We start from the raw sequence: 72,089 nt of genomic DNA on the forward strand, positions 1-72,089 counted from the left end.
ATGTTCGAAAAACTGGTCTATAAGTTGACAAGTGCTGAGATGAAGATAGAGGAGGAAGACAAATTCCTAATTTTGTTGACATTTCTTCCTAAGTCGTTCGAGTATCTGATTGATAATTTTTTCCATAGTAAAGATACTTTGTCATTATTATAGCCCTTCAGTTGAAGCAGTTACAATAACAAAGCGGCGATGAAGGTACCTCTACGGATGCATTGTTTGCTCGAGAAAGACTATTTGATCGAGAGAAGGGAAAATCGCGATCTACATCTAAGTTAAGAGGTAAAGGAAAGTTTAAGTGTTGGAATTGTTAGAGGATGAGACATTTAAAAAAGAACTATTAGATTCTCAAAATCCGAAAGGATAAGAAGTCAAATGATTCGTTGAAGGAAGATAACTCAATTGAATCTGGTGAAGGCTCAAATAGTTGTGATGTTTTATCGGTGACCAAAACCGAGAATTTCTATTAAGAATTGATCTTGGATACAAGGTCATCGTACAATATGTGTCCTCATCGGAGGTAGTTTACCACATATAGTGAGTATAATGGTGAGCTGGTTCTTATGATAATGATCATGTCTATAAGATTATTAGAATTGGTTCGGTTCATATCAGGATGTTTGATGGAGTGGAGCGTACTCTAATATATGTGAGGCACGTTTTGGACTTGAAGAAGAATCTGATTTCTCTGAGAGCTCTACATGCAATTGGTTACAAGTTCGTTGATTAAGATGGTATCCTGAAGGCTTTAAAAAGGGCTCTTATAGTAATGAAGGCACACTAGAACGCTGATGAATACCGGTACACTCAAGGAGAGTGCGTCCACCGAGAGTGGAGTAGAGAAATTAAACCACTATACATGTTAGTGTTTGCGATTGTGAATTGCATGCATTATATTCTTTCTTATGTGTTTATTTAGTTAAATCACTTGAATGCTTGAATTAGATTGTATGCTAGGCACCTAACTTGTAAAGCACACATAAGCTCACTATCTCTTATAGACTAGTTGTTTGATTGACATATCTATTGTAGTCTATGTGATCACTACAAGTGGATCATTGACACCCTACTTCCCACCTTTGAATTTCTTAAGTTTCTAATTAAATCTCTCACAATTACTTCCTTTTATTTCAAATTTAGATTCACATCTTTTTCTAGTTATACTTTTAGTTGCTTTCAGAATGCTTATGAGATTAGTCCCTGTGGATTCAACCTTGGTCTCACCAAGATTATTACTACATCATGACCCTACACTTGGGGTTGTGAACATTACCATGAAATTTAACTTATTATGTACATGTGTACGATACTAATCTAGCTATTATAACCTTACATCTGGTCTCAAACCCTACAATGTAGCTAATCTACCGTTGATCAGTTGTTTAGAACAACCCAGGTGTTGTTAGGGACTTATAAATCCATAGATGACTGATTCTAGTAAAATCTGACCATTGGGAGTGATCTGTAATCATAAATCGAATCATCCCTCTGTTGATTTCCAAAAGGAATTGTCAATCGATAATATGAGACCCTGAAATGCTAGATCTACCATTCATCGGGTCCGCAACCTTGATGAGACAAATTACCATCTAATGGAATGATCTAGCTATCAAATTATAAATATTAATGCCAAAAATTTATTAAAAGAGTAATAAGGGTGTTAGATATGCTATGGGTCAGAGTTTGAAAGGGATTGGACCGTTAGATCGACATAAATCCATGAATAAGACTCAAGATTTAAAGTATGGCCCACTTGGGCTTTAGATCAGCCCCATTCTTGGGCTCATGGCCATATGTAGGTCAATGAATTGAATGGCGGAGTGGATTTCCCACAAGCATCACTATGGACCCCACACTTGTGGTGTGTGTGCATGGAACACATACACTCCCGCAACTCACCAAACTGGAGAGCTGGTCAAACAACGTTTTACCAGGGCCCGCCCGATGAGGAAGGTCTCTTCCACACCTCACGTTCCCGCTTTTGGGATTTCAAATCGATCAGGACCCTACAGAGATGAATGAGACCCACCATATGCAAGGACAATCAGATCCGAACTGATCATTAAACGTGGCCCCCACACACAATCCAAGAGCTTAACGATTAGCACCAAAAGGAAAACAAAACCGAACATACATTCCGATCAAACGGAATGCCGCAAAAGAACGGGCGACAAGGTCTGGGACCTTCCATCCTCCCACACAGATGATCTCGGCCAATCTGTGCCATTCAAATTCAGGGAGCAAGGGACTCGATTCCACCCAAGGAGTCCGAAAGGGAGAAAGAAAACGGAAAGAGAGGCTTTCCACTGCTTTTCACGTTAGAACCACACTTGTGGAAACCGCATTCGCAAGCCTCTGAACATTACGCTCACAATGTGATCGGATCAAGAATTCGGTGGGGCAGGAATCACCAAACAACAACCCAAACCGTTCGAAAGAACAGATCTAATGCAGGAAGGACTGGGAACCAACCTGCCGTTAAAAACAGAGGTTCGGCTAGCTGATCGAACACCGAACAATGAGACCAAGAGTAGACATCCGGGAGATAATCGGGGATGACCGTCTGATGGCTTTTCATCAGAGAAACCCTTCCCAACGAACAGATCAGATCAAACATAACACCAGGAGCATGAATTCAGACCCACGCGGAGGCAGCAACGAAGTGTTATGCGTAAACAAAGTGTGGGAAAAGACTCCATCCGATCAAGAAACTCATCCTCCGAAAAAGCTGAAGGCTATAAAAATCTGACAATGGAATAGGAGAAGAACCATTAGACTTCACGCTAGAAAGAAATGAGTAAGAAAGAAAGAAAGGAGGAAGACTTTCCGCCACAAATCCAAGAAGAAGGCCAGAACTGAGTGCTGCAATCCACCAGGTTGCTAAGTCACACCGAGTTGAGGTAGGTCAGCACCACTCCCCTCTAGGTTTCTTTCTTCTGCTTCCCTTCCAACGGACTGATTCAAGACATCCTAAACTGAGTCAAAAAGGGTTAACTCAGTCAAGAAATTCGAGTATGGACTCGAGTTGAGATGAGTCGAGATTAAGTTTCTTAACCTCATGCCACCACCTCAGTAATATATATATATATATATATAAGACGAATTACAGAAAAACCTAACCATTTAAATTGTTAAAACGATAGGTTAAGAGTCCAACTCTACGACGTGTATTCACACTCGAAGAAGACACAAACATTAAAGGTGAGGGAATCCTTTAAGCTTGTAGTTATTTAAGTTACTATGTCTTATCTTGCCTCTTACACGCTTTAATGATATTATGATTCTCTCCTTGTAATTGTTTAATCTACTATTAACAATTATTTACCCTATGGGATTATGGTATGATGTTAATTACGAGTGATCTTCATTATTTTTATGTGGGGCGATGGATACAAGTCTTGCCCTTGCCTTTACCAATTTTGTTGAGTTAGTCCTTGCTATTATTCTTTTTGTTGAGTTGGTCATTGCCACTCTCCTCGTTGTTGAGTTGGTTACTACCACTCTCCTTTTTTTTGAGTTGGCCAATGCCACTCTCCTTTTTGTTGAGTTAGCCATTACTACTTTCCTCCTTATTTTGTTAGCCTTGTGTTATCTATCTTTAAGGCTTGGGCATGTGTCTTCGAATTCCAAAGCCCCTATAATTCAGTTTACATTCGCTTTGATGCAAGTGATGTGTTAAAAGTATCACAACTAATGATTCAATATCTAATCATGGACTTAATGCGCTCTGGGTAGAGACCCTCTTGGTCGACGTGTAATTCCATGAGTTTGGATAATGGTGCACGAATCGATGTGAGTAATTTGCAATGCATGTTACATCACTTCCGGGATTGGATGTCGCAAATAGTCGTTCCATGAACAAATCGTGTCACATAATTCATTCGACTCATGTGTTGTGCCAACTTGACGTGTTCACATAAATCCATGGTAGCATTGGACACGCCGGCGAATCTCCTTAGTGTGAGAATACGGAGCTAGCCGGAGTTTTTTATGAATTATATTCCACATTGTGATGATGACTACGTACGACGAGCCGCACACACTTTGCTAGGCATGCATTCATATATATATATATAAATTACGCATATTGATACCTCTCGTATTGGTGGAGTACGTGATGTATCAGAACTCTTATATTACTTTTATGAATCTCTTGAATTATTGTTAACTTTAAAGGATAACCATCACTATGAGTAGGGCATTGACCCTTTCCAACTATACAGATGATGCAGGTGATGTACAGATTGAAGACTTAGAGGACCATCTCCCTATGGAAGATTATAGTGAATGAATATATAAGAAGATAGTTTTATGATTTAGTTTTATATTTCCACTGCAAACTCAATAATGTAATAAGCTCCCATTGAAATGACATTTGATAATTTATTAAATTCTTTTACTCTAATGAAATAATAAATACAGTCGATTTTATTCTCATGAATGGTTACTTTCATGAATGTAACTGGATGTGATCTAAATAAAAAAAATATATAGTGCAATTTTTAAAGCATCCAATTTATACATTATTAACACCCGAAATTCTCGGGCCGCAAAAATTTCGTGATGTTACACTCGGACATGAACTTGTGCTTATGGCCCATCCAAGACTTGAAATTTCATCATTTTCGGGCAAAGCATATATTTCAATGGGCTTATTACAACCATTATGCCAAACATTACATACGTTCACTAATTAGAAATATTAAAATTGATTTAGTAATTAAATTCAAACCCTTGTAAATATACCATGCATAGCTTCTTTTGGATTAAAGTTGATTCCCAATCCAGGGTGCCAAACACAATAGGAGGATTTCAAATCTAGGGTGTTCCAAATCTACACTTCCAAAGAGGCCCTAAGAGCCAATAATTTAGGGTAATTATGTTCAGATCATCATTTTTGCTAGTTGCAAATAGGTCACACTATGAACTTAGCTAATACAAATCCTAATCATTGTGCATAAGAAATCTTGCTACCCAATTTATTTCAGAAATGCCATGATTATTTGAATAAGATCTAAACTGCTCGTTAATGGGCCACTATACATGAGACTATAGAAATATGTTTATGTTAGTAGGCTTGATATCTATCATTAGACATTAAGCCGAGTTTTCGTCTCGAATCGCTTAACTTGGACTTGCAAGGCCAGAGCATGAGTGTGTGAATATTTCTGAAATTAATAAAAAACTTAAGTTAATTGGTTATATCCGATCTTTACCAAAGTTGTGGCTTTCAGACAATTAGATGATTGCCAAATTTAGGACACCGATTAATATTATTACCCTACTCACATCCATAGAGTTATAAACCCGATCGATGCTTGTGATCATCGATCTGAGTTAAGGCTTTTCCGATTGATCGACACGTCCGATCATCGGATGCTTGTGTCCAAATATAAATCACCCAGCGTGACACTGATCTTATGGCTTAGATTGACCTGTATACCTCTCATTGGGTCTCATTGGTTGGAAACAACCTCTTTTAGGGTTAGTATAATGAACAAAGGGCCACTGGGGCCATTTATATATAATTGAGTACTATAAATACCATTTTATTTCACACCCCCTATTCCTATACAAATTTGTGCCCTAGCTTTAGAAGGGAGAGAGAAAGAAGAGAAAGAAGAATGGAAAGAGAGTGAATGAGTGAGAGAGAGAGATCGGAAGAACTTGTTCTTCTCCCCTTCGATTAGCGATCTAATTGCAACCAGATCCTTCATCGGAGTCTTCTTAGCGATGATTGCAGGGAAGTGTTAAATCACACTTGTAATCTAAGGTTTAAATAGTTGTTTACTATAAATCTTATGAGCTTATATGCTTGTTTAGGTTTTTTTAACGATTTTCCTTAAAACTCTAACCCTAGAAGTGCTAAGTTAGGTGAATCATTGTAAAGGTGCGGATAATTATTCCTAAGTTGCCATTTATCGACCATTTAAGGTATAAGTTAATGATCCAAATTATGAATGAGTTGATGCATGATAACATGTTTATATTTCGATTTTAATTACATATCGTGTTAATTCTTCCTTATTAATATTTTCATATTCAATGAGATGCCTGAATGAATAATTTGCTAGATTTAGGGTTTATGTTAAATTTAATTGTGATTGTCTGACAAATAGTTAATCTTTAATTAATATTTAGAATTGCTTAAAATATTGAGTTAATCGGCAAATCGTCGAACTAAAGGGTGGCAGTTGTTAAACTATGCGGGGTGCTTGCATTCAATGCCAGTTGCGTCGGGGTTCTCCTATGTCAATCAAATTAGTCTAACGGCCAACTGATCGTGACCATTTATGACAACGACCCATTAAATTTAGGATACCCCCATTCCCATTGAATGAGTATACTTATAACCGTTAGGGATACGATCCAACAAAGACTCATAAGCCGAACATGACGGTATGGGACGCCGTGTCCGAACTGTGGGCCTATATTAGAGTAACGTGCCTGCCATATTGGTAAAAATATGGGGTGACAAGCCCGCCATATTGGTATAAAATTAGATGACAAGACTCCCTGTGGTGACCATTAAGCACTTATGAAGTCTATGAGCCTACCATATTATAAATGAAATTGATGTCATGACTTCACTACATTTATGTTTGGGTGATAACCCTTACATTATTTATAGTCGTCCTTGGGTGATGAATCTTAAAATGAATCAAGGGACACAGGTGAAGAGCCGCACCGAGCCTCGTGACTCGGGTAGAGACTCGTGATATAATGGCATATATTAGCTTCGCCAATCTTTTATATGAACTGAGATTAATAATCACTCGGCTAATCAAACATGTTAAATGCACTGCAGTAGATTAGACTATTGTGATTTGGTGTTGGAGTCACGCGATGAGGGAGTGTTGGCATTTGGGGAATAGGTGTTGAAGTTGCTTGTGAGGGAGTGCTGGATTGTGAGGCACATGTATCATTTTATAATCTCATCCGTGCATTTAACAAGAGTATTTAAGAAGTTATTATTTACTTGCGCTGATTGATTCGATAACATGTATAACGTATAACTAATAAAACTACTGAGTTACCTACTCACTCCTACCTGGGACGATGTTTTAAAACACTAACTGGAAAATATTGTCAATGCAAGTACTATTGAGATCTCAGACGGGTAGGTTTGAATTGGCTTATACCATTATTGTAAGACCCTGACCCAAGTGTGCACACCATTCCTTTACATCTCGCGGTCCTACCAGTTGAATCCCGGCGACCTGTGACCTACGGATAGTCTTTGTGGTCATCTTTAAGTTCGGTCATGTCGAATCGACTCGGTTGACCTGAAACCTATGTCATTGTGTTCACATCGGCGCCGCAGTTCCAATGTTGCGTCCGGTGCGTGAATCCGACGTGTACATCATAAGTTATGGGCCACGCTCGATATGGACCATTGATGTGTGATTGGTGAACCCCACCATGGCCATACACGTTTTTCCATGTGGTGATGTCATGCCTAGGCTTAGGATTTTTAGAAAGCCTATAACCCTATAGCTAGATCCTAGACCCTATGCAAGCTTTGGTTATATCTCCTTGGCCCAATGATTTCATTTTTCTAATTTAGGTAGCCTCTTTTAGAGAGACCGTGATTGCCTCTAGCTACATCTTCCCATGCTCTTCTTTTCCCTCCTATTTCTCTCTCTCTTTCCTTCTCTCCCTTGCTAGAGAACCCCAAACAGTCCCCACCCTTCCATTTTCTCCAGCCCCTTCTCCCTCTAATCCCCTCCAATCCAACCTTCTCTGACCCATCTTCACCTTAGAAACCTCTTCCTTAGAGCTTGAAGATCATGGTGGTGTAGATTTGGAGATAGATCATTAAGGTGGGTATATATGTAGTTACAAATTCTGATTTCTTTAATTTCTTAGTTGTTCTTCCCATTTCTTTCATGTTGGAGCTTGTGGGGCCCATCAAATGATGGTGGTGGCCCTCATGACTGCATGGATGTGGCTCATAGCTCATCTTTTGTGCATGCATGTTCCATGTAAGTGGTCATTCTCCATGGACACCTACATAGCTTTTTTTATTTGATTAGGGATCCTTGGGTCATCCAGGCCCTTGATCCTTGGTGGAGTTGCATCTCCATGGATCTTAAGTAGAAAGTCCTATGATCATGTAGATCTTTATAATCTTACAATATTGGATGTGTATGATTGTGTGATGAAGGGAAGGACCTCAATGTGGCAGAGCTCCTTCCCTTGTGGCCGAATCTTCTTACTTTTTCTTGTTTATATCTCTGATCTTGATGTGTGTGGCCCACCTTGTGGCTCAGAACCATCTAAGGGGAGTGGACGTCCATGACAGTCCACTCCATGGACATGGGGCCCTAAATGCACCCAAAAAGGCACATGTAAATGGTATTTTGTGATGGGAAAGGTCTAGATGTTTGTGGGGCCCACTGGGGTGGTCCATATCACACATTTTATGGGATGAATCCCTCTTTTAAGTAGTGATTACATTTATTTATTTTTAGTTATATGTTGTTGTCTAGAAACTGTCTGGACAGATTTTGGGTCATCTTGAGCCCAGACTCTTGGATATTTGCTGGGGTGTTTAGTCTCATGTGATAGGTTATTCTTGATGGTGTGGACCCCACCTACATGCATGCAAATTTTCAGCTTCAACTGACCTCATTTGGGCATCCAAAAGAGTGGGCCAAGATGGTTGGACTGCCAGATTTTCTGCTGTGCAGTCCAGCAATATAGTCTGATAAAAACCATAATTCATAAATATTTCTATTATAGGTGGGCCACTTTTTTGGACTCCATATTGTTGTATACATATTGAGGGATATTGGCCTCCAATTTTCAGAATTTTAGAGGCACTGGACCCACTCCAATGGAGTACCCAAATTGAGGACAATAACATGTATGTAGAAGAATTTTCTTCCAACATTGCTGTTCTCTTTGTTGTTGTAGAAATCTTTGGGCCCCAGTCCACTGGACTTAGTGTATGATTTTTAAGGCCCACCTCTGATATTATAGAGGGCCCATTGGGCCATGATTGTGGGGCCATTGAGCTGGACCAGCGCCCCTGCTGGACGTCCAGCATGGCTGGTCGTCTAGTGTGCAGGCCCACCATGGGTACCGTCCCTTCATTGGGTGGCCCATGTGGGAAGGGTCCACCCTAGGTGGACGTCCCCTGTGGGGCCCACCTTGGGACGTGTGGAGCCCACCTTGTTGCATGTATATGGGCCAGGCCATCCAGGCCTTGGACTGCCCAGGCCCTTGGGGTGCCCATTGCTTCTGGGCTTCTGTTGGACTTGCAGACCAGCAGCAGGCCTACTTGATTTGTGTGCCAAATTTTCTTCCTCCATCTGGTGGGGCCCCCTATGAATAATGTTGGCCCTTATGGGATTAATTCCCACATGATTTGACAAGTTTTTGGACTTTGGCAAGCCCAGGATATTGGGTGGGTTGAAAGTCTAGCAAGGGCCCCAAATAAACATTCTTATTGTTGGATTTTTATTAGATGTGGGGCCCACCATATTGAGAAATTTGGGTATTTATTGCTTCCTTATATTTTAGAATATTCTTGGGCTTGCATTTTTGGGTCACCATCGATGATCACTTGTGGACGCAAATATAGACCAGATTTTTGGGACTTCCAGCGGCCCAAAATTGGACTAGGACGTCCCAAGTTGGCCCAGCAATATGTATGATCTGCTTCCACCATTTTGCTGGACTTGTAGGCTGAGGTGAGGGTGGAATTGGGCCCTTGAATGTTCACTTAAATTACCAATTATTGGGCTGATGTTGTGAGGCCCATTTTACCCAACTTAAACTTATTTTTGGGCCATGTTTTTGTGCTCATGGCCTGCCCATTAAGTCCAACTAAATGCATGGGTTCTATGGCCATTGAGACTTGGGCCTTGGGCCTTGATTTTCCTCTTTGAGCCCATGTTGTTAAAGGTAGTATCAAACCTTTTTTCTTATGCCTTTATGTGGGGCTTATATATGTGGTTTGGATGTGGGGCTTGGACTTTGTAGCTATATGGATTGTGGTTAGTTATGCCTTTTGAAAAATGGTGGTTGAATGTACCCATTATGGACCCCTCTAAGCCCATTTGTATCTAAGTGTGGTTGAATGCCCACCTTAGACTCTTGCTAGGCCCATCTCTATATTATTTAGGCCCGTAGCTTGTATACTTAGTCTCGTGGGCCACCCCAGGTAAATGGGCCCCCACTAGAGGTTGTATTCCTTATGAGGAATTGGTTTAGTACTTAGACCTTTCATGGTTATGTAGAGAGTTCATCTTCACCTCATTGACACCCATATTCATCTTCATGGCCCATGCGCGTCATATGCGTGCTTGGTTGAGGTATGATTAGCCATGGTTGTACCATTATATAGGACGTGTTGGTATCTCCCCGAGGGATGGAGTTTCCCCTCTTGAGCACGATGAATGCTTGGGATTGATACATGAGTGATTGTGTGATTCATACATTTGGCATTGCATAACATATGAATATTCGCCCTTGCTTCATCGAGGCCGTAGCCTCCACAGATATATCGTGGATGGCTGTATATGGATACCAGAAATGATACTTGAGCATTTGGGGTGCATAGGATGTCCTTGGGTGAAAGCCCCTAAACCTTCATGGTACCGAGGAGACGCCTCAATGCCGGTACTGAGTGGAAATCATAAGCGTCTGAGTGCCTTATACCGTTAGGCTCCGACTCCCACTGTTACAAGGCCAGTTGAGATGGAGTTTGGCTTTACCCGCCTAAGTGAGGGGGCATAGCTGGGCTGAGTCTGACCAGCTCGTAAATGGGTCCGCTACCGTCAAGCCTCGTCTCCTACGCTCGTTTGACTGTGCGGGTCTTGGAAAGCGGTATTCATCCTTCAGTGTACTTGACCCCGGTGGATTCCTTATGATGGAATTGTACTTAATGTGTGGATTGAATTTGAGGACTGACATTACTTCGCATTGCATTGGCATCACTGTATAAGCCTTATGTTGCATCACCTTGGTATGGCGCCTAGTACTCATGTATTGCATTGCATAACCCTGGGTACGGCTTACTACATTCATAGCTTAGCCTCGGTACGCCTAGTATCATTCATGTTTCCTTCTACATTCTCCCATATCTTCTTCTGAGCACAATTGTTACACACCTTTACCGCCCTCTAAGCTTTTTATAAGCTTATACACGATTAATGCGTGCAGGAGATCCTAGGTCGGTGCAGTAGCGTTGAGGCATTAGATTGGAGTGTGTTGAGGACCCGTTGTAGACTTTTCTCTTCCTTTCTTACCTTATGTATTTCCTTTTGACCCTTATGTACCTGTAAAAATTTAAATTTCTAGTGGATTTTACAATGCGCTCTTATGGTTACTTTCTGAGATTACTGTATTATGATCTTGGGTATGCTCTATCAGATTAGATTTATGCTATGAAAATCCTTCTTTTGGGATCCCAGGATCGGAACCTGAACCAGGAACTGAGAATGGGGTACTACGGAAGGTATTGAGGTCAGAACCGGCTATCGGGTTCCTTGTGAGTCCGGTCACCGAGTTCAATGCGTGACAATTATCGTTATGTTTTAGAGGATTAGGCTAAAACTGAAAACTTTATACTTTAATCATTTTGGGTATGTATATTATAGTTTGTATAATCTTCATTTGGGTGGACACTAGTTTTGAAATTGTATATTTTGAATATTAGCCATATATTTTTTTAGTTTAGCTACATTTGCTTAACTTTGGATATTACTGATTTAAAGCTACTCTGATTATGATCATATGTGATTGTCAACCGGACTGCGTGGGCACGTGGGAACTCGCCCATGTGCATTTTTGCTAGGTTCACACCCAAAAACTCAAAATTGAAATCTCTGTACTCAAGTGCCGATTTTTGGGATGTCACAAAGGTGCATCTAACCTCCCCTTAGCACAATCTGATCCAAAATAATAGTTCCCACACTAGAGGCCAATTACATGTAATAGTCCTTACATGTGATGGGGAGTGTGTGCAACTAGGGGTTACATAAGATCCCCATCACCCTGATATTGGCCCAACCAAAAAGCATTAAAATAACAATTTTTCATTTTTTTTTTACCATCGCCCACCCTTGACATGCGCCCATAGTACTTTTTCATTGGGTCCGATAGCCCCTACGGGTTACAAGCTGTTGATGTACCCGCATATGCTCCGCTCCACACATGGTGGTAAGTGCCCACCTCAAAATTATGTATGAGATGTGAGCAGCATATGGGGTGGCGTTAACACGAGGTCTTGGGCTCGAAACCCATAGGTGGTGAAATCCCACTATGGCGTGCATGTGTAAAAAAAAAAAAAAAACATTCAAATCGTTCGGCACCCAAAAAAATTAATAAAAATAAAATAAAACCCTCACATAACCCATATTTACATAACACTGGCAAATGGGCCAGACTTGATTTTCCAGGCTCTCCATGGTAAAATATATTATGGAGGCATATTTACTACTCGAGGATTTGCATTGAAACACTTTAGAGGACGATGTATCAACGTATATTAATGGACTTTAACATTATCCATTCAGTGAAACTTGCAGTGATAAAGCCATGGTCTAAAAATAAGTCTTTAAATAGTTCTACCTCATTCCTTGGCATGCAACATACAAATGACTGGGTCCTTACTCTTACTCCGGTGGTAACTCTTAGGAGTTTCAGCACCTGGTTGAGGGTTTGATTACCCAAAGGTGGTGAAATCCCACTAGCGTGTGAGTGAGTGTGTGGTGGTGTGTGTGTGTGCGTGTTACAAAAAAAAAAAAAAAATATGCAACATACAAATGACCACTAAAAGACCAAGAACCAGCAATGGCTTGTATTAAATGAGAAAGGGCCCATTTATTAGATGGTTGAGATAGGACAATCGAGTAGAGGAAAAATGAAATGCTAAAATGGGATACCCCACAGTCAGGTACGCATGTATGGTTAATAACAATCATTACTTTTTCCTAAACCCATTCCACACGTAAAAGAACATGTCATGCATATACAAGTACGGTACCATAGTCGAGAATTACAGTTAGGTATAGCTCAGGACTGAATTTTCAAGCTCACAGTTACTGACTTTGTACTCAGTGCACAGTTCAATTCACAAACTTAATAGGGCTGAATTTCCATGGCTCAGCAACATTTAGTAGATAGTTTTATAATCCTTACATCTTGGGTTCTCATGATAAAATGGTTTAATTACAAGAAAAATGTTTAGAAGGTTAATAAATTTTTGCATCTCTTTTGTCCATTCTATTAAGGTTTTTGTATATATTTAGTGTTGACAACCTAACAAGCCCTAATACAACTTGTTAACTGCAAAAGCAACCTTGGACAGAACTAAACAATGTAATATATAACAAAAATTCAAGCAACTAATGAGAACACATGATTTTTATGATTTTTTCTATAGAAAGATTTTTTCAAAAAAAATATAAAGAATATAAAGTTACAGACTATCCACTATAATAAGAAAGTTATAAGAGATAAAATAATTTACCAATTCGAAACTATATATCTCCCTTTAAAAACCACTCTCTCCGTTAATCACTCATTTGTCAGCTCTATAAATGGTTTGGATGGCGTATAAACATTATAGTCAACTCCATAAAGGTTTCAACGGTGAATGATTCTGTTCCCACTGTTTTGTTTGGTCCTGAGTTCTGGATCTTTCTGATTTTCAAATCAGTCTTGCTATGGTCTTTTAGAATAGATTGACAGAGTAGATTTGTCAAGGACATTTCTGTGGGCCGCACACAGTCCCGGGCACAGATGTATCTCTGTGACCGGGGGTCACAGACAAACCGCTCCCGCTATCGGCATGACAACTGTACGATAGTCTACGGATCGTGGCCTCGTGGGAGCGGATTTGGTGTTACCTACGTGACATCTTAATGGGTGTTACGCTTAATGTGGAGCCTACCTTGATACTGTTTTTTTATATCCACACCGTTCATACGTTTCTACAGCTCATTTTAGAACGGGTTCCCAAAAATTATATAAATACAAATCTTAGGTGGACCCCACCACAGGAAACAATGGTTATTGAATGTTTTACAATTAAAAATTCCAAAGGGCCCATCGTAAGGTTTTCCTAATGGTTATTGGAAATCCCTGTTGATAATATAAAGAAGATCTAGATGAATGGAAAATACAAAGATCAGCTTGATCCAAAACTTATGGGCCACAAAAAGTTTTTAATAGTCATTCATCACTGTTTCTAGTTATATGGTCCACCTGAGATTTGAATCTTCTTTAAGGTTTTGGGTCGTGTCCCAAAATGTATGAAAAAACAGATGGACGGCGTGGATAGAGGAAAAATTCATTAAGGTTGGCCCCACAAGGTTAGGGTAATACCCAGTAAGCTAATCCGCTCGCACGGGTCACTGGCCAAACCGTGTCTAGTTGAAGGACCATGGATTGCGTCCGGCCCTGCGTGGAGGTACTCGGTCCTGGCAGGGGTTATGTGGGGCCCACCATGTTGTATGTGTTCTGTCCTCTCATTCATTCAAGAGACCCACCCACCGTTAAAAGCTTCTTGGGAGCTGTAGTAGTTTTTATCCATATGATATTTGTGTGTTTTCTTCATCCAAGTGCATATTTAGGAATATTTCAACGGTGAGCATCTTATTACCACTACTTCGTGTGGTGTAGCCCACTCGATTCGTGAATCTGCCTCGTTTTTTAAAGCATCGTATAAAATGATCTTCTAAAATAAATGAACGGTGTGGATAAAACACATACATTACAGTGGGCCTCACAGAGCTCCAGCCAGGACCCAATCCGCGTCCGTAGTTGTACAGTGATCTACACCATCCAAATCTCCGGACCAACTGTGTACGGATCTTAATCCAAAACTTATACGGTTGTCCTTGGATTTGGTAATTTTGTTTACTTTCATCCGTTCATTTGACTCCCATCATCAATTGGATGGTTTGTATTCCTTGACCAGTGTGGCTTTAGAGATATGCTCTACCTACAGTGTGGCCTGCGGTTTGGATACACTGCACGTGTACAACATACAACGAGGATGGGTCAACAGCATTTTAAAAAATGGTGGTGAAATATCTGCGGACTATAACCCTTGTTTTCTAGTAGGATCCATTACCATCATATGAAACCCGTGGGGTAAAAGGGCGGGGCATCGGTGGATCCCTGACTGTGGGGCCCACCGTGATGTATGTTCCTTGCATGCATGTCGTCCGTCGTTTTGACAGCTCATTTTAGGGCATGATGCTATGGTTGTTGGATTTTGAGTGGATGGCGCTCATGCGACGTGAATTTAGTAGGTGCTGTGAGTGTGATTGTAAAGGTTTATATTTGATTGGAGTCTTCACTAGTTTATTAATTTAATTTTACAGCCGGCTAAACCCCCTAGAAACATTAGGAGAGAGGATATGAGTATTTTATGTGTAAAGATAACTCCTCAATCTATGTCTAAAAATACTTTGGAAGGAACCACGGTTACAAAAAAGGGATATATTAGGCAACTATTCTGTCCAGACAAACGTATGGTTTTCACTTTATAAGATCTCATAAAATTTTAAGGATTAAAATTAGCTCTCACGCATTAACGATGCAAAGGTGTGTATAATGTTGTGTCAAATGTAATGCTTATATTAAGCTTTAGTTTTGGTTAGATAAATCTGTCTTAATTATCCACTTGTCGAAATAATAAATTAATCAGTCAAATTTCTTATGGACAAAATCTAAGAAAAAATGTGTAATGTTATGGGTGTATACAACACCTATAACAGGCTTGGTTCAAGCTAGATAAAATTTTTCCAACTCCTCCACTTGCCAAAGTGATTAACTAATCAACATAAGTTTTTGATAGGCAATATTCAATTATGTTGGCAAGCCACAAAGCATACGTTTATACTAACTGAGTGTAAGATGCAATGTAATGCAGAAATGATGAACTTAATGAGTAAGGGGGTTGAAAATGGAATAAGTGTTGCACAATCTAATGCTACAATTAGATGAAGCTGATAAAAGATTAGACAGTTGGATGGATGGTAGTGTTGCAAGAATTGGGTTAAGCAGTCAGGATCAATGTCCTCATGGCTCAGGATGCTGTGAATTGGGCTAGACAAGGCTTGACTTGGGATAGACTCATTCATATGACTCTTTCTTCTCCTTGGTGCAGGGATGGAATGGCTAAGCTAAGGACTTAAGGAGAAGCTTGAGGGGTTTCTTAGACTCTTGATTCCTCTTCTTTTTGATGCCTCAAATGGGGGCAGGGGGGAGGGAATTTATAGCTTCCCAACTTGATTTTCTAGTAATTCTTGCAAAGTCTAAGGTTAAAAAGGGATTAGATAGCTAGGATTTAAGATTGTCACATAGCTAGATCTCCATGGTTGGATTGGATGATATGGGTCATAATTTAGAATGCGAGGGAGGAGTAGAGTTAGAGGTGTACATGAGTCGAGCTAGCTCGATTAGCTCGCTCGACTCGACTCGAAAAAGCTCAATTTGACTCGGTTTGAAACTGAGTTCGAGCTAAGTCGAGCTTTTTTTTAGCTCGAAAATTAGTTCGAGCCGAGTTCAAGCTGGCCCCAGCTCTACTCGACTCGGATTGACCCTAGCTCGAATCGAACTCAGATCGAATCAGTTCGATGACTCGGTTACTTTGATATTGATGTTGTTCACCAAGTGTTTAATGAAATGACTCAACGAAGTGTGGTTGGTGGCAAGGAAGGTATGTATATGAAACAAATACCCTTCTTTTTCTTGATTTTTATGTTGCTTAGAAGGTGTTTGATAAAATACCTGAAAAACCTTTACTGATGTTTTACATACAGTGGGATTTTGAAGGTGCAATCCAGGTGTTTGTGGAAATACTGCAATGGCGAATGCGACTCGATCTTGGCTCGAACTCAGTTCGAATTAGCCCGAGCTGCTGACCGAAATGAGCCGAACCAACCAGTCAGGCTCGAGGACCGAGTCGAGCGAAGTTCGAGTTGAGGTCAGCTAGTGGCCGAGCCGAGTCAAGCTGAGGCCAGCTCAACTCGGCTCGTCTTGATGTACATCCTTAGGTGGAGTCAATTCATGTTGGCACACATCTAGAGGTTGCAAAGGGAGGATGAGCACATGTATTGCGCCCTTGCTGAATTAAGAAAGTCCTACGTGGCAGTCAGTGTACTAGGTGTTGCCCAGGCCACATGGTGCTCCCTGTTTTAGCAGGTGAGCTCCCTTAAGCGTGTGGAAGCTTTGCCTCAGCTAGCACCAATTGTTGTATCTTCAAGACTTTTAAATGGGCTTGACCATATGAGCTTTGTTTAAGGTTATTTTGAGCTTGTTTGGACACCATGAGTTGACTGGGTAGGTTGACTAGGTGAGCTGACCAAGTGAGTCGACTTAGCAGGTTGACTTGATGAGTTGACTAGGTTTGACTAAGGTTTTCCTAATGTTAGCTTTTAGTTTTAGGGTTAGGGTTTAGTCAGGTTTGATCAATTGGGTTGACTGGGTCTTGGGGCTTGATTGGAGCTTGGAGTTTGGATTAGGGTTTCGACTAAGTTTAGGGTTCCTATCCAACTTGATCGGCTTGTTAGCCTGGGATGGGGTGTCTAACGGTGTAAAAAATAAAGCAGATCCATATCTCATGTGGACCATACTATAGGAGACAGTAGTGATTCAATACCGACCATTCAAAACTTCTTGGGGGCCACTGGAATGTTTATTTTCCATCCAACCTGTTGATAAGTCACAAAGGCTTGGATGAAGGGACCACACCAATATCAGCTTGATCAGTATGGCCCACAAGAAGTTTTTAATGATTAATCACCATTGTTTCCTATGGTGTGGCCCACCTGAGATTTGAATATGCATCATTCACTAAAATAAGCAGCAAAAATGGATGGACGGCATGGATGCAAGGAACATGCATCAAGTTGGGCCGCACAGTCATAGATCCACCTTGATGTATGTGTATTATATCCACGCAATCTATCCGTTTGTCCAAATCATTTTAGGGCAAGAGACCAACAAAGAATTCGGGTCATATATATATATATACACACACACACACACACACACATAAAGAGACCAACAAAGAACAAATTTAAATATGAGGTGAACCATGCAGGAAATATTGATGATTGACCATTAAAAGCTTCCCATGGCTTAAAAAAGCTATGGATCAAGCTCATATTTTTTTCCCCTTCACCAGGTCTATGCAAGTTGGAAAATAAATATTATAGTGGGCCCTAGGAAGCTTCTAATAATGGCTATTTAATCAACACAATTTCCTGCAGTATGGTCCACCTGAATTTGTATCTGCTTCATTTTTTTGCCCATGCCCTTAAATGAGTGAAAAACAGATGTACAGTATAAATATACCACACATACATCACGGTGGGCCCCATGGTGAGGGCCACAACACGTTGGGTGAGGCTTGATCCGCTCACAATTAAGCCGGTGGAAACGTGCAGCCCACCGTCCGTAAATCAAAGTCCTGAAATCAGATTGGAAGAACAATACTAACCTCTGATTCGTGGACACTTGATTGTTTGAAACATGACCGTTGGATATTTTTCACAATAAATGTCAATCTAGTATAAAATCAAACAACTGTTACTTTTGGTTCACATCTAAGGCGGGACCCGTAATTTGGACAGTTTAATTTGAGATATTTGATTGCTATATATCATCCATCAGATGGGACAAATTTCAAAAGATCTTATCAAGATCAGTCTCATCCTCCACCAAGATGCGAAATGTCCTTGGGTTTTCAGTTTCTACAAGTGGGTCTCATGATTCACTAATCCAAACCGTTGACATGAGAATCCTGACTACAACCCATTAATGGGCCACCTTTGAATAGACCGTTAACGAAGAAAATGTAACTAAAAACTTAAAACAGCCATTTTGGATGGCTAGGATATGAAATTTGGAGTCTTTGGGGTGCTGTCTATCAACTATAAAGGCTGAGTTGGCATAGCCTAAAAAAAGCGTTAGCTTTGTTTGAAGAAGAGAAAAACATAAATACTAAAGTTGATATACTTCAATCTCAGAATTTTTATTTTTTTAAAAAAATATTTTAATCTAATATAAGTGACCTCATACTTATTTTTTAAGTGAGTTTTCACTAAATAAATAAATAAATAAGCAATTTTAAGCTACTCATGCATGGAGAATCAAACTATTCAAAGGTATCTTCTAGATGCCTTTTTATAATTTTTTAAACTGTAGCGTACTTAATAATTCAAGTAGGTTGCCAGGTGCAGCAGAGCCATTCATCATCGGCTTTAGACTAGTTGGGACACAGCCCTTCAACCAAATTTGGAGGCCCACGCCCTCTCGAACAACCATGTTAGGCCTATCAACGAGATAATAAAATAATCAAACTTTTGTTTTACATGTTCGATTTGATTGCCGGTCATTTTATATATTTATTTATTTATTTTCTCATTGTTATTAATCTTCAATTATAATTTATATAATCATCTAAGAACCTACTGAAACTGGACTCATTAAATAAGTTGATTATTCTTGACTCGGACCTGTCTTAGATACCAACCGGATTTGAATGAGTTGCATCTCAGTCCAAAATTACAATCCGATTTTTAAGGTTGCATCTGGGTTTAAAATTTTGATATGTTAAAGTCTTTTGATATACATTGATACACCATACTATGATGGCCCAAGCTTCTAGAACAAGTGGTTGTTTGAAATGGTATTAGATCTTGTGTTCCAACTAGAACAAATGATTGTTTAATATGATATTAGAGAGGAAGGTCTTGCGTTCAAATTGTAGAGCAGCAAATATGCTTCAGTAATATATTTTCTCGCACACCATTTCTTCTTGACCTGATCATATTATATGTATTTCAACAAAATTATAAAAAAATTAAGACCTAAAGTGTTGATTTAGTTTTTTGTTATTTTATACTTTTCTTTAGTCTCATATTAGATAAAATGGGAGAAGAAAAATGACTTATATATCTTTAATAAAGAATGATTTTTTGTTGAACTATACTCAAGTCCGTATGCGTGGGTAGGGGTGCAACCGGTGGAAAACCTGACCTCTGAAACCTTTAACCGGGCGCATACGCATATGCACACTGGTGTATACTCGCACGCAGGGAAGTGCAATCGGACATCGGATGGCGTGCAATCGGTCCTCTGTTATTCAAGCATGTAAAATATTACGGTTGTTTCTCTTTAACGGTCTTTTTTGAGATGTGGTTTTGAGGGTTTTTATATTACTAAAAAGGAAAAACTCTCCTCCCTTTCTTGAGATATTTTTCTCCATTTTCATCTTAAAACAAAGCCACCTTCTTTGTGAAAAAACAAATAATATGTACAGTGTTGTATGGTATCCTACTGGTGTTGATTTTCTACCAGTGAGTGCACGTTGTGTGGAAACATTGCTCGGGAGTAGGGCTGTACATCGAGCCAAGTCGAGTCAAGGTGGATCAAGCTTGGCTTGGCTCGTCCATGCTCTCCTCGAATTCGAGCTCGAGCTTACCATTGGAGCTTAGCTTATTTGTCAAACCTTTTAAGTCAAGCTTGAGGCGAGCTTACCCTAAATCGAGTCGAGTCTGCTTCCAACCTGATCTAAGCCAGCACCCAATCCACACCTGACTTAACCCAACAACCCAACCCAACTGACCCAACCCCCAAATCAAATATTTAATTAGTAATATATATATATATATATATATATATATATATATATATATATATAGAGAGAGAGAGAGAGAGAGAGAGAGAGAGAGAGAGAGAGTGTGTGTGTGTGTGTAGGCCGTATGGTTGATACAAGTTAGGCAGACACCGAGTCAAGCTCGGGCAAGTGGCAAAGAGAGAGAAAGAGGAGCTCGAGCACGGCGAGTTAGGTAAGGAAGGGAAATGGTAAAAAATGGATAGACGGATAAGGTATGGTTTAAGTTTTAATTTTTTTAAATTTTTAAATATAATAATATATAATATAATATATATAATAATATTCGAGTTGAGCTGAGCTCGAGTTTCGAGCCGAGCCGTGTTCGAATCGTCATTCGAGTCGAGCCAAGTCGAACTAGATCGAGCCAAGTCGAACTAGATCGAGCCAAGTCGAGCGAGTTTTTCGAGCTAGCTTGGCTTGTGTACAATCCTACTCGAGAGTTGTATCCTGAAAGATAGCCATGTCAGCAACCTTTTGCACCGGTACTCTATACCAAAGGGCGCAAACTATATCAAAAAAAAAAAAAGTAACACGTGTATCAACCCAACGTTAATATGATCGTGCTACGTACAAAGATCTCCATAATAGCACATGCTCCTTTCTCTCCAATATTTCAAGTTTACTTTTCTAATACTCCTACGAGATTAAACATGACCCATTGATTTGCACTTACCTCTAGAACTTTGATTAAATGAATAAGCAGTCTGGATGAGTGCAAAATGGACCACACTGGTACAAACTGAATACCATGCACATTCTCAGCTGAGGAATCATATGATTCCGACATAAGCAAATGCATGTGGGTAGTTACCATGTGTCGATGGACAGCATCTTTCTTATCCATCCATCCATCAATAAAACGATGTAAAGGTTGGAGAGGTAGTAGGAATAGCACCTTCGAATTATTGCTATTTTGGAGTACTCGCGCGTGTAACGTCCATCTCTATGAATGTCCCGAATGACAGGAGTCTCACGTATACGGATGTATGCCACCATCATGGCATGCAAGGGTCCTACGACGTGCCTCTTTTCTCATTTCATTATACATCATCAGTTATGGTTTTTGGAATGGAGCGTTGGCTTGTTGGGCCACACTGCTGTAGAGATCACCGGCAGTGGTAGGTCCACGTGTTACGTGGAAAGGGCATTGGCTAGTCACGTCCTATTCGCCAAAGGAGGAGTTTTTATTTTTTATTTTTTAATACTCTGTCTGAGTATGACGCTTGATACGCAGGCACTTGGAAATTTTATAGGTGTCATGTGTTAACTGTAACTAAACTAACTAAATTGTTGAACCTAATGTCGCATATTTACCGTCCAAAAAATCAGTTTTTTTTTTTTTATTTTTTTAAATTTTAACAAACCTTATAATATCTGATTCGTAGACACGTTTTTCTTTTTTTTAAATAAAACGGTTGGATTCATTTCAATTTCAATCGTATAATAAATGTCCGACAGTCTGATGGTCAGATGATAAACTAAGCATAAGTTTTTGTTATTATTACGTATAAACTGTTACTCAAAAGTTCGGCGATTTAGCGAACTTTATTGCGAATATACAAATTCTTATTAATCTCTAAGTGCATGCGTATCATCCATCAACGCTGCCAGAGTATCAAAGGATTGCGTACTGAGTAAATTATTTGGCCCCACACATGATGTATGTGTCTTATCCACTCCGTACATCCGTTTTATCATCTTATTTCAGTTCATGATTCCAAAATTGAAACCTATCCAAAGCTCAAGTGGACCATACCACAGGAAACGGTGGGGACAATGAGGCCCACTAGAAACTTCCTGGGCCTACAGTGATGTATTTTTGTCATCCCACCTCTTCATAAGGTCACATCATGGATGAAGGAAAACCACAAATTTCATCTTCACCCAAAACTTGTCTGACCCAATGAAGATTTCAACGGTGGGCGTTCAATTCCCACTGTTTCTTTTGGCATGGTCCACTTGAGCTTTGTATGTGCTTCAATTTTTGGCCTAGGATCTAAAATGATCTGAAAAAACGGATGGACAGCGTGGATAAGATGGTGGATTGAATTGAACGCCTACCGTTGAAAACTTCTTCGGGACCACAGAAGTTTTGGATAAATCTGATATTTGTGTTTGCCCTTCAACCCTTTGTGTGTGACCTTATGAACAGGTTGGATGACAAATAAATATCACTGTGGGCCCTAGGAGAGTTTCAACGGTGGATGGACGTCATTATCCCCACTATTTACCCTGGTGTGGTCCACTTGAGTTTTGGATATACTTCTATTTTGTGCTCCTGTACTAAAATAAGCTGAAAGAACGGATGGACGGCGTGGATAAGATACATACATCGAAGGTGGGCCCCACGGAGTTTACTCAGTACACCGTCCGAGTCCATGGATGATGGATGGTAGGATATGACTAGATGATACTCCGCTGTAGTATAGCCAATCGTACTCGTGCACAATCCACCGTACATATTCTAGATGTGGAAACCAATCCAGGAAGTCAAAATTGTAGGCCCCTTTGAAGATGTGCAATCCCCAATTATCACGATAGTCTGTTGAATCCAACCATCTGATGCTTTGAAGCTGTTGATTAGTTTTAGTTTCTCTTTTACCAACCATTTTTTAAAAACTGATTGTACGGTCAGGATATGATCTATCTGATCAAACTGGTTCCGGCATTGTTATGTACACTACTTGCCAGCCGTAGGATTGTTCCGATTATTCACCTCATCTGCAGTTCTACAGTTGAAGGGCGCATGAGCAAGATCCAGTGATCCACCATACCATTGTACCATGTTGGGGGAGCAATGGGCCGAGACCGTACTTAGACCAGTTTGGTTAGCCCATGGGTCTGGATTGATCTTAGGTGGCATGGCCTGGTCAATGTTCAAGTCAGTCTTAGGCTCATGTTATTTTCGGCAGACCTGACCCAGCTTCATATGTAAATGTGTTATATTCTGCAAATATGCCATTTCAGTCCCGATTAGGCAACCCTTGATGTAGCCCATTTGACTATCGTTTTTTTTTGTGCATGTGGGGCCCACTTAATCAATGGATAAATTACAAGTAGAAAATATGGATTTTATTAATTTTCGGGCCAGGTTAACCGTCGCCCAACCAGTTTTTTGAGCTTGGGCTTGGGCGTACTATACTGGGCGAGACAATTTGAGTGGGTTTGAACCTTGGGCATAAAGAGACTAGGGTGGGCCTAGATAGATCCAACCCATTTCTGGCCCCACATGTAGGAGAAGCCCAGTTGAGCCTCAATGAAAGACTCAAATGCCAAGTTAAAGTGGCAAAGCTTGGAGCTTGGTAACAACAATCATTGACAAACCTAACCATCTCGACCAAGCAATTTGAATAACTTGACCTTGACATCAGAAACCGATCTCGACCTCGGACTAGAAATGTTCGGAGAGAATCTCGCATCGTACTAAGTTAGGATTGATTCAACGAGATTCCAGCCAACAATTATGTTAATCAAGGCAAAATTAGAGATATTTGCAAAAACAAATTCATACTCTAACCTAGCATATCTGACAAATTTATTGTGCTACACATACTACCTAAAGAATCTATAAATACGCCCCCTACCTTGGGTAAAAGGTATACACAAAAACTCATAACTCCAGCCACACCTATTATAGGTTCATCTACTTGAATTAGGCATCAGAAGATCCCCAACTACAACTGGCTCCCCCATTGCCCTTTGTTCTCTACTGGTGTAATTATTTGGTAGCCTACAATTGAAGCCGTGTTCAGCCACATTCGAGCAATAATAATATACAAATGCATTGTATTCTACAAATATGCCATTTCAGTCCCGATTAGGCAACCCGCGATGTAGCCCTTTTTAAGTTTTTTTTTTTTCTTTTTGCATGTGGGGCCCACTTAATCAATGGATAAATTAAAAGTAGAAAATATGGATTTTTATCAATTTTCAAGTGGGTTAACGTCGCCCAACCAGTTTTTCGCGCTGGCACTTATGTATACTATGCTGGGCCATGCCGTTTCGGGCGGATTTGAACCTTGGGCATAAAGAGACCAGGGTGGGCCTAGACAGATCCGACCCATTTCTGGCCCCACGTGTAGGAGAAGAAAAAATGAAAATCCAGCTACTTTAGTAGAGATGCTGGAAATGGACCTGGATAGGCCACTGAAAATCTGGGCCAGATTCTATGGCCCATTATTAAGACTGCTTGGTTTCACAGCTCTTACATTGTCTCGGCCTGACTGACCCAGGCCATTGTAGCTGTAACGAGCTGGGCCTAGTCTTGAACTTCATGCTAGGACCCTGGCTAAACTTCTGGCCCTTAGTTTGTAAACCAAGCAGGTCAATCAAGGACTTGACCTAGTCAACTAGGCTAGATCATGCACTAGGCGACCTTTTGCCATGTGGGGAGGAAATGATCATGCTATCCACACCGTCCATCATGTATGACGCCTCATTTTTCACTGTGGATCCCAAAACTCAGGGTGATCTAAGACTCAAGTTGGCCACACCATAGGAAGCAGTGCAAATGATGCCTAAAGCCTATATATTCACATGTCGTGGCCCACATGGGGTTTGGAATGGCCTGATTTTTGGAGGGTCTCTTCATCTTGGTGGATCTCATGAAATGAATGGATTGGATGATGTATAAACACCGTGGTGTACTGCGCGCACAATTTGGAAAGTTTTAATGATGTGCATCCCATACTAAGAAAATAAGTACATTCGATAAACAACATACTTATCAGCTTTTTCTCTCGTTCGTCTCTTTGTTGTCTTTTTTTGGCAACTTATGAAAAGCCACAAAAAAAAAAAAAGTAATTAAGTACTTTTAATTAAAAAAACTATTTATCACTAATCATAAACCAAACTTACTTATATGAAATAAGTTATTTATATATTGCTGGAAGTAGATAAAGTAACTTATTTGGTGGTATCCAAACGGGCCCTTATTTAGCTCATTAAAGTGGGCCATCTTAGTCCATAAAGGATCCATCCATAGGACTAATCATAGCCTATCCATACCACATGTGACTATGGACATTACAAATCCATAAAGGGTCCATCCATAGGACTAATCATAGACTGACTGGCTCTTTCATATACACGATCATATCCCAATTAATAAAGAGGCAAAAATAAAAGAGGACTCATTTAAAATAGGATTTAGGCCCATTATAGTGTCACTATCTCTAAGGCAATATTTTTACTATGTTGATGTTTAAAGCAGTCCATAAGAGGCTTATAGAAAGTTCTCCCCTCGAGCACTTCTGCAACTTATGTCTATTTATATTGTTAACACATCATTTATCTGATATTTGTATTTTACAGACTTGTAATTTCTACAATATCTGCAGAATTTTTAAATGACTAAAAAATAAAGCAATAGAAAAGATGGAGAGAAGAGATTGATCTATTTTGAAATAATCTAAAAATGAGTTTTCATGGATTTAGAAGAATACTTAGGGAGCATTTGGATTGTTAGTTACTTAAGATAAATTATTTATGCTCAAGTAGCTTATTTTAGTTTCTACTTATTTAGTAAATAAGTATGTTTGATAACCAACATTCTTATCAGCTTCTTCTCTATTTCGTCTCTCCTGATACCCATTTTCAACAACTTATGAAAAGAAGAAAAGCTTTTTTTTAAAAAATTAACTTAAGTAATTAAGTAATTTTAAGTATAAAAGCTACTTATAACTAATCATAAGCCAGACTTATCTCAAATAAATTACTTATCTGTTGTTGTAAATAGAAAAAGTAACTTCTTGGTGGTATCCAAACGGGCCCAAATAAGTTACTTTTTAACGTATGGTAAGTAATTAAGTTACTTCACTTAAGTTAGTTCAGCAAACATCTTATAAAACTAACTTATTAGCTAAAAGCTATTTATCTCAGTAAGTTATTTATTTTAGCTTTTTAACTCATGACTTTTCTACTTCCGTGTTTCTCAAGACTCATGTCAAAGGATACTTTCTCTCACGGTCCATATCGAAGGAAGACCCACACAGTGGATTATATACATTAGAGGTGCAGCTCACACAGCGTACATAAAAGGTGGGCCCCACATGATGGACGGCCCCGTATTAATGCGGGTCCACATGTGTATAGTCCACATCAAAGGTCAGCTCGTAATAATAAAAAGCCAACATCCAAAGTGGGCTGATATGATGGATGATCCACTTCAAAGGTGGGGCCTACATGATGGACGTTCCACATCAAAGGTGGGCTCCACATGATGGGTGGTGGACATTGAAGTTGGGCCCATGTGATGGATGGCCTATATTGAGGTGGCCACACATAATGAATGGTCCACATCAAAAGTCGGCTCTTAATGATGAATGACCCCACATATAAGGCGAAGGTGGGGCACACATGATGGATAGTCCACATCAAAGTTGGGCTCTACATGATGAGCAATCAATAATGGTGGGCCTCACATGATGGATGATCCACATCAATGTGAGCCCCACATGATGGATGGTCCACATCAAAGGTCAGCACTAATGATGAGTGGCCCATATCTAAGGTGGGCTCCACATGATGGACGACCCACATTAGAGTGGGGTCCACATGATAGATGGTCTACATCAAAGGTAAGCCCCACATGATGGACAATAACATTGATATTGGGCCCCACATGGTATATGACCAAGATCAAAGATGGGCCCTATATAATGAACAGTGCACATAAAAGGTCACTCCCTAATGATGAATGGCCCACATCTAAGGTGGGCCTCTCATGATGGACATCCCACACGAAAGGTAGGGCCCACACAATGAACGGTCCACATGAAAGGTTAGCCCCAAATGATGGATAGTGCATGTGAGAGGGACCAAGTAGACTTGAGGGATAATTACGTATGATGTTGGAAGCTAAATATACTTTTTTTACTTTTTTATTAATAAGTATGTTGTTTACCGCTTAATAAGTAGAAACCAAGATAAGCTACTTTTGTCGTAAATAAATTATTTAAGTAACTTAAGATCCAAATGCCCCCTTCCCCGATCATGAAAAGACAGTTGTCCGCAGTGTTTTTTCATTAATTTCAATTTCCACTACAAGTTTGAATTCAAGAGTCACTCTGATTCACAATCAACTTCACCCGGTATCACCGAACCGGTATCACCGAAAGTCACATCTTTTTTATATTTATTTTATTTTATTGAAAAAAAAAAAAACCAACGGGGGCTACTTAGATGAATGGTCCAGATCATGCCTATGATGTGTATGGTTTTTAGATCAGTGGACACCAATTTCGATGTCCCATTTAGAAAAAAAAAAATTCCTCCAACCTAAAAAGTCACACTAATCTGATGATGCTGGCCATCCAATATGTGGCTTGCCAATGATCATAGATAAAATTCCAAGATGAATGGTCCAATCTTGTACTAATGCCACAATTTAGGGTCCCCTTTCTAGAAATTCAAAAAAAAAAAAAAAAACCCGGTATATTCACACACATGCAACATGTAAATTTGAACAGCCATACAAGACAATCTTTCCCTCCAAAAAGCTGATATGCATCAACCACCCAACTACCTTGCTGCATCAAATGACCAAACTACCGATGTTCTCAAATCCTAATACCATCTCGCCCAAAACAGGTAATTCAAGAAGTTAACAAAGTTCATAACAGAGAGAAGAGCATAAAAGAGATCCAAACGACTACTGTTCAAATCATTCCCGCCCAACCACTCACCTGATCCGAACCGTCCACTCACCGAGTTGGCAATCCATACAAGCAGTGAGCTCAAAAAATACCCCATAGCCGTTGAGCACCAAGACAACGCCGTGCACACACTCCTCATTGTACTAGGTGCCTCAGAGTAGAAGAACTCCATCATACCGGCTAGTGTAAACATATCCGACATGCCTAGTAGAAAGTACTGCCACCCGAGCCAAAAGATGCTAATGGTAACTGACTCCTCTGCAGCGGCCCGCCTCTTAATTTCGACTATTGCGGCCACAGCCATCGACATTGATGCAAGAACAAGGCCGAGACCGATCCGTTGGAGAGGTGGGTACACGAAATCCTTCTGCAACAGCTTCCTAGCCATGACGATAATGAGCCGTTCATATAAGGCTACCAAGACAAGCATGATAATGAGAGGAATTGCAGTAAGCGAAGCTGGGGGGATTTGGAAATTGCCAAAGAGCTTCTGATCCATCGTCATTCCTTGATGGACTGAGAACGTCTGGAGCTGGGCTAGGCAACAGTTCATCATGATCGTGCTTGCGAAGATTGGAAGGAGCCGAAGGAATGATCTAGTTTCCTCCACTTGGGTTCTACTAATGCCATCATCCATTGTGGCCTTGTCCAAGAACCTGTGAGTCCACCATCATAAAACATCCTTCTATCAATTTCAACACAATGTTGTGTAGATTTGTTATAGTTATGAGATTGAAATGGGAGGAAAGCCAGTCTTTAGAGGGCAAAAAAACATTATTTTTTATGTAATTGGATTCTCTTGTGAATTTTAAGTTAGACATAAGAAGATGTAAGACAGCACATTCCAAGAGAAGCTTGTTAACAAATCAAAGAAATGTGCTGAACATACAAAAGAAGAGAAAGGGAAAATGAAATTCTTGCCTGAACTTTCTTTTACTTCTCCCTTCAAGTCCATGCCCGTTCGTCACTGGCGCTGGAGTGTTCCAATGCCTTATTGTAGATAGAAACACCTAAAAACACGCGTTAGCTCTTGAAACCAAATGGTTAACCAGATTTATTTCATCAGTTCTCTCTTCTTCTTTTTCTTTTTTCTTCTTTCTTTTTAAAACTATCTTATCGATTTTCTTTGCGATGAGTTACGACTAGGGGTGTAATTATTTTCATAATGCAGCCATCATGTTGTGTATACTAGACAGATGCTTGGATTGGAGGGTAAAAAAATCGAATCGAAAAAGGCCAAAAGGGGCTTGTTTGTATAGTGGGAAAGAAAAGAAAATGAATTATCTTTGATGAGATGTTCTCTATGTTTGGATATATGTCAAAGGAAATATTGGATTTAAATAAATTAATTAAAAAATCAATAATTACCCAATCACCATGGTCAAATTTTCACGCATGTGATAATAACCATTGTAAGAGCTTTATGAGATTTTCACTTGCTATCCATACAAGCTCCCCAAAAATGGAATCAATGGGGATCTGTGTTTCAATAGTGCTCATGTATATCTTGAAAAATCATTGTTGGATAATCATTACAACTGTTCTTTTTCTTTTTTCTTTTCCCACTATCCAAACAAGCCGAAAGTAGAAAACAACTCTTCATGGATCTACTGTTTGAAAATATTCAAAGAATGCTTTCTTTAAATATATGTTTCCAATTGTTGTTTTGCTTAAGTAATAGGAAGGTTCAAGTTTGTAGAAGTTAGTTATGGCCACTTAGGGCCTATTTGGATTCGTACTTGTCAATCTGGATCAGCTAATCTAGACATATTCTTCAAATCCTTTGCTAGAGGCCTCCAAAGATGTGGATTGGTGACTTCAGCTGCCCACATTCCAGAAAGTATGAATTGACAACTTTCTCAAAAAGATGTCATTGTAGAATCCAAGATTGACCAAACAAGCCCAAAGTGGAAAATAACTCTTCATGAATCTAATGTTTGAAAATTATGATATTTTAGCAGATAATAGCTTCAAATATTCAAAGAATGCTTTCTTTAAAGCTATGTTTCCAATTGTTGTTTCATTGAAGTAATAGGAAGATTCAAGTTAGTAGAAGTTAGTTATGGTCACTTGTGGCCTATTTGGATTTTGCAGTGGTCATTCTGGGTCAGCTAATCTAGACATTTTCTTGGAATCCCTTAGTAGGGGCCTCCTAATCTGATGAATTCACCTGCCATATCCCTAATTCCAGAAAGTAGGGATTGATAAATTTCTCGAGTGACATTGTTTTTGGAAGACCTGTCAAAACCATCTCTTAAAGAACTTAAAAGAACAGGAGTTTTGGTCATGGGAGTTAGGACAACATGCTTAGTATAAGTTATTAGTGGATTTTGATTTATGATCCTTGCATTAGTTTCTAACAGGATACCTTAAGCTAGATTAGCAATGTACTTAGCTATAGTTAGTTAAGATTACAGATTCTTTTACTGAAATTGTGGGGTTATTTTACTAAGTCACCTCACCCACATGCATATCTACCCTTCATACATAGTAGGGCTGTAAATGGTCCAGGCCAGACCGTCAAGGTTCCTGGCACAGCCCCAGTCCCTGGTGGGCCAGTCTTGCATCTTGGTTTTACAACTGCAGTCGTGCACCAGCCTGGTTTTTGGTCCAAAGTTAAATAGGCCAGGTTATTGCCTAGATTCAACAACATTCTCAATTGAGGTTGAGCCCCAAAGCCCAAAACGAATCCTGTTCATTGATGCGAAGGGCTTGGGCAAACCTTGGCCTAGCCGCATCACTGGGAAAATCCATCTTAACCAGCCAAAGAAGTGTAGTTTACCTTAAAAATCCTGGTTAATGGGCTACCACTGGGAATTTTGTGCCGATAAAATGGGAATCCAATTGCAAACACGAGGAGCGCCAAACATAAGGCGCCAGCGGATATTCCGAAGCCCCATTGCCAACCTCTATTCTCTTGGATCCAGACCAAAATGGTAACTGCTGATAGGCCACCCATGCACAGAGAGAAGAAGTACCAATTGAAGAAAGTGGACACTAGCTTCTTGTTTGAGCGGTCCAGCTGATCGGCACCATGTGCTGGCAAGGAGGCCTTCACACCGCCTACTCCTGCAGCCATTGCATACAGACCTGCATATAGCATGATGGCTTGTGGGGGCGATGGCCTTCTTCCTGGGGGCGGCTGGAGCGCCTTGTAGTGAGCTTGGATTGTCAATGTTACTAGTCCCTGCACCAATGACATTTGGGTTATTTCCAAAAGGTAGGAATGTTTTGAATTTTGATCTGCTGCAACTCATTCACACCATTCATTTCTTCCATCCCACTTTCTCCAGGCAAACATGCCAAACACACTGATTCATCTTATCAATGACATTGTTCATTACAACCATTTGTATTGCAACCCACCAATTGCACAGTTAGGATTGTCTAGATCGACGATTAGAACTTTTTAGTTATAATCAATATAGACCGCCCATTCTCATGCCATTGATCAAATGATTAGTATCATTTCAGAACTGGCCCATGAAAAGTGGGCTGGACAGGATGAACTGCTTGGTGCGACAAATTGCATTGTGAACTAATCTATTACATGTGCATTGAACCATGTTATGGTACAAATGAATCCCATTGGACCATTTCCACTGAGATGCGTAACCTAAGTTGTATCCAAATCAATGCTCCCTATTTGATAACAGAGAGAGAGAGAGAGAGCAAGGGAGAGAGAGAGAGAGAGAGAGAGAGAGAGAGAGAGAGAGAGAGAGAAGGAAAAAAGAAATCAAAATGATGGAACTTGTAATGATCATTTCCATCAGTTCCATTGAAAAAAGGATTCCATTTTTTGAGGTTTCTTTGTCTTGCAAGCGGAAATCTCCAATTCACTTTGAATCTTGTGCAAGAGAATTGCTACTGTGAAAAAAGGCTGATGATTACTTCCTAGAACCCATAAATTTTCTTTGCAAATCAAATATGAGAAAATGTCTTGTCAAAGGAAATCAGTTTCTTTTCCTCTCTTTTCCAGCCTTTCCAACAGGCCAGTAGCATAGGTATTGCATCAAAGAACAATCTTATTGGAAAATTACAGTAAAAGGAAACACAAGAAATTAGATGATATTTTACTATTCCAAGCATTCAACTTCTTTGTATAAACTCTGGAATTTTGTGCAGAGACTTTAGTGTATACTAATATGCATCTGCCATAGCCTTTATATCATAATCATCTAAGCCTCATCCCAATCAATTGGGGTTGGCCTTAAAATCATATAGATACCAAAAGAAAAAAAAAAACAGGTCTATAGAAATATATTAATGTTTGAAAAAAATAACCCACAATTGTATGAATTACTTATTCCCCTTTAACATGTTTCAACCCATTATTTTGTGAAACGTTGTACTTGCTAAGGTCTGCATTCATAGCATGTAGCATCTGTGACCATATTTACGTTCTCAGTTATTTCCAATTTCGTTTATCTATTTGAATGGTAACAATGAATTCGAACAAAAAGGGCTACAATGCAGCACCAAAAAGGAAAGGGAGGACAACAAAAAATCATCTTAGTCCCTGCAAATAAGGCTAATCTCCACAAGACCTTCCTTCTCTGTAGTTGGTTTTCTAGTTATAATTACTATTTAGCTAGTTCTTCGAGATTTAGTTAAGAAAGTCCCGAGTGAAAGAAAAAAATAAAAATGTGTGGTGCTTTGGGAATTTGAAATATAGCTGTTCTTGAGTGAGATTGAGAAAGATAAGAGAGGTAATATGAGAAGAAGAAGAAAAAGAGAGAGAGAGAGAGAGAGAGAGAGAGAGAGAGAGAGAGAGATGGTAATATCCCTAGCCTCGCCTCATATTATTATTAGGGATTTCATATAATAAATATGAAAGTACAAATATGCATGCCCCTTGTACTTAAACTCTATTCTAGCATATCATCTTAAGGACTAAAGGGAAAATAATAATGTGAAACAATAGAAACCATAATCTCCATGTAAAGTGGGCCACACATGGCCACACGTGAGATCATCGCCATCGGTCAACAATAGCCTTATTTCCTATTCTTTCTCCTGAAGTCCCTACAATGTAATTTAATCATGATAGAGTTGAGTCAGACCAATAAGATCCATATACATGACTCATCTCCCTTTGGATTTAAGAGTTGAGTAGAAAAGCAAAAGTCACTAACAGCGATGATTTCAAGTGAAAGTTCCCATTAATCAGTGTGTTATGGTTTGCTCTAACATTCCTAAGAAACTGAGTTGCATTCCATTTTTTATTCTTCAAGACCATATTGCTTGCAAATCTGATGGTGTATTACAAATCTGAAGGTGTCAAAAGATTAGTAAAAAGACTCATGAAATGAAAGAAGAGGAATAAGAAATCTTACAGTAAGTTCTATGGAACCAAAGAGAACCATGGTACAGAACCTAGTGAGGAAAGTATCAGAGATGAAGGCCCCAAGTAAGGTGAGGAGGAAAGATGTAGCCATGTAATTTGTTAGCATGTTGGAGGACTTCCCAAGTGGATAATGCATTGAATAATGGAAGTAAGTGACCAAGTTCGACGCAATCGATAGGAACACCATGTTTTCCAATACCTCCACCACTGCAAAGATTTAAATTTAAAAAAAAAAAAAAAACATCATGTGTCTGTTGGGGAACCACGGAAGCACGCAGAGATGAATCAAGCAAAGTATACACAATCGCACAACCAAGTCTAAATACAAACAATCTGAATTTTACATGGAAAAATCATTGCAAGAAAAAACTACGGCACAAAGTGATGAGTATGCACTATGAAAGCAGAAATTACAAGAGATAAAGTGTTACCAATTCGAACAAGCCTCAAATCCACTTCACAATCCCTAGTTATGCCCTTACAACCCTTACGAATGAATTAGGAAGCCCTAAAACTCCTCTACACCTTCCAAATCCCAATTTCACCCAATATATAAAGTATCACAACCGAAATAGGAAACAAAGCCCACACTTACGAAACTCTCTACACACGCTCGATGGGACTTCGATGACATTGACTATCTATCGATGACATCGAACACCTTCGATGACATCAAGTAGCAACACCAAAACGTTCCAATAACCAACATGGAGTTTCCGGATTTTCTGATGGCGTCGAGCATCTATCGATGACATTGACAGACCCTGTTGCTTACAGATTTAAGACACCAACAATAGTGTTGCACATGAAAATTCTCTCAAATTATAAATGTGTTTTATTCCAATGGAAAAAGGTCTATGTGAAACTTGATTAGTGAATGAAGTATTACTTAAGTGAATGTTCCAAGAAGTCCTAAGGTCATTTGTGCAGGGAGACGATCGAGTGGCAATTTGCAGGGCAAGATCCTGATGAGTGGACTGGTTTGATTTTTTGACTAGGGCATGTTCACGGTGAGACCCACCTGATGAGTGGCTTTTTTTTTTTTTTCTAAGAACTGCTATTAAAGTCGTTAATAACTAATTACTTCGCTCGATTACTGCCTTATAGGGAAACTAATAGGGACAGACACTAAAGCGTTTCACCCCTCTCTCTTAAAGCTTTTGAAAAACGTGAGCGCAGACACTCCATGTTAGCCACCCCCACTAGGGATCGATACCAAGACCTCAAGTGTTGAAACGAGGTATCTCCACTCAGTCTGCCAGTTGAGCTATGGATCTGGGTGTACCTGATGAGTGGCCTAGGTCTTGCACATATGTGCCATGAATTGCCTCATCATTGGTCATGTTTTACAAAATTCTCACACTTTAATTTGATTATTCTAACCATATGATTTATGGCTCGTAAACAACGGACGGTTATGACAAATTAGCCCCACTGAAAGGGTTAGGATCATCCGATTAGTGTGATCCCTGCACCATGGCTTGCTCCTAGTTGTACAAATGACCAAATAATTCAGATTGACAATTTTAAAAGGTCTAGAGACACAAGTAAAACCTTAATGAATTATAATTAAAAGTATAAGATTGTGTATTCATGAGAATCTTTCAAATTTTCTCCAGATCTCCCATCTCTTCTACATATTCAGTTGTTACCGGAGAAATAATACAAGTTACCGTTTCCACAATTAATATAATCCCTTGATTTAAAGGGTATACTCATAGATTAAGGTTTGAAATGGTTGATATGGGACTGATCCTTAGCCATTTCGAACACTGCATTAAGCCTTGCCAGAGATAGATAAAATAGTTTGATTTAGTACAATTAATATGAAATTGGGATATATGCATCAAATTACTTGTTGACACACTGATCAAGTCTTTCTGTGTGCCTGATGTTACAGAGCCATTTGTAGCAAACCCCAGAGAGATGGCATGAAAATTACCATAGAAGGATTTTCCATAGGTAAGCCTGATAATCAACCTAGTCCACTCATTGGGTGGGCCATACATGTACACTGAATATAGACCGTTGGTCTTTCGCTGTTGTCATCATTTTTTTTATTGTACACGTCTGGCCCACCTAGTGAATGGATGTTCTCTTGTTTCGGTGCCAGAACATGTTTCAGGTGGACTGGCATGATGGTTGACGCAGATCTCGCAAACGTGTGCAACAAATCAACTCTTTAATCTCTCCTTAAGGCCTTGTTTGGATACCACTAAATAAGTTGTTTTTTAACTTATTTTAAGTCATTACACATACCGATTGTGGTGAAATCCTACGGTGGTGTGAGTGCATGTATTTTTTTATTTTATTTTTTTATTTTTAAGTCTTTAAGTTAGTTTGGTAAGTATTATTATAAAAGTAACTTAACGTTAAAAGCTACTTATTTCAATAAGATTTTTTTAGTGATGGATAGTGTCACAGTCCCCATCAAATGTAGGAGCCACACGTCGGATAGTCCACTCAGAGGTATGCCCCACATGATGGAGGACCCTATATTAACGTAGGTCCACATAATAGATAGTTTACATTAAAAGTCAGCCCCTAATGATAAATAGCCCACATCCAAAGCAGACGATATAATGGAGAACCCACTTCAAAGGTGGAGCCTACATGGCGCTCCGCATGATGAGCAGTGGACAATGAAGCAGGGCCCCACATGATTGTGGCCCACATCGAGTTGGGCCCCAAATGACGGATGGTCCACATTGAAGGTTGTCCCTTAATGATGAATGGCCTACATCCACGGTGAGCCCTGCATGATGGACAACCCACATTGAAGGTGGGCCCCACATGATGGATAACCTATACTGAATGTGGGCCCACATGATAGATGATCCACATCAAAGGTGGGCTTCACAAGATGGGCCGCATCAAGGTGGGCCCCACATAGTGGATGGTCCACATCAAAGGTCAGCCCTAACGATGAGTGGCCCACATCCAAGTCGGGCCCCTTATGATGGATGGCCTACATCAGAGATGGGCCCCACATGATGGACAGCCCACAGGATGGGTGGTGGACATTGAAGGTGAACCCCACATGATGAACAATAACATTGATGTTGGATCCCAGATGATGGATGATCAGCATCATAGGTAGGCCCTACATAATGGATGGTGCACATTAAGGTTCAGCCCCTAATGGTGAATGGCACACATTCAAGGTGGGCCCTACATGATGTACCACCCACATCAAAGGTGAGGCCTACACAATGAACATTCCATATCAAAGGTTGGCACCGTATGATGGATAATGAATATGAGGGTGGACCAAACAAATCAAATGGATAATTACTTTTGTGATGTTGGAAACGAAATATAATTTTTTAATTTTTAGCAGACAATTACATTATTTATCAAATAATCTTATTTACTTAATAAGTAGAAACCAAAGTAAGTTACTTAAGGCATAAGTAGCTTATCTAAAGTCACTTACAATCCAAACGCCCCCTAAGTGAACGATATAATCAATGGCTAGCTCCCACCATAGACGCAGCAGGTAAATGTAGTTGGATCATCCATTTGGTGGGCCACACGATGGACGGTTCATAGTTCAAAAACATGCTGATAAGATGATCCTAGACATCTTTTCTTTTTCCTTATTCTCCATTGATAGTAAGGCCCACTTAATGGATGTTCAGGATATAACTCTCTCTTTTCCTATGTTTAGAGTTAGTAAATCTCACATGAATTGTGATGAGGCTTACTTGTACCTGAGGATGAAGGGGATAATTAGGCTGGCAATGGGTCAGGTGGCTCGTAGGGCCAGGGCTTGAGCCCCTAAGCTGGGCCCAAGTACTGAGCCTAGGCTTGAAAATCTATGCCCATGTTTGGGCCCTGCCCGGACTAATCCAGCCATTTGGTCGAGTCCAATCATCTAGTGGGTTACCATTACAATAAAATTTAGAAAAATAAAATATAATAATAATAATAATAAGAACAATATGGTTTAAAGAAGCATACGCATACGAGCAATTAGCATATAACTTAAAGACATATATTGAATATATGATGCTTTAGTGATCAAAATCATTTATATGATAGGATTCCGGCTAATAAAATTGAATATACATGTGTGTGTGTGTGTGTGTGTGATGCTTCTGAAACTTGTTCTGACCCCTCATCCAAGTGGGACACACATAATGGATGGGCTGGATTTGTTAACCACATCTCGGTGGGCCCAACAAATGATCATGAATGTTTTAATGGGAGAGTAACCCCCTCAACTTTTGTAAGTGGTGTGGCCCACAAAAGTTATGGATTGACTTGATTTTTAAGCCCAAGGCCCACCATAGAACGGTGCATCTGACTGATGGGGTAGATTTTTGACACACATCACAGTAGGGCCCACACAACTGAAAGTTCCCATGATGTCTACGGCATAAAACCATTTCATATATATATATATATATAATGACTATTATTTTCACCGTGGAACCGCATATGACAATGGTCATATGTATTTTACTGGGTTACATCAATGGTCAGAGGACGCGGTTTAGCCGGTGACGTTGCCACTAGCCGGGTGACCAGTGGTCAGTGATACGTGGGCTTTAGCATGATATATGTGTTTTATCTGCACCGTCTGTCTATTTTTTTATATAATTTTTATAGAACTCCTAGGGTCCACTGTAATTTTTAATTGACATCCAACCTGTGGATTAGGTCATAAAGACCAGAATGGAGGCAAAAAAAAAACAAATATTAGCTTTATCCAAAACTTTTGTAGCCTGAGAAGTTTTTAATGGTGAGAGATCAATCAACACTGTGGCCCACTTGAGATTTTGATCTACCTCAGTTTTGAATTAATACCATAAAATTAGCTGGAAAAATAGATGGATGGCATGGATGATACACATATATCATGTTGCGGTCCACAAAGCACCAACCACTAGCCATTGGCTAGTATCCGGGGGATTAGCCTATCCGTCAACCTTGTCCAATGGAGTTTGAATGCCTAAAAAGTTTTAAGGCCAATGCAGTTTTTGTACTACCCCGCCTCTCATGGGGGAGGCCCAGGCTCTGAGGGGCCACCATAATGCATGGATTTTATCCACACCATCCATCCATTTTTTATTTTTATTTTTTTGTCATTTTTGGTTATAAATCTGAAATTAGGCATATCCAAACCTCAAGTAGACCACACAATGGGGATTAAATATCCACTGTTGAAAACTTCATTGTGGCCACAAAAGTTTTGGATCAAGCTCATATTTGTGTTTCCCTTCATCCAAGTCCATATGAACTTATTAACAGATTGGATGGCAAATAAACATCACAGTGGGCCCTAAGAAGTTTTCAATGGTAGGCATCGTTAGCACCGTAGTTCCTTATGGTGTGGTCCACTTAAACCTTAGATCTGCCTAATGATATGGCAAAATGGATGGACGGTGTGGATAAAAGCCATACACCCGCGTCTACTATTTCAAAACAAAACTACCCTACCTAAGGACCGGAGTCCACCCATCCCTAGACTGAGTGTTTATTCCAGAGATTGATCAAAACTGTACACGTGTCCTGCTATTTATTTGATGAGTAGACCATGTCTGAAAATACATTAAAATAAAAGGTAACTAACGCCTGCAACCCACTCATTCTAGTAGCCTTCAATTACATATAAGGTCAGGCCTGAGTTCTGCAGATATTCATTGCTGGAGTTGAAGAAACGACCATGGACTGAGACTAGCTCAAGACAATCCTAGCCATTCGTCCGATGGTGCAAAGCAGTCCTCCGAATGGATGGTGTGATATATATATATATATAAACACGCACACGCACCCCCACCCACTCACGCTAGTGGAATTTCACCACCCATGGGTACTCGAACCCTTGACCGGGAGCAAGAGTAAGGACCCATATGATGTTGTGATATTAAGTCATGGGTAATCTAATTAATGGAGGGCCCACCATCGAGTTATCATGATATCACATCAGTGGGCCCCATCTGATGTAGAACATGGCACGGATGCATTTCTAATATGGTTAGACCAAAAGAAGGTGAAATGTAAATTAGCCATAACTTGTGATTTGGGTATTGTTACAGTTGCACGACCTATTAATTTTTATTGAAACGGGCCATCCAAGTTGAACTGACTCACAAAGTGGGCCGTGTTTGTCCGTTTAGTTAAAAAAAGCATAATTTCAGCTCTAAAACAAACTTTAAAAAAAATATTATTATTTTCAATCATTTTAATTTTTTTAATTTTTTTTTTCTTTTTGAGAAACAACTTTTAATTATGTTAGAATTCTTTCAGCAAAAATTTATTTAAAAATTTTATTTCTATAAATCAAGTTTTTGAAGAATTTTATTATAGTTAAAATTTTGGTATTTTTGATAATTATAAATTTTGATTTTTTTTAATATCAATTATATAATAGGGACACATATATTAGACAATCATCAATTAACTTATTACCAATTTTTAAAAATTGTTCTATTTTTTTAATTTTCGACCTCAACTCGTACATACCTGCATCACCATCACATAGGTAAAAACAGGAGTCGATATCATAGATGCCTTACCACAAACAAAAGTAGCACCTCTTGTGCCATGGTGCTTTGCTGGTTGCACCTCTCTCCCTTTCCAGTCCACGTACTCTTCCCTCTCAATGTTCATTTCCTGCTCCTAATTAAAAATAGAAAAAAGATCAAATAAAATAAAAGTAATATATGGGAGAGACGTATGAGAGATCCCCGCCGTTCATTAGTGGGGCCCACTTGAACATGCCGCGGGCCCATGGATGGAATAGGACGGTTGACTCCTTAAGCGGGACTTCAACGGATAGGCTATTTGTAGTCGACGTTTGGGGCCTAACCTGAAGAATCGACTAGGTTCAGTTTCCGTCCAGGCATGTCACAGTGGGCCCCACATGACGTATTTCCCAGATCTGACATACGTGTGTCACGCTTCACTACTTCAATCTCAAGGAAACATCAACCTACGTGTTAGCCCCTATGGGTGTACATCGAACCGGTAGAACCAGGGAACCGGACTGGAATTGACCAAACGGTTCGGTTTGGTCCGGTTATAAAGTGCACCAGTTTCAATTCCAGTTTCAAAGGTTCGGTTCTCAGTTTGGAAGTATGTAGAACCGAACCGTGAACCGATCCGTAGAACCGAACTGTGGATTCGATCCGTAGAACCGAACCGTGAAACCAAACTAGGAATCCTTTGATTGTTTCCATATGTGATTTATGATTCATAGTTTGTAATGCATCATTTGATTATTTCTATAAATGTTTTTTTACACATCTTATACAATATCTAAACCATTCATCAAATGGATCACAACATGAATGGACATGACCTAGATAATAAAATAAAATATGCAATTGGGCTTAATTATAAAAAGCCCAGAACTGGTTCAGTTCTAGTTCAGCTTTAGGGTGCTAACGGTCCGGTTTTGGTTCCAAATATCGTAGAACCATTAGGAACGGTTCGGTTCTAATTTCACCCTGGAACTGGACCGAACCAACCCGTGTGCACTCCTATTAGCCCCAAGATACTGAGATCATTATGGTCACATATTCATGGTGGCTTGAAAATGAACGGCTTTGATTAACCATTTAAAAACAAAAAAAACAAAAACAAAACAAAACAAAAATCTACACGACCGTTTCAAAAGCTTGAGGTTCTTGAATTCCACGCGCGAGTGGAGCCGTGCCCATCCAAACGCAGTAACTCGTGTCAGTATGGAACACGTGTGCTAGACCTGAGCTCTCCATTTGACTAGAAGTTAAGATCTTCTGCCTTAACTTGTCAGGTGGGCCACCTTGTACAAATTAGATTGACAGCCAAAACATTTTTCTAGCCATTCATTTGTTTTGCATGATGTGGCCTACCTTAGTTCTAATGGCCTGCATTATTGGCCAGAAGATCTAAACAGTCCAGTTCACTTGATGTACATCTCAATTCTCACACGGGTGTTCCATATTGGCACTCGTGCGTATCGTTGGCTATTTCTCCCACGTCCGTGTGCAATGAGAAAACGTCTTAAAAGCTCCTACGAAATGAAGGATATTCGCGGGAGTAGAATCTGAGAGGATATGCGCATTATAATTCGTCAGCCTCATTTGTGGGCCCACCACCTATTCGCCGTGACATTGTAAGATGGAAACCATGTAGCCACTGTAAGGTCACAAACGGGGCAAGCTGCATCATGTGCATACCCGACCCGTTTTGGATGAAATGGACCCGGCTCGATTACAAGGCCCGAAATCGATGCACACTACCAGCCAAGTGTATCTGGTGTGAAATCGGATTGCGTACTGAGTTTCTCAGTACGCTCTTATCGTACTGAGTAAACTCGTTTGGGCCCACCGTGAATGCATGTGATTTATCCACGCCGTCCATCCATTTTTTCAGATCATTTTAGTGGTTGAGCCAAAAATAGAAGCATATCCAAAGCTTAAGTGTACTATACCACAGGAAACAGTGGAAGTATTGATATCCACTGTTGAAACCTTTCTAAGGCATCCAGTGATATTTATTTGTCATCCAACCTGTTCATAAGATCATACAGACATGGATGAAGGGAAAAAACAAATATCAGCTTGATCTAAAACTTCTACCGCCCTTGAGAACTTTTCAACGGTAGACATTCAATTCACACTCTTTCCAGTAGTGTGGTTCACTTGATCTTTGGATATGCTTCATTTTTTTGTTTCAAGCACTAAAATTATCTCTCAAAATAGATGGACGGCGTGGATAATATACATACATCATGGTGGGGTCCACATGGCACCGACCACTAGCTTCCCGGCTGGTGGCAGCGTCACTAGCCAAACCGCGTCCCAATCCTAACCGACCCATAATGCCAGGAAATGTACGGTTGTAAAATAAAACGAGGTTCAATAATCTTGATCAAATCATTTTTGGGCGATGTCCCATCAATCGAGTGGACCACCAGTCTTCCAAAATGCACAAATCAAGACTCATCTGTTTTATTTTTATTTTTTACACAGGAAAGTGACTTAGGACTGAGTGCCTTCCGTACGAGGAAATGGAGGGCCATGATTCAATAATAAAAAGAAATGGTTTGTTGGCTCCACATGGATGTACGATATCCCGAAGTTCTCCACGATAGGACAATCGTCACCTTCCAAGTTAAAGGCTGCAAAACGACAATAAAAAAGGAAGGGCTAAAAAAAAAATAAAAAGCAACAGATGGACACTCCTTTAGATCACTATATCCCATGGACCCCCACAAACGGAAAAAGAGTACACTGCAGAGGACGCGGATTAGATACTGACAGGTTCAGCAGCGAGTTGGCTAATGAAGTGACGTCACCAAGTTCTGTGGGCCCCATTATATGTATATGTTGTATCCACACCGTCCATCCATTTTGATATATCATTTTAGGGCATTATTCAAAGAATGAGGCAGGTAAAAAGCTGTAGTGGACCCACCACAGAAAACAGTGGGGAGAGTGCTTCCTACCATTGAAACTATCCTAAGGCCCACCATAATGTTTATTTGAAATCCAACCTGTTTAGAAGTTAAAAAATATATTGAACAAGGGAAAACACAAACATTAGCTTGATCTAAAACTTTTGTGGCCTTTAAAAGTTTTTAATGGTGGGTTTCACTGGCCCTACTGTTTTCTGTGCTGGGGTCAACTGGGGCTTTGGATTTAACTCATACTTTGTATATTGCCCTAAAATGATCTCTCGAAATGGATGGAAGGTGTGTATACAAAACATACATCATGGTAGGGCCTACGAAACTTGGTGATGTCACTTCAGTAGCAAGTCTCGCTACTCAACGTCACGGTAGCTAATCCTCACGTGGGAAACTGTTGGACCTACCAAACAGGGAAACGGATTGGCTAGTGGTCGGTGCTCTGTGGGTCTCACCGTGATTTATATGTTTCATCCATGCCGTCCACTCATTCTTCCATATCATTTTATGGTATGAGACCAAAAATGAGGATGATCTAAGTCTTGATTGGAGCGCACAGTATTGATTGAACGCTCACCATTAAAAATTTATTGGGGCCACAAAAGTTTTGGATCAAGCTGATTTTATTTTTTTTCTCTTCGTCCAAGTCTGTATGACCTAATCAACAGGTTAGATGTCAAATAACCATTACAGTGGGTCCTGGGAGGTTTTTAATGGTGTACATTCAATTACTACTTACTACTTTTTTCCCATGATGTGGTCCATTTGACATTTAAACATATCTCATTTTTGGGATCAAGCCTAAAATTATCTTCCTAAAACACATACATCATGGTGGGGTCCACATAGCACTGACACTAGCCACCTAGCTAGTGGCAACATCACTAGCCAAACCGCGTCCACCAAACGGTCCCTTGAGCAATTGAAAATCCTAGAAAGTGATTTCATCACGAAAGAACGTCCTTTTATATTCCTTTCAACTAAAGAAATGGTAAGGTCGAGTATTGCAGACCCACATAATGTGTATATGACATCTAACCCGTCCAAAAGTGGCATCTCAATATGATTATCAGAAGAACAAAAAACAATACTGATCTAATCAACAGGTGGGCCACACCATAAAAAACAATGCCCAACACCCAAAATCCTCCAAAGCCCACCTGATGATCAAATCCTTGATTTTCGTTGGAGCAATCATCATGAAGTGCTGCAACTGCTAGACGGCTTAGATGTCATAAATACACGATGCAGCAGGCAATGCTCAACCTCACCACTTGAAATAAATAAATAACTATATATACAAAATCATTTTGGTAATTTTAGTTTTGAAAATAGATTATTTTAATTAATCAAAGTATTGTTTGGTAAAATCAAATTTCTCAAAATCATATCCTACAAAAGTGGTTAAAAATAAAAACAGAAATAAGGAAATGATATTTCCAATTACCATATCCATACAATCCTCGAAACTCCCAGACTCCTGCTTCAATCGAAAGTGTAGAAAGATAAGAATGAGATGAATGAATGAGAAGAGCGACCTGAGCTATTTATAGGCATTGCCGAGCTGCACCATAAATGATATCATTAGTGTGGTATGAAAAAGACGAGATACGTAATGCTAATAAATGATGAGACAAGGATAAGTACTGCTTTTTATTACTTTTCTTAGACTCTTCGATCGATGAAGAAATCATATTTAAATCTCCTTATCTGCAAACGGACAAACGCCAATCCAAAAGTATAAATGTGTCTGCACACCTTGCATGGACTCCAATATAGGCGTGCCATGCAATAGTTATGTAGCTATCACCACCTGCCGTACCAACATGCCACTTGTGTAGGACATCATTTGTGCTGTGGGAACAGTTGCCCACGTTAATATCAGATGGGATAGAAATCAGGTGGAAGGAGAGCGGCGGCCCACCATGAATATCAGATGGGATAAAAATCAAGTCGAAGGAGAGCGGCTTTGGATTATGTGGACGAAAAATGATCGAGGAGGATTTACTGGGAAAGCCCTTCTCAGGAAGTTATTGCATTGGGAACTTAAGTGAGGCCCACTTTGATTTTTTGTGAGAAATTCACTGTATACATTTGTTTTGTTAACTCATTTTAGGACATGAGATAAAAAAATGAGCTAGATTTAATACTCAAGTGGGCTGAAAATGTGAGGATTGAATATCCATGGTTGAAATATTTGTAAGGCCGAATCAGGCTAATATTTGTGTTTTCAGCTCATGTCATTAGGAATGACGTTATAACCAGTATGGATGGCATGTAAATATCATTGTCAACCTAGGGAGATTTCAACGTTAGGAATTTCCCTACTCACATTTTTCTTTAGTGCAGCCCACTTGAGTCTTTCATTCTTTTCAATTTTGGTTTCAAGTCCTAAAATGAGCTCACAAAACGGATGGTGGATTTCTCACAAACATCATGATGGCCCCACCTAGGTTTCCAGTGCAAGAATTTCCTGCGAAAGGCTTTCGCAAGAAATCTGTGCCTGAAATGATCTTGTCTAAGTCAAGCATGGTTCTAAAACCTGGTAATTCAACTTAAACTAAGTTGAGTCAACTCAGCTCAATGAGAAACCGAATCATTGTATAACTCACTGGCTAGTTTCACTCGGCATGACACAGTTTGAGTCACTCGCTGAGTGAATTTTGTTTTAAATAGAAAGATAGATACATCTAGTGGGGTTGAGAATGGCAAAATCATAGCGTTTATCAACAAGCCATCTTTTTTTCTTTTTTTTTCAACTGGACCATACAAAAGAAAATAGTTGAGAGAGAGATGTCCACCTTTGATTTATTTATAGGGACTTTGTGATGATTATATGTAATCCACTCGAGCCATCAGCTGCCTTGCAAAAAATAATGCGTAGAAACTCCATGATTAGGCCCATCCATGATTTATTTGAACGCGCTAAGAAAAAATGCTTAAAGGGTGGTGTCCCTTCACCTGAACCATGGATAAGTACGCTGACACATCTGGTGGTCTGAGTGGATTTTACATATACATCGTAGCGGACCCATTAAGCCCACCCCTGTTTGCTTGCTGGTCAACTTACCATCTGACTGATTGCAGAAGAGGTCTATGTTAGTTAATGATATATCAATCTTAGTTTAATGTTTAAATTTTGAGCCATCGACTTTATCCACCTTAATATCAAGTCCAATCAACTTGGGTAGAGTAACACGAATATCATATGCTACTAGAAAAGCTCTATAATCCCCTCTGTGATAAATGTGTTTCATCTAAGGTCTAAAAAAAAAAAAAAATTGAGACAAGTGAACCACAACACAAGAAACGGTAAAGATTGAATACCCAACATTAAAATCTTCTTATGGCTGAATGTAATGTTTATTTTCCATGTAACTTGTTGATAAGGTTACACATGTTACACATGATCACTATAAGGCCAAAATATAAAACAAAAAATGAAAGATAAAAAGTATAAAAATTTACATGGTCTGGCAATATATTTATTTCATAAAATAGCAATAAGGTTTTTTTTTTTTTCACTAGAAACAAGAAAAATATAATAATAATACTATATCACCTCTCTCCCAATAACATAAGGAATAACTCAATAATGGAATAGTGTATCTCTCTTTACCTATAACTAATACGGGTGTTAATGGACCGAGCTCAGGCCTGAAAAATCATAATTTTGATTAGGGCTGACACGAAACAGTTCAAAATTCAGGCCAAGACCTACCTTAGGCCACACCCCTAATAGCCAGCCTTCTACCAACCACACCATGTGAGAGAGCATAAAATCAAATTCTTGAGATTCGAATCCGCTGCAAGTTCACTGTTCAGCTGGAAAAATGGATGAACATCATCTACAAGACACGTGCATCATGTTGGAGTCTCACAGAGCTTTTCAAGGAGCACACAGTACCATGTCATAATCCAAGTCGACATACAGGTGAAAGTTGTGGGGTCCATTTAGTAGGATTGGTCTGGGTGATTTTGATAGTGGAACTTACTATTTCATGGTACATATTTCCTGCTCAAGTGGTTGGTAAAAGAGACTTATGGTACAGCAACCTAAGTTGTGATGCAGCCATTTCGTCTGTGTAATCAATCCTGGTTATCTGTCATACATCCCTTGAGGTATTGAAAATTTTCAATCCCGACCATATGCTAGCCGTTGGTATGGGTCATGATGCAATAATCTAAATAATTTTTATGAATGGGCCACACCATTAAAAATTTAAAAAAAAAAAAAAAAAAAATCAAGGTTGAAAGATTATATTGATGGGCCACTAAACAATGGCTCATATTAGAATACTCCAACCTAAGAGTTCATTTTTTTTACTTTTTGGGTATCCCCATCCATGGTGAGGCCCATCAGATAAACGGTTTGGATCATCGCAACTGAACAGCAGATGCAACAGTTAGGGTCTACACTAGGGCTGTGAGCAAGTTAGGACATGGAATCTGAATGCTCTAGATCCATTGAGTTTGGCACCCATCTTAAATTGGACCTCACAATTTGGACCGTTTAGTCCAATCCGTTGATCTATTCGGTTCATTGGGTTCAGCACACATTACATGGGCTATCATGTAAATATTACATCAGTCTAACGAATATGAACCATTTGATCGGTGGTCTTTAATATGGACGGTCAAGATAATTTACACAAAAGTAAGCCTAATAACAATTTAATCCATCTGTTTGTTAGAGACTGTCATGGATTGCGTATGATTCTAAAGAATCACTTTTGTTCGGCAATTTTAACCATCCCATCTATGGCCTCTAAAATAAATGGCTGTCGAAAATAAGGCTAAATCAAAGAGAGTTTGGATCATCCAATGGTAAGATTTTCGTTGGATACCTTTGAAATGTGTTCTTGACTTAATGGACGGTTCAGATCAACCGAATGGACTGTCCAAGTGAACCGATGCAACACTGTAAGTTACAGTGCTATGAGATCACTGGATCATTTCTCTTATTCAGTGCTATTTTGATGGGCCCGGTTGTCAGTGTCCCCTGGTAATGAAGGGCCAGGATTTGGTGGCTTTTTTAGATCCGTGGGCCGAGCTTCAACCTGACCGACAATGGGGGCCCAGCACAAACCAAGGCCCACTAATTGATTTCGATCCAGGCCCAAGTGCCTAAAGGTAAGTGGGCAAGGCTCGGGCTCACGTCAGCCCGCATGATCCTGCCCGTTGACAGCCCTACCATGTACGGCTATCAACTGGCTAGGCCATGGGTCAGCTTCACCCTGCATTTGAAGTCAGCATTAACAATGCTTCATTTTCTACCATCAGTTTTAATGGCTTCGATCAACCGATCTATTTGGTTTCTCAACCACGGACCATCCAAATAAGAGCCCTTTAGATGGACGGTCATGATTCATACATATGCCACCACGTGCACAATGGACAGTGCGTTCTACCAAAATGAAACTCTATTGGGGCACACCAAAATCACAAGATCCAGACCGCCCATTAGGTCGTGCATACAATCCACAACCGTTCAATTTTCAATCCATGAATGGGATGGTTAGGATGGCCTGCTAGAAGTGAAGCTTTGGAAAATAAGCGATCATGGAAGAGCCAAATTGTGGATTGCAACTACATTTAAACAGATGATCTTATCCGTCCATTCTATAGCTCTTGATCAGATGGTTAGAATGGCCTTGTGAGTACATCATTCTCTCATGCTAGCCCAAGCAATGTATGTTTGACCTGATGGACGGTTCGGATCTTGTGATTAGAATGTCCAAGTGTCTCAATTGAACTCAAAACCACCATGTGATTATTTATGTGTGTGATCTTAATACAAGAATAGGGTGGAAGTGGCGTAGATTACCTTATGACTATGATGGTCACCACATGTTTGTATAAATGCTCAAAACTCAAAGCCAATAACTCTTGAAATCGACGGTCCGAAATGACGGCCCCTTTCCATGATGACGGTGATGAACAGAGAGATGGTGTACATGCCCATCAATATATATATAGTAACTTTTGGACTTGCGTAATGGGAAAGAACAAAATAGACGGATGTCATTGAAGGGAAAAGGTTAAAAAAAAGGGGAGGTGGAATTCTTTCTCGCATGGGTAGGCATCAGTTCCTTCCATTGTCCTTATCCCCGCCTAAGGGAAAAGGCCACAGTGATCGGGTCAGGTCGGGTCGGGTCGACCCAACGGGTCAACCTGACCCTGGTAACATGATACAACACCTACCAAATCAAGTTTAGTGAGTGGGGTTTTCAAAGTTGGTTGGGTAGATCTGAGGAACCTCCAAGGTAGGTTGATCCGTGAGCGTGTGGCCCACCGTGATGTATGTATTATATATTTACTTATTCATTTTAGAGCATGAGCACAAAAGTGAAGCAGATTGAAGTCTCGGGTGGATCACACCTAGAGTTGGGCATAGGATGGCCGACTTGTCTGCCTCATTTAGACTCACCTTGTTTCAAACCGAGTGGGTGAGTTGATCTGTACTGAGTAGACTTCGTCCAGTCTGAACTCAAATCCAATCGATTTTGGGTCACCCAGTAACTCTACCCGGGTCAATCCAAAACTCGACTCATGTATATGTGTGTGTGTGTGTGTAAACTCATACATGATGTTTCAAATCTGAGATGTCCTGTAGTTGATGGAAAGGCTACAATTTTGGCAAGTGCACCTAGGTTTTGAGTTGCAATTTCAGTCTATGGATACCCGCTGCACTTGACCCAATTTGATACATACGACCGGGTTAAACTCAGTCCGGATTAGTTTAGGCCAAACCTAGACTTGGATTGGATTAGGCATGTTAGACTCAGTACTAAATCAGGTCAAATTCAAGTCAGGTGTATTTGAAAACCAGATCAAGTTGGATCAACCCTAACTCAATCCAACTCAACTCGATGCCCATCTCTAACCACACCACACAGAAAACAATGGTGATTGAACGCTTGTCATTAAAAACTTCTTGGGAGCCACAAGTTTTGGATCAAGATGATATTTATGTTTTTCCTTCATTTAAGTATACGTGACCTTTATCAATTGGTTACATGGCAAATAAATATTTAGGAAACCTAAGAAGTTTTCATTGATGGTTGCTCAATCACCAACTATTCATGCCGTGTGATCCACATGAGATTTGGATTTGCTTCATTTTTGAGCTCATGCATTGAAATGACCAGCCAAAAGGGATGAAGATGAATAATATAAAACACATGCACCTTGGTGGGCCCTGATCCACCGAATCTGTGCCTATTTGGTCAGCTGATTTTGAAACCAATGATACCATCTGGGTTTTTAAATGGACCCCAAAACTGAGGTTTTGGATCAAAGCAAGGGTTTATCTCCTAACCCTAGCTTTGGCGGAGCATTTGAAAGTGCGGTCAAAATAGCCATGAAGTAAATAGACGGGGCACAAGTGGTTTTCAGCGAGTGGGCTTTTTAATGATTATTTTGTCAACTGATTTTTAAACCGTTAATTTCAAATGAGTAAAAGTGCATCCACCAACCGACCAAAACCCAATAGGACAAATCCAAGCCGCTCATCCAATAGCCCTTACTCTCTAGATTTTCTAGGCTAAAAATCAATGGTCAACTTTCTTACCATCCAATTCCATTTAAACCACCAGAATGAGTGCTCTAGCCAGGATCTAGCCCGGGGAATCAAAATGGTGTGGCCCACCTATGATCGGCTCCAATCCCACGCTTTATCTTGTGATGTGAGTGTGCACCAACTAAAAATCCAAAAGCAAAGATGACAACAGAAGCACGTTAGGAAAGCAAGTCTACTTGTTCTTCCTTTTCATACTTTGCATTTTCTCTTTCAAAATGAGGCATCTATTCTAGGGTCAGTTGGTCCACTCATCTGATACATCCATGAGAAATTTTTTGGACCTCATGAATGAACTGTCGGTGATTAGTGAGCAACTTGTAGACATTTTCACAAGTGGGCCTAATAGAGATTATACGGTACTGATGCATCAGAATGGCCCAAAATCGTTTCATCCCAAATGAAGAAATCTTAACCGTTCAATTGGTGTCCAACAATTAGACTGTCAAGAAAGAAAATATACAGCATGTCGAGAGAGGGGTAATTCAATGGCTAGGATCTTCCCATCTAGGAGATTTTCAGTAGATGGGACATGAATACTAGGGCCCATAATATCAATGGTTTGGATGACTGAAAGGTGGGCCCATTGGTGTAATATGATACCCTGAGCAAACTGTAGGGTTGTCCAATGCCTCTAATTAAAGAGGGTGATAGGTTCACGTGGACGAGGATGATATTGTCGCTTGTCATGTTTTGGCAATGTGCATGCGCATGGTGCGTCCTGCGCACTACCACATTTTAGAATTTTATTTTTTTTATTTGTTATAGGAGAAATGCTCCAGTGTTCTGGGAACACTGAAGTTATAGTGATCCTTGTCTCATTGTGACACTTAAGAAGTCCAATCCACTGATCCAGACCGTTCATCAGGTCGAAAGTAAATTTTGTGGGCTATCCTAGAAACATCACACCAATCCAACAAATGTTGACCATCTGATCAATGGACTTTGACATGAACTGTTAAGATCATTTCCACAAAATAGGTCCAATCAACCATATGAGCCATCTATTTGTTAGGTCTAGTCATGGATTTTTATGATGGTAAAGAATCATTTCTGTCGGGCAATCTTAACCATCTCATCCATGGCATGAAAAATGATGGCTAAAGAAAATAAGTCCCAATCTATATTGAGTGGATCATATAATCAGTGCAATTTTTTCATCATAGCTCTTAAAATCTCTTCTAATCTTGAACAGTTCAGATTGATTGATTAGACCTTGATTCAACTAGAAGCACTGTAACTTAAGTTTTAGGGGGAAATGGCAGTATGAGGTGGACCTCATGGGAGCTTTTCATGAGGTAGAGCTCTGTGGCCCCCACTATGATGTGTGATGGACATCCACACCGTGCATTTGGTAGGTCCCTATTGGTTATGGGATGTGCCAAAAATACCTGTATCCAGAACTTAGATGGGCCATGCCATCTAAATTCGTAGGAAAACATGCATAAAACATCTAAAAAAACATTTTGTGTGGCCCATATGAGTTTTTGAATGGCCTAAATTTTTTTTTTGAACTCCTTGTACGAGTGGGACACACGTAATGGATGGCCTGGATGTCGAAAATACATCTCACCAGACCTTATATACAGTCAGAAAGGCTTCAATAGGCTGGCATCCACTCTCAAATATTTTCCATCATGTGGCCCACTTAACTCATGGATCAGCCTTATTCTTAGGTTCTTATCTCACCATTGAAGACTGCATCTTATTAACAGGATGGATTTCCGTCACATATCACGGTGGGGCCCACAGAACTCAACCTCACAGTAAGTTTCCCATGAGGTCGACCTCATAATACCCTTTCCCAACTTATAGTGCTCTAAGTGCATTGTTTCTTAATAGTATACTTCCAAACTTTTTAAGTACCTTCGTTGGATGGTTAGCCATCAGGAGAATCACCTTGTCCAACAATCACTAATAGCCACTCATCAAGTGAAGGGCACTTGTATTTTGTTATTTATCAATGGCCAAACATTATTTTCTATAGCGTGGCCCACCAGATGAGTGGTGTAGAGGGTAACATAATCCATGATGAGGCCAACCAATTGAAAAGATTGGACTTTGCCTGCACATGATAATGAGAGATTGAAAGTCATTGGGTAGATAGTAACTTATAGTTAGACTTGAAAGCAACTCTATTTTTTATATGGTTTTAAATGGTGAAATTGTCATGTTAAGCAAGTGAGAAATTTTAGATTGATTCATCAGTACTAGCTCTTGTGATAATTTTGATTTGAATTTGCCACATTAAGTACTTTAATGATAGTGTAGGCCATCCATGACGGGTACTGGTGGTCCCAATGATGGATGGTTTGAGTTTTTTTTATGAAACTTCTCGACCTATAGGTGTTGCTTGTGCATTCCACGTGATTGCATTGTGATTGTCGGGTGACACTATACAACTAATCTAGTTAAAAACATATAAAAGTACTTTTATGTGGTATTATTTGGTTTTTCATGAATGTAAGTGTATGTTAATCTTTTTGGGTTAACACAACACTTGTTGCCCTAATGCTTTACTCTCTCTTTTTTTCCTTCTCTCTTTCTTTCTTTCTTTTCTCCTCCAATCTTTGCCCTTTCAACTTGGTATCAAAGTAAGTTTTTGGGCCTAATTATGGTTTACGAAATTGACGTCCACTGTTGATGTTATCCGGCTATAAAAATAATGTCATCAAGGTACGGCCGAAAGAACATATGAAGTAAAAAAAGGATGGGATTTAAAAGATAATGATTATAGAGTATTTATGATGATTTTTTTTAGGATTTTTAATTCGCTTTTTGAAATGTTTTATGCAAAAAATGAAGAACAAAAAAAAAATTCTTATTGATCTTTTTTTTTTTGAGTGATTTTTGGACAAATTTTCTTCATAAATTACATGTGATTGATCATTTACAATTATTAAAAATATGAATCAAGAAATTCCATTGAGATTTTAGGTCATTATGTTTTCTTTTTAAATGGGTGTTGTTTTTTCTTATCATCATGTTCTTTTTTTTTGGAAGATCAACAAAAAAATTATTACCTCCAAATGACAAAAGCCCAACAAGAGCAGACAGAAGGAAGGGCCCACACCCCAAGTTAAGGAGACAAAAGAAAAGGCCCATACCTCGTGACAGGGAAACAAAGGAGAAAAGCCCATAACTCACATCACATAAGCAAAAAAAGAAGCCTATACCCCAAGCCAAGGAAATGAAAAAGAAAAACCTACACACCAGGCTAAGAAAACAAAAGAAGGAAAATACCAATAGGGCTAAAGAGCAGGAGGCCACTATATTAACTAATAAAAAGCCTAGTGTAACAACCTGTTATTTCTTTCAACAGTGGGTACCCCAAGTCTCACTAGTTCCTTTGTTATGGCCCATTGTAGCTTTGGATCAGCCTCATTTTTTGCTCATGCCCTACCATGATAGGGCGAATCTGATGGATAGAGTGGATCTGCAACATCTCTTTTGTGGATCCCATTGTGTTTGGAAAAAAAAATGGAAGACATCACTGAGAAATCCAAACCACCTCCACAATATTCTCTCTCCCCTTCTCCTTTTTCTTCTCCATTCACCACAATAGCCACACCAACTACATTCTCTCCCATCTCACTATCCATCATAATAGGCCCCTCATGTAGATCTGAGCCATCCATTTGACCAGATTGTTGTGGAAACCCAAAGCTCAACCATTCATTGATCCAAAACTCCATGTGCGGACTACTCAACCATTGATCAACCTCATTTTTAAGCTCTCATCCTCAACAGAAGTGCAAAACCTATTGAATAGTTTAGATTTCGTTTCAAACCATCTCATTGGACCCCACACAACTCCCATTATGCCGCTATAGTCCGCAAATAACCCATGATTGTTATAGAGTCTGCTCGAAACCGAATACTTCTGCTTCCACAATCCACGTTCCCCTTCAATGAATTGACTGCCTGACCCCAACCGTCCATATCCTTGAGTTTAAACCTTCATCCAATAGTCTATAATGCTTTAGCACTTTCCTTTGTTATTAGCTAATCAACAAGAATCTTTCTTTCCCATCATTCTATATGATTGAGTGCGTGCAACCCGAATTCGTCTGACACTTCTCCTTTCGATCCCACCATGCAAATAGAATTAGAGCTTCAAAAATTTGATGTCCCAAGCTACAAGAGACTAATCTACGCCATCCATGAAGGTTTATTTGAAGAAACACCCCACCTATAGAAATATTGCCATTAACACGACACCATTCAAGCCAATAGAACCCACCATTATTTGGTCAGTTAAAACCTTGCATTTAAATTTATATTGTTACATGAGGCCCATCAGATCAACACATAATCATCTAACACACCAGATGGATCTAGCTTTTGGAGATAAACAACCTCGAGTACAACTCCATCTCCACACTGCAACTCGTTCGCATGATGGTTTCTTTATACAACCTTGATACTGACTCTGAAAATTGAAAGAGCCTAAAGAAGTGTATAAACCCTTCTACCGATAGAAGAAATTAGAGTAGAAGAAAAATAAAAAAAGAGTGAGAAGAAGAGAAGATGATCATTTTGGCTAGTGAATCGACTCGGTGAGTCAGACCCTTTTTCCATTCAGCTCCGGCTCTTGCTATGTTGTCTATTGGCAATTTCAAGACTCAAATGTGTGACAAGAATTATTCTCGTTGAGATCAGATTTTCCATCGAATTCTACCAACCACAACAGGTAGGTGATTTCTGGTTGAAAACCCTACGTACATTACACTATTACGTTAGCTTGCAGATTTAGTTTATTTGATTAATTACATGTTTTAGATTTATTTAATTCCTTGTAACATGTTTTAGATTTATTTGATTAATTATTACATTTTTATATTTAATTCATTTAATTAATAATTACATATTTTAGATTTTTAATGAATTATTATTATGGGTTATATAATGAATTTATTATTCTTACATGATTTAAGTGATTATGTGTTGAAAAATGAATTAATTTTGTTATTACATGTTGAAGAATGGATTTAAATTATGAGTACTTTGCCCGAGCTCATTCCCGAAAGGAACAGCACAGTACGTGTGTTCTACCTAGGGTCATTCCCAAATGGATCGACACGAGTACTCTGCCCTGGGTGATTCTCTTAAAGATATGTATATGGGTGCTCTGCCCTAGGTATTTACCTTAAAAGTTCATTCACCAATGCTCTGCCGATGGTTATTCCCTAAAAGGATCAACACCAGTGCTTTATCGAGGGTTATTCTCTGAAAGGATCAAAATTCACGGGTGCTCTACCCTAGATTAAACCAAAAGGGATCTTGGATGATTGTCTTATTTTATTTGTTGTTATGAATACCAAATCGTTATTATTGCCATTTAAAATGTCAATTCAATATTTGTCATTGATCGTATTTATGTTATTGAGTTATATTGGTATTATTGTAGAATTTTTTATTTTGGTAAGGAATTTTAACCTAGGAGTCGTCTCGCTCACACCCGTATAGGTTGTTTTGCATGGTTTGTATATGAAGAACCATTTGGACAAGATTGAAGACTTTTCCTATTGTTTATTTAAAGATTAATTAAATTTTAATGTATTTTATTTTAATGTAATTAAGACTTTATGATAATTTAATGAAACATTTGTTAATTGAAATGATATTATTTTATCCCCTTGTAGTTGCTCTGTTTTCCTTGAAAATGCATGGAAATTATGTGGGTTGTGCTGTATATTTTGTTAAATTCAACTCATAGTCCGAAAATTTGGATTCAGGCCTGGCCAACTCGGATATCGAATTTCGGGGCGTGACACCTAGCTAGCTCAACAAAGAGATGATGCGAGGGAGGGGGAGACCTAGTAATGAGGGCATTATTTCTCTTAAAAATGATGCGAGCATGTCCATTAAAATTGTCCAGACGTCGGCTACCTAAATGTGCATAGAGCAGCATGGGCAGGAAGACATCTCCAATGAAGATATAGAAACAAGTGACTCCTATTTATAGACTTCAAAAGTAAAGTCATGGATGACGGCTAAACAAAATCTAGAAAGACTAAAGAAATTCAAACACAAGAAAATGTCTCCATGCTCTTGCAATCAACAAAAGAGATAGCACTCCAGATGTCATTGGAGGATGGAGAAAAGCAAAGAAGACCAATATAGGAGGAGCTTAATTTAGCATAAGAGATTATCCAGCCACTTTGCCTTGATATGTGTCTATCCACATAAAGCAAAGCCAACTTGTGGATAGGACAGTAAGATGTTGGAAGATCCTATGCTGCCGAGATGTACCCAAGTACATTTTGCGGTATAAATGGCCTAAATATAAAGATAGCTCTCAATCTGACATCCTTCAGAATATTTTCAAGGGTGACCTCTTTAAACAATGATTTATTGTTAAATATGTGATTATTTCTTTCCTTGCAGAGATGTGATGCAAAAGTCAAAAAGTAAAACTTTCCAAAAAGAGAGGAAACGGGATCCCCCAAGTTATCCACAAAATTTTTAAAGGGAGATACCTTAGGTAAAAGAAAAGCCTATTTTAAAATGTAGTTGCTTTAAAATCCAATTAAAGTAAGGACATTTTAAAAAGATATGGTTATTTGGTTGAAGAGCATACTGGCAAAGAAGACAAGTGTCATCATAGGTGATTCCAAATTTCACAATCATGTCCTTTGTCTTAAGTTTATAGGGAGATGTCATCCAAGCAGTAAATGAATGCCTAGGGACATTTCCCTAAAACCAAACAAGCTCCGCCTAGGGAATGATCAGAAAATGCAGGCAAGTGGCCTCAATAGTTGAAGAGAGGGAAAGATGGCCTTGAGTACAGAGAGTTTAAACAATTCCATCACCAATTGAAGTAAGCAAAAGCTTATTCAATTGAGTAAAATCTCGATAAGGTTAGCAGAAGGCATCCTGAATAGCCGAGGGGCAAATGCCACTCATTGTTATGAATAAATGCACTAAACTTGATTTCTAAGCCCATACCAAGATCATAAATGGCTCGGTTACTATGTCAATCAAACAAACTACTATTTCTAAGACAAGGGTCATACCACAATATAGTAGAAATGCCTTTACCAATCAAGAATTTGGCATGACATTTGGTAATGAGTTTTAACCTTAAAAATGTTTCACCCAACCAAATATGCTAAAGTGGCCATTTCAATAATCTAAATAGACCTTCCCTTGATATATTTTTCCTGGACCCACCTCCCCCAAATCCTGGAGTCATTCTGAAGAATCTTCCAAAACAGCTTGAAAAGGGCAAGCCTTAGCAGATGCTTCCAAAGGAACAATTCCAAGACCAACGTTGAATATAGAGGGAGGCCAAAGTATCTTAAAAATAAGCACCCTTCCTCCACATTCAAGATTGATTTGATGATGTCCTTCTCCTTATAGGAATCGGAGAAAATTACAACACTCTTATGAAAATTAATTTCCAAACTCGGGTATTGACTGCTGCAAAGAAGCATTTAAGATTCATGGCCATTTGCATATTAGCACTAATAAAAATCATAAGGTCAAAAGTAAATAAAATGTGAGAAATGTTTGAAGCTCCCATAGAGAAGGGGAAGCAGATAAGGCTATTCTCATAGCATTTGCACATGAGGGTCGAAGACGTTTACATTACAATCAAAAAGAGAAAGGCAGAAAGAGGGTCGCCCTGACGCAAACATTTGTTTCTCTTGAAGAAACCACAAATTTGCCTGTTAATAATAGCAAGGAAAGTATGTGAGGAGATATAAGTAGATATCCAGTTTATCCATTTTTTTCAAAAAAGTGCAGAGTTTAGAGAGCTACTAAAAGAAAGTTCCAATTGACGGAGTCAAAGGCCTTCCTTATATCAACTTTAAGGTGCACTCTAACAAGACTCAACTCAAGGTTATTGTTTGATATGTTTTTTCTTGAAATGAAAACCAGTTGGGATTTTTTTTATAATGTAGGGCATCATGGCTTTCATTATATTGACCATTATTTTAGAGATGATCTTATAGATCTAATTAGTGAATGAGATAGGCCTCAAGTCATTTGGAGAAGTAACAACTTATGTCATTGGGTTAAGGTTATGAATGTGGATTTATTTCCTTTAATAGATTGGAAAATTGAAAAAATCTACAAACTGTATTATAAACATCCTCTTTAATAATAGGCCAACATATTTTTAAAGAAGTGAGCATTAAAATCGTTTAGGCTAGGTGCCTTATTTGAATTAGCATATTTCATGGCTATCTCAATTTTAGGAATAGAGATTGGCATGTAGAGCATCTCACCCTCTTCCTGGTCGTCTATAGACATTATCTATAAGGCTAGCTAAGATCAACTTGAGGCTCGTTTTGGTCATGCAAGAACAAGATGCACTTAAAATGGTCAACAATGACATCCTTAACTTCCATAAGATTGTACATTTATCACCATTGCTATCCTTGGTCTCCGGTATCTTAGAGAAGGCTTGCTTAACCTTGATAGAGGAGTAGAAACTTTTAGAATTGACATCTCCAATATAAAGATTTTAAGTGCCTTGCTTTGCATGAGCATAAACATCTCAAGCAATTGGAGATTATCAAAGTTCATCTTTCACATTTCTTTCTTTTCTAACATTAGGGCCAAATGGATCGGATTAAATATTCATTTGGATTATGTCAAGAAGATTTTTTTTACTTCTTGAATCTGTGAAGGAAATTTAAGATGTTTGAATGCCCATTCCTTTAAGTCATGTTTGACTTTTATAAGTTTGGAGGCAACCACAAACATGAACAATCTAATAAAAGGCGTGACCCAAGCATTAGCCACCACCCAAAAAAATTCACCAATCTTACTCCAATGATCGAAAAAGTGAAAAAACAATTTTTGTGGAGAGTATCCCAAATCAAGCTCAAGAAGCATAAGAGCATGGTCAGATAGATCAAACCACAGATAAGATGCCTTATAGTTTCCAAAAGAATTTGAAAGAATAGCATTCACGGTAATCTTATCTAAGTGGCACTCCATCTTATAAGATTCAGAACTAGAATTGGACAAAGAGAAAATATTACCTAACATGGCAAGGTCATCCAAGCGTGTTGAAAAGAGGCAATCATTGAATAATCAAAGCTAACTTAGGTTTGAACCAACACCCATTTTCTTTTTATGGGAAAACCTAATATAATTGAAATCTCCAGCCAGAACCCCAAGGGTGAGATAGGCCCAAACCAAGTTTGGAGATATCTTCCCATAAGGCACATCTTAAAGCAGGATCATTAGAAGCATAGATTACCATGAAAGTAAGACGATGATGAAATTTGTTACACCTAATGGAGCATTGAATGAATTAATCAATTTTGCTTAAGATAGATACATAAATAATTCAGTGACAAGCTAAAATAATCCTACAATTATATGAGCACTCCACATTTAAAATATAGTTGCAAGGAGGGAATAAACTATTGTAAATAGAGTACAAGTGAGCCTTCCTACTGCGGGAATCAACAATATAAATAAAAGTTAAATTTAATTGAGTCATGAAATCTTTTATTTCCTTTTGCACAGAGGAACGGTCGAGTCCTTGAAATTCTATATTAAGGCTTTAATTTAGAAGTTGTGGATTGGTCGCCCCATCGAATCAGTCAAGTTGTTAGAGAGGAAATCATCAATGTCAGTGTTACCATCCTAGTCCGAGAGGACTCAAAACTTTCAAATCCTAATCCTCAAGTTAATTCCCAATCACAAATTAAACCCTCCACTTAATTGAGGTAGAATCTTGTGACTTCCCAAAATCAATCTAAAAATGATTAGGCTGAAAAGGGTAAGAAAGAAAGCTCCACCCTAATTGCAAAATGATATGAATCAAGCAATCCTGAATCAATTGTAATGAATACATAAACCCAAGCTCAAACTGATCCAAAAGGAAATGTGGTGAGATCATCACCCTAAGAGAATTCAATGAGCTTGTCACCTAATAGAAAGAGAATGCAATTGTCAAGTCTTTATGCTGGGTCAAACAAGGGGCAATTCGAGCCTAGGTGACAAAAGGTACGGTACTTCTTACAAGCTTAAGTCTTCCATTAATATTCCTGTGAACGCTGATGGATCGGCGCCCACGCTTTAAATGGTCTGGTTTCTTATTTGTGTTTGATTTTATGGGGGTGTGACTTTGATTGTAAGTTTGGAGTCGCCACTAGCCACTTAATCTCAAAATCCCACAGTCGGCTAGAACTCGCGGAATGTGTAAGGCTAGAGAAATCTGAAGATCCTCTCGCCTTAAATTAACTCCTGGTCTGCGATCTGGGATTCCAAGTAAGGGACTGCGATTACAAAGAGAGAAGGTGTTAGGCACCCTCTCTGCCCATACGAATGTAAGGTCTCTACTTGGTGTGGTAAGAAATCTCAAGGGATGAATGATGTGGTCGGAGCAGGACTAGGCACATGCGAATTTCTGATGCGGCAAGATTCGAGATTTCGACAAGCCATAGAGCATACGTCTAGGGATGTGTCTAGAAGGCAAATGTGATGATGTTTATGCAAAATTAAAGAAAAGTGGACTAGATCACTAGGAATTTCTAATGTAACAGGATTCGATATACGACAAGTCACAGAGCATACATTCACAAGCGATCTAGAGAAGCAAGGGGGTTGAGAAGAGATGAGATGTTATGATGAATGCTTGTCTAAAAAAAGGAAATGATCTTTGGCTTGATCTTGAGTTGGCTAGTATATGGACTACACCATGGTCAATCCGGACTAGACTTGTACGGTTGAGACGGCTGGGAGGAGGGTAAAAGGTAGCTAAAAAATTGGATCTTGGAGGCTTGGAGCTCCTTCTCACCCTCACTCTCTTCCTTTCTCTCCCTCTCTCCCTTGGGATGTGTTGTTCTCTCTTGTTGGTGTTGTTTTGTTGTGCGAAATGTGAAGAGAAGAGGGCTATTTATAACCTTTTCTAGTGGCATTGTGGTAATTGCTGGGTTTGTGAAGGGCAAAAGCTGACATAGCAGTTTGGGATTGGTTGATGAGAGAAAAATACCATGTGGCATACACTTATGGGCTCTTAGGGATAGGTAAAGGGGTAAATAGGGTGAACTATAGGGGTAATTCCATATAAAAGTTGACTTTGGGATGGGGGACAGCTATGTGCCCGAGGGGACACCTGTCCGCTAAGGGGCGACAATCGGATTACCGCCCGTGGTAGTCTGACTACCACCCGGGCTGGGTTTGGTCCGAGCTCTAGTCAATGGCCTTTCTTTGGTGCTATGGTTCGTCTGGAAGTCTTCTTTTGGGCTCTTGGGCTCAAATGGTCGAGTGTATTTTTGATGTTTGTATTGATTTGCACATACACTCTGGCTTGGGCGATGGTTTAGGGTTTGGATTAGGGTTTAAGCTAGGGTTAGGCTGAGGTTATGGTTCGGGCTGGGATTAGGGTTTGGTGTAGGGTTTGGATTAGAGTTTTAGGTTGGGATTAGGGTTTGATTTAGGATATGATCAGGGTTTCCGGATTATTCTACTTCTCTCAAGATGCTATCCTAGGTGGGGTGTCTACAGATGCCCCTCTTTAGCCGAGGTTGCGAGTAATCGAGTGCCAAAGCAAGTGGACACCCCACCCCTCTGGTTAGGAAAGGTAGTGGTTCGAATCTGTTGTCTGCCATTGTATCATTGTCGGTTGACTGTTTGGAATAGAGATGACTCACACATCATGAGGGTTGAGGAAAACGTTGTGATTATCCATGTGCGTTCTACGGTATTATAGGCCACGAATCACAACCCTTTCACATCATATTGTTAATAGCATTGGAGGGTAAGTCTGAAAAATAGGGCCTCTGTGCGTCGATGCGGCTTTATGAGGATTCCCGTACTGTTTGGATCCGTCGTTTCCTTTGCTACGTAATCACCCTATGAGTATTCGTTCTGTTTGATTGTCAAAGTGATTAGCTGTCTTGCGCATTGATGCGGCCTTACAGGGAACTCACTACGCCGACTTGGACTTAATCAAACTTTCCAAATATCCCGGACTAGGTATGTGCGAGTAACCTTTTGCCCTGTAGTCAGCTGATTCTAATACTTTGGTTACAACAGATCGTCATCACTTTGAGTTTGATTATTCTGTCTAAAGATAGATCAAATCATTTTCACTTGCATTCGACTCGTACGACTGTCTAGATATGAAGACCGGGCCAATCGTACTTATTCATATACAGATTCGATCGTCCTCCGGGGAGACCGGAAGGGATCGAATCTTATTTTACTGTTTGCACTGACCGCAACTAGAGAATATGGAAGATTCCTCAGTGTACTACACGTCGCGTGCGTTTTTTGAAAATTTTGTTGAAAAATTATTTTCTTTAGAACTAGATTCCGTAGGGATTTTATTGAAGATATTTTGGATTTTTTTTTGAAAATATCCATTCGATCTCGCGGGTGGACGTCATCATTTGGTTTTTATTGTGCAAGTTAAAAGTCGTGTTGCCTCCATTAATGAGCTAATGGGGCTAACAGTGTTTATTGGAGATATTTTTGAGAGAGTTTTTCAAAAACATCCGTCCGATCTCGTGGGAGGGCATCGTCGTCCGGCTTTTATTTGCGGTTTGATTAAAAAAACAGCTGTATAGCCTCCACTAATGAATTAATGGGGCTTTAACCATGATTTTTGTATTTTTTATACTTTTTCTCTTTTCATTTTTATATTTTCCAGCAATTTATCATCTCATTTATCAAGATTCTCAATTTCTTGTGAGATTTTACAATTTCTCGCGAGATATTGGGGTCTTCTCATGAGAAGGATCCCCTTTTCTCATTTTCTGGCTTTGGTCCACTGGATGTAGTGGTGGTCTGGCCATCCCATCCTTTCAAAGGGAATAGGTGCGCTGTCCCATGCGAATTTGGTGGAGGGCGGTAGTCAGACTACCGCGAGCGATAGTCTATCTACCGCCTGGCACCCATTTGCCCGGTGGTCCGGTACCAGCGTTGGTCCAAGCACGGTATTTTCTCCCCTATTTCAATCCTTCTTCAAATCCATCTAGGGACGCCATTGTTGCTCCATTGAAGCTCATTTGTGGTGAATCTCTTGTTCTTTTGGAGTTCTTTCTTACTCCATTTCTTCTTCGAGGTGGTTGTTTGCTCATTGTACTGATTTTCTTATTTGTATGCTTGCTGAATTTTGAGTATCCAGGCCTATGGAGTGTTTAGAGAGCCCATTTGTGGCCTTGGATCTTCTTCTCTGACATGGGAGAATTGTGATCGGGACCATTAATTGTTTTACCCGGATTTCCAACCGTTGGATCTTGCTAGAAAATTTTATTTTTAACAAAGCTGATGTGTGTGTGTGTGTGTATTTGTGTCAAAGTGGGGTATGACAAGAAAGGGGCCCCACTCTTATGATCATTTGTTGTCTTTTTTATTTTTGTGTTTTGTTATTTTATTTATTTTTACTGGAGACAATCTGGACCATAGGATAGTGGGCCGTGATGGGTGATTCGGGGTCCATTTGAGTGTTCCAATGGCATGGATCTTGATGGTGGGCCATCATTTATAGAGTGGATCACACTCTTTGTCGTGATTGTTGGCCATCTGTAGATTGGATTTCTCAAATGGACCCTGGATCATGGATCTGGAAACATGGGCCTGGTTTTGGACATGTGGGCCTAAGACAATGGGCCTTGAAGTTAGACTTGTGAGGTGGGCCTTGTCTTGGATTTGTGGGCCTGGGACAAAGGGCTTGGGGACATGTCTTTGAGTAATGGGCCTTGATATGTGGGCCTTGACATTTGGATTTTTTGAAGTGGGCCTTGAGATAGGCTTTGACATTTGGACTTTTGAGGTGGGCCTTCTTGAAAAAGTCAACACCATTTATGGTATTGCTCCTACCACCATTAATGGTGGAGATGAGATGTTGGAGGGTGACTTGGGTGGTTTGGGTGGATTGTATGGGTTGGATGACTTCATGCTTAGTGGGTCAACGAATGGGTTATCTTATTGTGGGATGGGCATGGATGTGCCATTGAATGGTATGGACGATGTTGGGAAGGTGATGGGTGGACCGGATCTTGGCATGGGCTTGGATGGTGGGGATGGTAGTTTGATCGCTTTGGATGGTTTAGATAGGTTGGATGGGATCGGGATGGATGGCGAGCCCCATTTTGGTGGATTAGGTTTGATGGATAGTTTGGATCTGACTGGTGACAGGCCTTTTATTGACAGCTTGGGTCAGATTTTTGGCATGGATTTTGAGGCGATGATGGGACGCGCAGTTGTTGTCAGGGATCAGGATGTCGGTCCAATTAGCTGTTGGAGCAGCCCTAGTGTCGCGGCTCCCGAGTGTCTTTCTAGACTGCCCCTGACGTGGCGACCGTTGGTGGATTTGGTCCACCTGTTGCTACTTTTCAGGACATGCTTTGCAATGCAATGGGAGAGTCGGGCTTTTTCCGGCACTATGAGATTGACCTACTGGACGAGGGCATGCCTATATTTGATGATTTACCTGTTGATTCGGGCCTCCAGATTATAGAGGGCATGCCATTTTGTATTTATCACCTTCAGCTGCGCAGTACGTGCTCCGAGAGACTACGCACTTGGATTGAGAGTTTAACGGATTCCGAGGTTTTCTAGTTGGGCTCCTTGGGCTTCCGAGAGGTCCTCCACTTTCACCGAGTTCTCCTGGATTGGCGGCTGTTGAGTTCGGCGTCTTATGATTGGGTTCCAGTGCTGAACTTATTCTCATTCAATGATCTGGAGCTGGGCCCATCTCTGGAGGAGTTCGCTCTCTTGTCCGGACTTCCTCTTACTCAAGAGCCATACATCCCTTCATCCCAGCCAGTGCGTCCTTCCGACTTAGGGCCATGGTTCAGCTTTTCCGCCGCCTTCCCCACTGCGGAGAGCAGAGTTGATGAGTTCTCACTTGAGCTGCTTTACAACTGGTGCTCGATCGTTCGAGGGGGCCCGGGATCCGACCGTCAACTTCAATACTTGAATGCACTGATCTTCTGTGTCTTAGCGGATTTGCTATTTTTCATGGGGCGACGGTCATCTTTAGCAGTTTTGTTTGATGTTTTTGGCCGTGTCTTGGCCCATCGGAGTATTGTTTCCATAGTGCTGGCAGAGATGTTTTTGGGTTTGTCCGAGTGTTTACTCGGACAAACTCGCATTCTCAGGAGCTGTTGCGCGTTTCTTCAGGTATTTTTTGTTGTCTTCCTCTCTTTTCTACTCTTTTGCCCACCTATGCCTCATACTTGGGTCGTGCTCCTCCTTAGGAATGGCTGTGGGAGCCCTTATATATGACTCCTCTTCTCTCGTGGCCAGACTCTATCAGCATATGCTTTCTCAGCTCCATGGATGGGAAGTCAACTGGGAAGCTTCATGGCTTTGCCAGATGCTGTTGATTTCTAGTGCCGCTCGTACTCCTCTGTTGCTGTTGGGCTTTTGAGGGTATTGCTCTTATCATCCCGTGCGGTTTCTTCGACAGTTTGACTTTTGGCAGAACATTCCCGACTTTGCCTTCTCGGGGTTCGGGCACGCTCCTCTTTCTTCAGGCTTGATGGCTCTTTATTGACGTGTTTGGACTTCTTGGCAGGGTTGCTTAGATGCAGCGGCTTTGTAGTTCAAGTCCTGGGCTCCTCCTCTAGCGACTGTGCCATACCAGCAGTGCGTGGCAGAGCAGTCGTTTTACCGTCAGATCCCTGGTTGGCATTTGGCGGATGAGGCAGATGATCGGGACATCGTCGGTGATGCTGCTTCGTCCTCGTCAGGAGTTAATGATTCTTTCGAGGCATTTGCGGAGCTACCCTTTATCGACCCGTCGTTCTTGCTGGCTACTCACGGCCATCTTATCTCTGAGCTCGCAGTCCTTCGTCATGCATGTGAGGATATGGCCCATCGTCTGGGGGTGGGGTGATGATATGATGAGAGTATGATTGCATCGCGCCATTTGGAGAGGGACGAGGTCTTCTACGCATGGAGGTAGATAGAGTCAGGCAGAGGCCGTCGATGTATGAGGGATGAGATAAAGGCTTACCTACGATCCCTGACTTCGTTGACTGCTTGTCCTGTATATGCCATATGTATGTATGTATGTATGTATATTTGTAAAGAAGGGAAAACAATGTACTTGTATGAAAAAGATGTTTTGAAAGGAATGGAGATTTTGTTTGTGCTAAATTTATCAGTGTTTACTCATGTTTGGGATTTGTGCTTTGGATGATTGGGATTAGAATATTGGGCTCAACCCATGCTGTGTTCAGTAGTCTGGGTTGTGTACTAGAGATCTTAGTTCCTTGAGAGTGTGCATTCGGGATCGTGCCCCCTTGGACTTGGGCAGAGTTTGATAGAATACTGGTCCAAAGTTAATCCTTTCCTTTTATCTCTTTCTTTCGCTCGTTGCCTCGGCTTCTATACCTATACTTTTTTTTATTTATTGTCGTTTTTGCCCGTAGCACCCTTTCAGGTTTTCGCTACAACTGCCTTTCCCGTCATTTTTGCCTGTAGCGCCCTTTCAGGTTTTCACTACGACTGGCTTTCCCGTCATTTTTGCCGGTAGCATTCTTTCGGATTTTCACTACATCCCAAATTTTCGTTCTTGTTTGCCCCTTGGCAGCTTATGCCCATTTAACCCTTGGCGCCCTTTTGGGTTTTCGCCAAGTCCGCTACATGCCCGCTGTTTTTACTCAAGCCGCCCTTTCGGATTTTCAACTAGCCCTTTTTGCTTAGGCATTTTTTTTGAAGTGTTGAGAGAGACGATGAGTTTTCCTTCATACTCGGCTAACTGGTTACCCCCTTGGCTTTGTCTCTTATCACAATCGTAAGCTGTTTTATTTTGGTCGGATTATTTGGGGATGTAGGATGACCTTATTTTCTTCTCCCTTTTTGTCTTCCTTTTGAGTTTCTGTGTTTTCTTCCTTCTTTTTTGTTTCCTTTCCCTTCTTTTTGTGGGAGGAATAATGAATGTATTCTCTCTTCTTCTTTTTACAATTTTTTTATTGATCTCAGCTTCGTGATTGTAATCATTGACAAAGTTAGGTGTGGTTACCCGTGAAAGATCTTCACATTGTCGGCGTTAATGGGCTTGGGAAGATCCTCTCCTCTCAGACTAGTAGCCAAAGGGTGCCTCCTGGGAGTACCTCCTGAATGATTAGTGGTCTGTCCCACGAGGGTTTGAACTTTCCTCTAGGATTTGACAAGTGCGGCGGTGAGATACCCTTTATGACCATGTCACCGACTTTGGATCTCCTCTTTCGAACCCTCTTGTTGTAGGCCTATGTGATCCTTCTTTGATAACATTGCGAGTGACTTAGCATACGCATATGCTTTTCGTCTACCAGATGCAGTTGATCGTATCTTGCTTGTTGTCACTCACCTTCCTCGACTTCGCTTTCCAGCAGTATTCAGAGTGATGGGATTTCGATCTCGACCGGTAACATTGCTTCCATTTCGTACGCGAGTTCGTAAGGAGTTACGCCTGTAGCAAACCATACAGACGTCCGATAAGCCCAGAGTGCGTATGGGAGCATTTTCGACCAATCGCAATACGTCTTGACAATTTTCTCCAGTATACGAATGAAGTCTTGTTTGCAGCTTCGACCCCACCATTCATTTGAGGACGGTAAGGGCTTGACCGATGACGCTAGATCTTGAACTTGTCGAGGAAATCACCCATCCTTTTATTGACAAACAGAGTTCCATTATCTGTAATGATGGCCTGAGGAATCCTGTACCGACTGATGATGTTGTTCTTCATGAATTTTATCACATGAGATGCCACGATGGTAGTGTAGGATGTTGCCTCTATCCATTTGGTGAAGTAGTCTATTGCCACCAGGATGTATGTATGCCCATTTGAAGCTTTTAGGCTGACTTTCCTGATTATGTCAAGTCCCCATATAGAGAAAGGCCATAGTGTCGTCAGATTGTATAGTTTGAAAACAGGCACATGGATCTGTTTCGCGTGCTCCTGACATTTGAAGCACTTCCTAACATGTTTGCAGCAATCTGTCTCCATCGTTAGCCAATAATAGTCGAGTTATAGGGTTTTCTTTGTCATCATATGTCCGTTCATGTGTGGACCGCATAGTCCTTCGTGGATTTCTGACATGATTTGAGCAGCTTCTGTTTCATCCACGTAACAAAGAAGGAGTTGATTGAAGGACCGCTTGTAGAGGATGCCCTCGGTGGTCGTGAATTGGGCCGCTAGCCGTTGGATAGTGCGACGATCAGTTGACGCTGCTCCTTCCGGGTACCTTTGATGCTCGAGATATTCTTTGATGTATGTGTACCACGACTAATTGTTCGAAGAGGTTTCGGCTTCATCGATCTGCAGGCAGAACGCGGGTTCCTCATGGAGTTCAACGGTGAGTTCCCATTCAGCAATTCCCCTCGGGATCTCTAGCATTGAGGTGAGGGTAGCCAAGGCATCTGCGAATTGGTTCTTGGCTTGGGGCATGTAAGAGAAAGTGATCTCTTCAAATTTCTTACTCAGATTCTTTCTATAGACATGATAAGGAATCAGCTTTTCATCTTTAGTCTTCTAGTTGTCATTCGTCTGATTGATGATGAGTTGTGAGTCTCCGAAGACTCGCAACCTTTTCACTGGCTTCTCTTAGACCGGTGATACACGCTTCATATTCAGCCACGTTGCTAGTGCATTGGAACGCCAACCACCTGAAAATGGGGATTGGGACGTCGTCGAGAGAGTGGAGTATTGCTCCTACCCCACTCCCCTTTGAGTTTGCGGTTCCGTCAAAGAAGAGTGTCCACTCTCCTGCCTTCTTTTCTTCTTCTGCCTCGATCAGGAGGACGTCCTCGTCAGGGAAGAAGGTCTTCAGTGGTTGATAATTAGGCAGAGAGTGTGCTGCAAAATGATCAGCCAATGCTTGCCCCTTAATTGCTTTCTGAGTGCAGCAGTTGCCATTTTACAATCCTGCCCATTAGTGCTAGTTTCTCAAACAAGTACTTTAACGGGTCCATGCGAATAAGCAGAAGGATTAGGTGAGCGATCATGTATTGTCGTAGCTGTTGTGTTGTCCAGACCAAGGCGAGACACATTTTATCTAAGCTAGAGTATTTGTATTCGTAGCTTGTGAATCTTTGGCTTAGGAAGTAGATATCTTACTCCTTTCTTCATGTAGCATTGTGTTGGCCGAGGACGCATCCGATTGCTTCTGTTGCGACAGAAATGTACAGCAGTAGTGGCTTACCTAGTGTAGTGGCATGAGCGGGGTTTAACAAATACTTCTTGATTTTGTCGAAGACCGCTTGACAGTCATCGTTCCATTCTTTTGGCGAATTCTTCCTGAGAAGCTTAAATATGGGCTCACAAATAGGCTTGAACTGTGCGATGAATCAGCTAATGTACTGGATCCGTCCGAGGAAACCCCGAATCTCCTTTTCAGTTCTAGGAGGTGGCATCTCGATGATTACTTTAGTCTTAGTCTCGTCCACCTGGATGTCATCTTTGCTGACGATGAAGCCTAGTAACTTACCTCCGATTGCACCAAAGATGTATATTTGCGGGTTGAGGAGGAGCTTGAACTTTTTTAGCCTGTTGAAGAGCTTCTTGAAGTCTTCAAAATACCCTTCGGTCGTGCGAGATTTGACGATCATGTCGTCCATATAGAGTTCCATTTCCTTATTTATCACGTCGTGGAACAAGGCAGTCTTGGCTCGCTCATATGTAGCTCCCGCATTTTTTAGCCCAAAGGGCATAACCCGATAATAAAAAGTTCCCCATGGTGTGATGAAAGATGTCTTCTCACGATCTTCGACAGCCATCTTGATTTGATTGTAGCCGGAGAAGCCGTCCATGAATGAGAAGATCTTGTGTCTAATAGTATTATCTACCAGCTTATCAATGTGAGGCAGAGGGAAATCGTCTTTAGGACTTGCTTTGTTGAGGTCCCTAAAGTCGATGCACATCCTGACTTTATCGTCATTCTTTGGAACTAGTAAGATATTTTCGAGCCATTCTGGGTAGTTGGAGACTACTAGGAACCCCGTATTGTATTGCTCAATGACCTCATCACGAACCTTCAGGGCCCATTCTTGCTTCATTCTCCAAAGCTTCTGTTTGACAGGCTTCATTTCTGGCTTTGTTGGCAAGTGGTGTACCATCAGTTCTTCATCGAGCCTTAGCATGTCTTCATAAGAGAAGGCAAAGTTGGACAACCTCGGCTTCAAGAATTCCACCTTCCTCTGCTTGTATTACGGAGGCAATGATCTACTGATGCGCACTTCTCTAGGGAATTCTAACGATCCCAAGTTCACAACTTCGAAATCGTTTGCCACAACGTTGGCCCTTGTTTTGAACCTTTTGAGGGGATCCTCAAGTTCAAGAGCTATATCATCATTTCTCTCATCCTGGGCTTCATCCAAACCCATGAATTCGAAATCTGACTCTACATCGAAATCGTACGAGTCAACCTCAAACTCTGGTGCTGTGTGGTATGTTTGGCACAATGCTGTTTGTGAAGTTTTTTTTTTTGTTTTTTATTTTTGAAGGGTTTTAATTTTTTTATGATTTTAAGAAATATTTGATTTTTTGGTAGTTTCTGAAATATCTGTTGTTTTTGTATTTTGAAGATTTTTTTATTTTTTTGTGCTGCCAAGGGATCCCAAACAAGACGGTATTGCAAACCATGATTGATCTTGTCCTGGTCCAGGATGCGAACTGCTATTTACATTGGCGTTTTTTTTCGACCAGCATCCATGGATGGCTTACCTGTCAATTCGATCGTCAGGGGGATAGTTGACTAGTTCAGTTCTTCCCCCTTTCGATCTTGCTGCCCTGATCTGTTTGTACCTGTGGGTCATCCGTCCCAATAACCATAATGTCTACTGGACTTGGTTCAAATCTGTGTCTGACCCGATCTCTTCACGCTGGAGTTGGAGCTCTTCTAGCTCCTCTGATCCACATTGCGGTGGAATCTTGATGTCTGTCTAGTCCAGGGAAGGCCACTTCTCTTTCTCGATCCAATGAAAGGGCTACTTCTGCCCCTTATGATGTTGAGCTGCTAGTGGGGGTGTCTCCCCCTGGCTGTTGATGGGGGTGGGTGTCTCCCCATTCATGTCCGTCTATCTTGCAATGGGCACCTCTCGTCCTAGATCCTTTGTGCGTGATCCTGCTTCCGTGCCCCTAACTTCATTTGATGGGTCCGGAGGTTTTGCCCCTAGCATTAAATGCGTTTCTAAAGCTTTAAAGATCCTGTCCCATCTTATTGGCTGCCAAATGGACTCTTGGCTGGAGTGTTCCAATAGCTTGAGCCTTTAGAGGTGATTCTCGAGAGAGGTCACTGTGTTACCACAAACCATCCCCGACTTGACAAACTTGATGGGTGTGCATTTGAACAGTCATCTCTTTTTAGGCCTTGTGGCTTGATCCTCCAACGTTGATTGATATCACAGTCCCTGTCTTCACTCGTTGGCATGAGCTTGCTTTACTACCTTACCCTTTTCATGGAACTCGGTACGACAGTTTAGGATTTGCCATTCAGTTAGGAGAATAACATATTCGGCAGCGAGTGGGTAAGGATTGGTGATGGAGT

General features: G+C 40.2%; 1 protein-coding gene across 1 annotated transcript; it reads right to left on the reverse strand.

Annotated features, from left to right (window-relative positions):
- Positions 1–28,085: 28,085 nt before the first annotated feature.
- Positions 28,086–44,710, reverse strand: LOC131238828 (protein NRT1/ PTR FAMILY 4.1-like). The gene is made up of 6 exons (XM_058236423.1): positions 44,500–44,710; positions 40,174–40,276; positions 33,639–33,856; positions 31,085–31,489; positions 29,172–29,312; positions 28,086–28,972 (listed from the first exon to the last, which is right to left on the reverse strand). The coding sequence occupies exons 1-6, from the start codon at positions 44,506–44,508 to the stop codon at positions 28,214–28,216; spliced, it is 1,635 nt and encodes a 544-aa protein (XP_058092406.1). The 5' UTR covers positions 44,509–44,710; the 3' UTR covers positions 28,086–28,213.
- Between the last annotated feature and the right edge of the window lie 27,379 nt (positions 44,711–72,089).

This window comes from Magnolia sinica, chromosome 3 (assembly GCF_029962835.1).
Source record: "Magnolia sinica isolate HGM2019 chromosome 3, MsV1, whole genome shotgun sequence".
NCBI classification, from domain to species: Eukaryota; Viridiplantae; Streptophyta; class Magnoliopsida; order Magnoliales; family Magnoliaceae; genus Magnolia; species Magnolia sinica.

Coding starts and splice junctions, on each gene's coding strand:
- LOC131238828 (XM_058236423.1), bottom strand. Junction 31,490..33,638: donor TTGGTTCCATAGAACTTACT/GTAAGATTTCTT, acceptor TCATTGGTGCAG/GGACTAGTAACATTGACAAT. Junction 28,973..29,171: donor GTATGTTCAGCACATTTCTT/TGATTTGTTAAC, acceptor GATGTTTTATGA/TGGTGGACTCACAGGTTCTT.